The sequence below is a fragment of the Sciurus vulgaris genome, assembly GCF_902686455.1.
Source record: "Sciurus vulgaris genome assembly, chromosome: 3".
Lineage (NCBI taxonomy): Eukaryota > Metazoa > Chordata > Mammalia > Rodentia > Sciuridae > Sciurus > Sciurus vulgaris.
Window position 1 is genome coordinate 107,211,646 of NC_136463.1, and position 72,089 is coordinate 107,283,734.

A 72,089-nucleotide genomic window follows, 5' to 3' on the forward strand; every position below is an offset into this window, starting at 1 on the left:
GAACATACAAAACCACAAGTCACACATACACTTAACTGCCTATTACAGATTTGTATAATTAATCTTTACATTTATGTCAAAACAGCTGTGGTATAAATATTCTGAGTTTTTGTCTTTTTTTTATTTTTGGCAGTGCTGGGGATTGAACCCAGGGCTTTGTGCTTGGAAGGCAAGCACTCTACCAACTGAGCTATCTCCCCAGCCCCAAGGAATTCTTTAGAAAAAGACAAAAACTCGCGCTGGGGAGATAGTTCAGTCAGTAGAGTGCTTGCCTTGTAAGCATCAAGGCCCTGGGTTCGATCCCCAGCACCCCCCAAAAAAAAAAGAATTTCTTAAGCATTACCATTCTCCCAAGGTCCTGGTCCAAACATGGAAAATCTGTTCAAAAGGTGCAAACGTCATGACCTTCAGGATATTAATGATTATTGTTATCAGAAATTGAATTTAAAATGTTTACTTTCCTAAACAACTTACACTCTAGAAACCCAACGAAAACACTCTTCTCAAGCTATAATTTTCAAGGGTCCAAATGATTCAGATGGTAATGGAAGTAAAATTCAAGTTGCAAGTATAATCGCTGTGAAGATGGATCACACACATCTTTTAAATGGTGAATAATATTGAATTACATCAAGATGCTACGTACTAATTTAAATGTTTTAATCCAAATTTCTTTTCCCAGGCATTTTGCCATCTTTGCTATGGTAACAATTCTAAAATCCCCTGTATTATGATACCATTGTAGCCTGACATTCTGGTTGAGGTTACGGCTCTGTACCCTTGTCTTTCCACTCCCAGGCCCAGGTAAGGCAGCAGCCACCATGTGGGACATATTAGCTCTGAAGAGGGTAGACACCAGAGAGCTATGCCTGTTAAGCTTCTGCTCATCTCTCTCGGTCTACACATGACATTCAACCAATCCCCAAGTCTCCAGGAGTCAAGGATGTAGGCAGATATGTGCAATCCTTATAGAACAGGGGTCATTACTCTACTGTCATGCATATCTAAACAGAACAAATTTTTTAAAGGGATAAAAAAAGGGGGCATTAAAAAACTGCAAACTACAATTCAACCATCCTCAGTAATGATAACTTGCATACACTGCAGTTATAAAATCTAATTACCTCTATTCTTCATTGCCTTCATTCTGCCATTTTGGGTGTTTATAAAATTTATGAATTTTTTTTAACTTTTTAAGAAGATATTCTAAAAGCTGAAATAAGATGCTGAATGGTATAAATATTAAATATTAAAATTCTAATTTTCCTATTTTTCTATGATGTACATCTTCTTGCCACATGTCAAAAAAGAAATGTACAGTGTGCTTCTTTCTGCCTGTGCTGCAATCCCTGAGCTTAGAGAGAGCTATTATTTGATAAGCACTAGAGACATGTTTTGAAAGCAAAACAAAATGAATCACTGAACTTCTTGACACTTATCAACTGGGCTCTAGGTCCCTTTGTCCCTTGGTAGTTAAAGTGATGCTATATTCCTTCGTTTCTAAGTCAACTTGGATTTTAAGATGTATCAGACTAAATAGCCTTAAGAAAATAAAATGAAATCCTACAATAAATTCTCAGATTTCAGAAATGTTAAAATGGAATGATGATGAACAATCACATGATTCAGAAAAGGTCAAAGAAACTCAAATTTACTGAACACCAGGCACTGTGAAGTTCCATGCAGCTTTCTGTTAGATCCATTTTCTTTCTTCATTCTACACAGGTTCTATGTGCCTATGCTAGGCCCTGGGAAAACAATGAATAAAAAACATAGCTCTAAGTTCCAAAGGTTTACAGACCTAGTCCAGATAGTAATACTTTCAGATACAAAAAGCAAAACCCTACCCAACAATAGTTTAGATAAATAAGGTTAACAGAAAAGAATTTTACTTTCTTCCACATGTGAAATCCAGAGGAAGATAATCTAGAACTGGTACATTCACTTAAAAAATCTTAAGTAAACGGGCTGGGATTGTGGTTCAGTGGTAGAGCACTTGCCTAGCATGTGAGAGACACTAGGTTCGATTCTCAATCCCGCATAAATAAATAAAATAAAGGTTCATTAACAACTAAAAAAAATTAAGGAAACAGGCACCTTCAACCTTCCTCAATCATCATACTTTCTCCCTCATGTTTGCAGTACTAAATCTGGCACTGAATCTGCTTTCTAGGCCAAAAGATATGGAAAGAATCATTTTCTTTAAATTGTTTTATCATTAACATTTATTGATGAGATGGATAAAAACAAACTTGACAGTAGATACCAAACTGATAGCCAAACTTTAAAATGTGTAAAACATCCTTCTTTAAAATTTTTTAAAAAATTTTTACAAGGAACCCTATGATAATGGTCACTTACATCCTGTCATTCACATAACAGCATTAGAGATCACAAGGGTTGAATCCAAAACTGAAGTGCCTTAAGGAGGACAGAGGCAATAGCAGAATAATATGCTGAGAAAGGACTCTTAAGAGCAATAGAAAATTCTCACCACAAAATTGTACCTGAGTAACATAAATTGGTGAAGTGTCTTGTTTTTGTTTTCTTTTTCTTTCTGGTCAAAAGAGCCTCTTCAAAGTTTTTTTCTTTCCCCCTGTAAGTTCTCCCCAGGACCTCTGACCTAAATCTTATTGGCCGAAGCCACGTCATGTGGCCAACCCTAACTACGATGGAATTTAGGAAGGTACTATTATCTTGTTTACTGACTTCCATATAGAGCAATCTAAATAAGGAGGTGGTTGAAAACACATGTTGAATGAGCCAAACTATAGCGACTGCCACAGAGACAGATCCATAAACAGCTCATTCCAATGCAACATGGCAAATGTTACAAGATTCTTCAGAAGCACAATATTTTTTTGGGACCAGTGAAATTTGAGATGACATTTGATAATTAGATGGACAAAAAAGCATTTCAGTCAGAAAAAAATATAACAGGGTCAAATAGGTATGAAAAATAAAAATTGGTACCTGAGAAATTTTGAGTTGGGGGTTAAAACCTAGCATATGTGAGAATAGAAGAGGTTAGAAAGATTGCTAAGACGGGTGGGGAGAAAGTTCAACGGCAGGATATTTGCCGAGCTTGATTGAGGCCCTGGGTTCAATCCCCAAAACCTAACATGATTCCAAAGCATTTAGCCCGTATCCGAAATACAACAGAGCCTAGAGCTCAGGCCAGATTTTTTCTCAGCGATCTTGGCTCATGCAGAAACCAGGTTTTGCCTGGGCCCCAGGTCCACAGTCCTCAGTTCAGAACTACTATCATCTTGATGTCACCTGCTTCTTCCTAAGAGCAACCTTGAATTTAGCTCTTTTCTGTTCGTACTCTGGAAGCTTTGCTGAGTTTCCATTTCTGCAGTGTTTGACTCCATCTATATGAGAACCACACTGATTCTCAGAATGAGCTCATCTCAAGCTCTGGACTCCTCAATCTACCTGTGTGACAGTGCTAAATGCACTACAATGTACATATTAAATAGATCTATCCAGTATTCTGCTTTTCACGTATTACCATTCTCATATCTGAAGGCATTTTATACCCAGTAAACCATTTGGGACCCCATCCATCTCACAATGATATATGGCAAAAGGAGGTAAAGAAACTGGAACTCTGATGAATTACTAATAGAAATGTAAAAATTGTTCAGCTGTGGAAAAATGTGTCAGCTCCTCAAAAGGTTAAGTGTAGGGTTAACATATAATCCAGCATGTCCATTCTTAGGTGTATATCCAAAAGAACTGAAAATTGTTACTCAAATCTACATGTTCATAGCACTGTTCACAGTAATCAAAAGGTAGAAACAGCCCAAATATTCATCAATAGGTGAATGGATAAACAAACTATATGTAAAATGTAGTATTACTACACCATAAAAAAGAAATAAAGTCTTAGTACACACTATAATAGAAATGGACAGCAAAAACATTATACTAAGTAAAAGTCATTAAATCGAAGCCAGACACAAAAAGTTCTGGTTTCTGAATCAGAGGTGACAATTATACAACATTGTGAATTCCATGACATTGTTTACTTTAAAATGCTTAATTTTATTATGTGAATCTCACCTTAAAAAAAATGGAGCTGGCTCTGTAGACCAAAATGTAAACAGTAAAGATCATTTTCCTGCTTTGAAGGTATTGGAAAACCTTTATTTTCACCATTAGGATATTAAATGGTATAAATAAGAACATAACCAAATCCTCATTCCTTGTAGTCTTTGTACGGGAATATCCACCCCATTTTTCTTTTTTCTTTTTCTGTTCACCTTTCAATATTTTCCCCTTCATTAAATATCCATTACTAAAGATGGGCAGAGGAGTGGATAGTAAACGGGAAAAAAAAATGTAACCTTGTTAACTCTAAACACCTCTAGCATGAAGAAATGTATTACTGAAATGTACGCATGGGGTTAAAAATCAGTAAAATGGAGCTGGATGCAGTGGCACAAGCCTGTAATCCCAGCGGCTCAGGAGGCCAAGGCAGGAGGATCACAAGTTCAAAGCCAGTCTCAGCAACTTAGTGAGGTCCTAAGCAACTCAGAGAGACACTGTCTCAAAATAAAAAATAAAAAAGGGCTGAAGATGCGGCTCAGTGTTTGGGTGCCCCTAGGCTTAATCCCTGGTATCAAAGAAACAAAAACAAACAGAACAATAAAATGGAATTATGGGGATTAACAGGAATCTTGCTTCATCTGTTAAGCAATTTCATTATGGTTTAGCAAAGATCAAAAGTCTGCTACTGGACTACAGATATTTTTCTCAGAACTCTTGGGCCAATTTTATTTATAAAATAAAGTTCCACGTGTATGATACTCAGAATTCATTGTACATTTTTAGCCATGTGTATTAGTTTCCTAAGGTTGTGTAACAAAGTACCATAAACTTGGAGGCTTAAAATGAGAGAAGTTTATTTTCTCACAGTTCTGCAGACTAGAAGTCTGAAATTAAAGTGCTAGGTGGGCTATGATCCTTCTGCAGTCTCTAGGGAGGAATCCTTTCCCTCTTCCAGATTCTGGTGCAGATTCTCATGCAGTCCTTGCCTTATGGAAGCATAGTTCAACTTCTGCCTCCATCTTCACATGACTGTTCACTGGGTGTCTTAGTGTCTTAAGGACCTCCAGTCACTGGATTAAGAACCCACTCTAAATCCAAGATGATTTCTACTAAAGATCCTTAACTAATTATATCTGCACAGACTAGTTCCAATTAAGGTTACATTCTGACATTCCAGGAAAACATGAATTTGAGGGGTACTATTCATCTTTTCTCTATACCATGTAAGCAGCATATAGATCCAGTAAAGTGTTAAAAAAAATAAATAGAAAATAAAAAATAAAAAAACTTCCAAATTTAAATTTAGCTGAATAAAATTAAGAGTAATTTCTCCTCTGGGGAAAATTTTTAAAAAATAAACCTTTAATCTTCAAAGAACACTAAATCAAACAACAAAAATTAAATGAGTCCTCTCTTTTATTTACTGACTGAAACTGATATAAATAAAACCTTTTAATATAAACAAATGATAATTCAGCTTTGTCAGCATACTGACAATTCAGTATGATTCTCTCCTGGAACTCAGAAGCCCTAACAATTAAGAATAGATTTTTTTTTTTAAATCCATAAACCATTTTTACTAATTTTTTTGTAGCACTGGGATCAATCTCAGGGATGTGCACACGCTCTACTACTGAGCTACAGTCCCAATCCAATCTCATTTATTATATTTATATATATATATTATATTTATTTATATTATATTATATTTATTTATATATATATATTATTATATTTATATAATATAATATTATTATATTTATATATTTATTATATTTATATATATATATATAAATATATATATATTTATATATATATTTATATATAAATATATATTTATATATATATAAATATATATATATATATATGCAGTACTGGGGATTGAACCCAGGATGTACTACCACTGAGCTACAACTCAGATCTTTGTATTTTGAGACGGGATCTCTCTAAATTGCCCAGGCTGGCCTAAAACTTGCACTTAAAATAGTAAAAATGACAATGTACTTGCAAATAATTTCAAATGGTGAATGACAAATATTATAATTACTTAATGTGCAGGTAATTTTCTAGATAAAGTACCAAATTAGGCAATATTGGTGGGCTGTACTTTTTTCAAACTATATGAACATATTCCACTTCATGTATTTTAATACCAACAGCATTTTTCTATATTAAAATTCTTATAAATTTTCAGGAATTCTTACTAATGTACCAAGATTTCATATGAAAAAGAAGTTATTTTTAAAAATTTTGATATTGAAACAGTAAGTGTGAACCCAATGTAGAAATCTCAAGTTAGACCATTCCTTTGGTGAAAACATTTAGTTATAAATATCTTAAATAAATATAATCCATAAAATCACAGAAAGAAAAGAACCACCTTGCCATACTTATTAATAGTAAAAGAATCAGGTCAATACAGATTTAATATAATATTTATATCGCCAATCTGCAACAGAGAATTCCTTATAATGGCAAAAATAAATTTTTAAGAGGACGAAATTTCTGCATATATAAATTTTCACAGATAAATGCCAATATAGACTATTTATATACATGTCATATGTTTCATTATTCCAAAACAACATTAGCTAAACTTAACTGGTCGATTCCAATTTAGTGGGTATGCAGTATTTATACTGGCTCAAAGGCTTATAATGAAGTAAATTTTTCCAATTAAGGTCACAATTAAATATAAAATATTTATACAAATGATAAAACAAATTTATTAAATATAGTTTGAAAGAAAATGTAAAATTATATATATAGGTAAATATTAACTTGAATTACCAAAAGCAGCTTTGGACATTTTTTACATTTTGTTTTCTTTTTTTAAAGAACAGATAATTTGTCTCCGAGAAGTAAGGTGCCATTTTAGAATGTAAGTGTATAGCTGATTTCATATGGAAGGAAAATATTAAATGAAAAAGTAAACATGAGGCATTGAAGGTTAAAACTTTCTTTTGTTATCTTAGTGAAATAATACAACAGAAACTAAGTTTTCAAATACTGCTTGTTTTCATTTTTTAAATATAGGCCAGGTATTATATACAGTATTTTGTTCTAGAACAAAGTTTCTTTGAAAAAGGAACATCCTTATAATCAAATTTCTGTAAATAAATAACAAAATTTCTAGAACTGTCTTCAAATGGATTCTTAGTAGAAAGATTATTTTCTTTAAAAAACAAAGATAGAAATCTAGCATCCATGCAAAAAAGTTTTAACTTTTTAAAAATTAAACTTATATCCATTATTTTTCCCAGTCTAAATATCATTTATCTATAAGTATATAGATTTGTACTTTCAATTTTGTGCTATGTAAAAAGTTGGTAGGTGATAAAGTAGTGTGCAAATTTTGAATAGAGAAAACAATCCTTATTGGTTTTCTACCAACTTCTACAGTATGTGGATTCTACTAGCTATAAACTAATTTAAAACATGGGCTTCAGAAAATCTGACTGAATGTCTATCAATCCATTGCCTTCTATCAAATCATCACCTGCTATTATTCCAAAAGTTCAGAAATACTTGTGAAAGGAGATGGTATTTTTCAACAGCTTGGCACAATGACATCTTAGGAATGGTATTTGAATCACCTTTAAAATAACAACACATAAATAAAAACAAACTTATCATCCATGCTTGTTTTATATCATATCAAATTATTAGGTATGTCTCATGGCTCAAATTCAGGTATAATCCACAAAAAGGAAACACAGAATCTCTGCACACCATACCACAGGAAGTAAAATAAATGGACCGCATCTTCATTAGACAATGGCCAAAGTGATTTGTTAAGGTCATTAGTGGCAATTTTAAATACAAAGATGCTTGCAGAAAAGGAAATGTTTTTCCCCAGGGAATGAAAATGTTTCATGGGCATTCTTTAGCCCAGGGTGGGTATGAGTAGGGAACTGGCTCACACATCTGCATTTACATGGTTTTTGCTGTTAATAAGGAAAACATTTTTGTTCCTTCCAAATTCTCTTGCTTCTGTAGACAATTATATGCTAATTATTACTCAACATAACACTGTGAGCAAAACTGACAGCACTGCAAACACAACTGCAATTTAAAGAGCCAAAAGGAAGTATGTTGACAAACTAAATGCTTACACAAAAAAAGATGTTCGCTTTTTAAAACAACAGTGTGTAGGAAATGATGAAAAAAAAAAATGTGGATGAAAAACACTTAAAGGTCTTCAATGCTCTCATCAAGACATTTTAGGGGGAAACAATGGTTTCTTTAAAGTAAAATGTTTACACTTCTATCTCATATTGTTTAGTGTTATAAGGCTACTTATTGGGTGTCCAAATTCACAGAGAAACATTTGAAAGTATGACAAAACTAACTGGAAGCATCTTTAAGCTAACGTTGACTTCAAACAAACTGGACTGAAAAAAACTTTTATGGCCTTTAGAGTAAGTTAGGTTTTTGTGCTTTATTTATTCATGGTCCTTTTGAGTTCGGAGGGAAATTTCCTTTTAATATTTTCAGATTAGAATCACAAGGGTTGAGTGACATGTATGAAGACTTCCACAAAAATGCTTGGTTTATCTCTAAAGGAGAGGTTGCTGATGGTAATTTGTTTGCTGCTGTGCAACCGACTGAGCTGGAACTGCCATGGGAAAGCCTGCCAGGTGCGGCAAATTGGAAGTAGTGTTCTGGTAAGATGACATATCCACAGACATCCCCATCTGCTGTGAGTAAGCAGCTGTACCAGTAGCTGACTGAAGGTTAGAGTTCTGGTTCATATAAGGAGAATTGGAAATAGTATCTTGTCCAGTGCTACAAACAAAATTTTAAGAAGAAAATCATATTTACTTTGCATTATCTAGATTATGGTCATAGATCAATCAACATGACAAAAATGACTTTTCAATCCTTTTAAGTTTATGTAGCTCTGCTGTTCTGGTTATGAGTTAAACACTCCAACTACCAAATACTGTTAATATAATTTTTATATTTGGTAAGAAGAGTGCTCAAAAAGCAAGAGAATATGAAATTATAAGACTTATTTAACATGCTTTCTTGGAATTCTCTCACCAAAAACACTTAAAAACTGAGAAGATGCAAACTGTTCTGACTGTGGCCAACTCCAACAAGAACAGAGACTTGGTTCAACACACACTTTCCAGTCCATATTCTCCCTTTCCCATCTTCCAACCCAGCATCTACTCCTTCTCTTCTCCACACCCTTCAAGCTTTTCTTTGAAAGGAACTTTTCACTTTCAAAGAGAGAACAGTGTAATCTGCATACCACCCTGAATCCTTGAGACAGTTCAGAACAGTGCTTTACTTATTACTACATATAAACACCAAACTAAGTTGAAAAATCACACCAAATTTCAGAATTCTGTTTCTTCCTATAATTAATATGACATACACTTCTTTTAAAATATATTTAATTTTAGTTGGGTGCACAGCTATAATCTCAGCTACAGGGGAAACAAGCAGGAGGATCACAAGTTGAAGGCCAGAATGGGCATCTTAGTGAGACCATGTCGCCCAGAGCCTCTGGGTTCAATCCTCAGTGCCAAAACAGAAAAAAAAAAAAAAAAAAAAAAATTATACCAAATGCACTGCTAGCAATATAGGAGAATTAATGTCAACACTACACCAGTTTTTTTCTCCATATTTTTAGTATCACTTAGAATAACAAAATTTTATATTTTAACTTAATCAAATACCAATATAAAAAGGCTTATTTAATTTTTAGGTAATGTCTAAAACTCATAATCATAAAATATAAGAATCTTAGAGATCATTAAGATCTAAAAGATCTAAGATTCAAAAGAATCTTAGAGATCATTATACACAAATATTTTCTGTGATAAAACAAAGTGAATACAGGAAAAATTTAAAACATGATTCTGTTAAGTGTATAAAAAATTAAACCATAAATTTCACAGCTCAAACATACTTCCTTTTAAAAGATAAAGTAACAACAGTTTTCTAATATTTAGGAGTATAAGCAGATAAATAAGTCTGGGACTTTTTCACTAGGCTGATAACAGCACAGCGCTGAAGCACAATGAGGGCTTGCTCATAAAGGAGAGCAAGCTTCATTTTGCTCTAGGGAACTAAACTTAGGCTTGTATCTGAGCAACCATCACAACATGATTAGCAAAGTTAAGGGCAGCACCACTCCAGTTCATAGAACTATGAGTGAGCATTTCTATATCATTGTGTATGTGTGTGTGTGTGTGTGTGGTACTAGGGATTGAACCAAGGAGTGCTGTACCACTGAGCTTTATCCCCAGCCCTTTTTGTTTTGAGACAGGATCTCCCTAAATTCCCAAGTTGGACTTGAATTTGTGATCCTTCTGACTCAGTCTCCCAAGTAGCTGGGATTACAGGCAAGCACCACCATACCCACATTATGATTTCATTCTGTTTTATTATTTTTTTAATTTTTAAAATTTTATCTGTTCTAAATAGTTGTACATGACAGTAGAATGCATTTATACATTATGATAGATCATATATAAACAGAGTGTGATCTCTCATTTTTCTGATTATACATATTGTAGAATCACATCGGTCATGCAGTCATACATGTATATGAAGTAATAATGTCTGTTTCACTCTACCATTATTCCTTCCCCTCCCTTTATTCCTTTTATGATTTCATTTTAAAAGTAAAAATTGGAACTATTATTACAAAGAGAAGGGTCAGTATATTCTGATTCAAAGTCTGTGAAAAATTAACACGACTCTCAAAAACTTACCTTAAATATGGAGTTTGAGTAGGTTGTGTTGTTACCGAGGAATTTACACTTGGAGGCAGAGATCTCAGCGAACCAATATGATCCGGTCCTAGGCTGTAGTTTTGGGCAACAGTTACTTGGTGAATGTTTTGACCCATGTAGTTTCCACCATGTGATTGAACTGGATATGTCTATTAACCAAAAAGAAAAAGTTGACTCAATGCTGTTCCGAACATCTACCTAAGATATCTAAATATTTTAAGACTTAAAGGAAAAAAAATTCTTTAGTTCTTTGGGAACCAATCTGATTTCACCAATCTATCCACCCTCAAAAAGTAGAGCTTCCAAACTCTCACAGTGCCAAATCTACAAAAATCTATGATTTGCTTGGTTGTTCTTTTACTTTGCAGAGGTTGGGAGAAAGAAAGAAGAGAGGTAGTTTATTTTTAAGTAGTAGGCTGAAATCTATCCAAACTGCCTATTACTCAGTAACATGTCTTGCTATATAGTCACAGAACAGTCCCATGAAGGGAAGTCCAACATCACTGCAAGTCACTGAGAGAATGATGACCTTCATCCAACTCCTTCCTATAGAAGAGGGTGAAAAAGAAATGTTATCAAGATGCCAGGCCCTCTCTGGCAATATCTACTGTTATCACTGCTCTGGTTTTAAATTAGGTTACTTCCTTCCTCCTTATTTCCTACCTTTCTTTCTTTGCAATACTGGGGATTGAACCCACAGGTACTCTACCACTGTCTACATTCTTAACACTCCCACCTCTTCTTTTTTTTTTTTTTTGTTTTTGGTACTGGGGTGCTTAACCACTGAACCACATCCACAGCCCTTTTTTAAAATTTTATTTAGAGATAGGGTCTCACAGAATTGCTTTGAGCCTCCCTAAGTTGCTGAGGCTGGTTTTGAACTTGGAATCATATCTCAGTCTCCTGAGCCGCTGGGATTACAGGACTGCGCCACTGCCTACAACTTTTTTTTTTTTTTAATTTGGAGACAGAGTCTAAGTTGCTCAGGCTGGTCTTGAACTTTGATCCTCCTGCCTCAACCTACTGATTGATTATAAGCGTGTGCCTGTAAATTATGCTATTTTAAAAGCAATGATTGTTCACATGAAAATTTAGTGTGTCAGAAATGTCAAATAAACTATATTACATGCAATCACATTACCTCCTTAGGAAACATGAAACAACTTACAGATTGGAAGAATAAAATCTTCTGCAGTTCAGGGTTCCTGAATGGTCTTCAAAGATACAAATAGAGAGATTTTTCAAACTGGAATATGAACTTTTGAGTATTTCAAAAAAAATTATGTGCAAGCAGTATAAATAGAGATTATGTAAAGAATCAAATTGACAGAAAATCAACTTCAAAGAAATTAATTGCACAGAATGTGGTGGCACATGTCTATAATTCCAGCGACTAAGGAGCCTGAGGCAGGAAGATTTCAAGTTCAAGGCCAGTCTCAGCAACTGTCTCAAAATAAGAAATAAAAAGGGGTGGGAATGGAGCTCAGAGGTGAAGTACCCATGTACCAAAACAAAGAAACACAACTAGTTGCACTTAGCAAAATATAGATTGGAGATTGTAAATAAGATGCAACTTAACACAAAAACCTGATCCATGAACGACAAATAACCCTTTATAAACAAGAGGTGAACATGCAGTTCTATTATACAATGGCGTACACATTTCTATTTTGTTCCATTTTCATAGCAGCAGCAAACAACTCTGAAACCCAGCAATACTGAATGACTGGCAATCTTTCCGCACCCAGAAATCCTTCCTACATTCAAAGGGAATTATCAAAAATTCAGGGTATGGCATATTTGATAAATGCATCTTGTCTGATGTGACTGTTACCACAGTAACCATTCTTTTTCTTAACAATTATGTTGTGTTAAGTCATCTAATCTATGTACCCACATGCTACCTTTTCCCCTTGGTGTCTCCTTCACACTCTCCTTTACAGACCAGCTTTCATAAATTATCATAAAACTTGCTCATCCAAGATCATTTTGAATTTGTTAACAAGCTAAAATTTGAAAGTCTTCAGAATGGGGATACTGATAAATATAAGTACTCATGTTATCTGACAAGCACACAAAAAATGTGAGAATTGCAAAAAAATGCTGTTTACAGATAGCTTACCGTATCTATATCTCATAGACCTATATCATATCTTTGTTATGCATGAATTTTTTTAACAATTTAAGTCATGCAATAACAAAAAAATATAAAACATGTTCTGAGAACAAAAGTTCATTAATTGTTATAATTATACATGTTAAAGAAATCTTGAAAAAGATTTTTTTTTTTTTTTTTTTTTTTGGGTACTGGGGATTGAACCCAGGGCCTTGTGCTTACAAGGCAAGCACTCTACCAACTGAGCTATCTCCCCAGCCCGAAAAAGATTTTTAAAGAAATGTTCAATCTTCTTTTTTGTTTTTCACTCCAGGTTTAATGTATCTTTATTACTTCCACCATCACACATGAAAGCATTTCCAAATGTTCAATCTTCTTGCTGAATAGCAGGAACAGCACTAGTACCGCATCCAGAGAACTTTTGATACACCAGATCCTAAATCAAATGATGTGCAGTTTATACTTACAAAAGGATTTACATTTAAAGATTTATGTTTTATTCTTATAAAAGTACACGAAGAACCAGAATACACCTCATATATTTAATACTCTTTTCATTCCTGATAAAATTGAACTAACATGTTTTTGTAATGTATCAGTAACTAATTTGTCCTGGTGAACATTAATGGTTTAAGCCAATATTTCTAGATACAATCAAAGACTAATTTTACAATTTTAATCAGGTACCACAGAAATTTCATTACTTCAAAACATTTTTTTTTTTTTTTTAATTTAAAACTATAACTCTGAAAACATGTTCTCAGAAAACATGCTCACCTGCACTGGAACTCCAGCTGATGTAGATGGATAATGTGCTGGAGGATGGAGTTTTGAATAGACTGAATATACTGGTGCTTCATTCACTAATTTGTTATATAGTTCCAGAGCTTCCAGGACTTTTACATTCAATTCAGACAATTCTGAATGCTTCCTGATACAGAAGAAAAGCATTTTCATACGCTTCTCATTTTAAGTATGTATTTAACAATGTAAATTATTTTTTAAATTTAGCACATTCTCTATTCATACTTTAAAAGGTTCTTTTCATATACAATAAAAGAATATTCACAAAGGGAAACTGGGAAATTATTTAATTTTTGTAGTAGCTAGGCTGATAGAACTTCATAATATCCCTTTCACACATCATAGAATGTAATCATTTCATAATTCTGGTGCTGGAAGCACTTAGTTTGATATGTTATAGGTTTCTGTTGAAAATTCAATTATGAAGAAAAAGTTCCTCAGTTGAGGTAAGAGTAATTAATTATGAAGACCCATAGCCCCTGTGAAGCACAATATGACTAAAATGAGAGCAAAGTTTATTTAAAAACAAAACAAACTCCACCTTTTTATTTGTTTATGTGGTGAAAAGATCAACTGAAAAATTTGTTTAAATAATTATTATTGAAAATACAAGTAAAAGCAATGTATATACATGTTCTTATCTATTGGTTGATTTTGAGAAAGCAGGTAAAACCAGACACCTTATTGTCAAATAATGAATCCAAATAAGAGTATTTTCACATTTGCTCAAGGAACACCCACAGCAAATCATTCCCTTCTGAGTTGGTATGATTCTGTTTGTTCTCTTGGAAATAATAAAAAAAAGCTTTTTGCAATTGCCAAGTTTATAAAAATTAAATGGCCACTTTTTATCTGGTTTAAGCATCCAAAAGCCTGTTTACTGGATGTGGGACTTTCAATATAAACAAAAAAGGCATGAAGTAGAGCAGGCAAAAAGATATAGTTACCAAGTAAATGATCTGTCTGAGCTCTATCAAACTCATCAAAACTATTCCTTTATAATACAAAAACAAAAAAAAGTGCTTGTTCCCTTTCTTGCATGAATGATTGTATAAATAAAGTTAAACTCTGTTTTCAGATGTATCACTTGCAAACCACCCAAATCTACAGTAATTAAGTGTGTATACTAACAAATGTGTGACCAAGAATTCTCTGTAAGAAATTGGCCCACATAACCCAGTAGGCTGATGAAGTGTGAAAACAATGCAGTAAAAAGTCATGATCCCTGTGATTGAAATAATCTTTAAAGATCTAACTTCAAATCAATAACAAATTTTTATTAAACTATAGCCAAAACTATACTGGAAGAAAGAGAATAAAGCAGAAAGTAAATCACAACCTATTAGGGAGACCAGGTTAAAAAAAAAGCAGCAAATGATATAACTGAATGCAAAATTACATGAAACAGGTAGAGAAACAGAAGACTTTAGAGGAGATTATTCTGGGTTGTGGTAGACCAAAAAGGCTTTACAGTAAAGCTGGGACTTAAGATGTCCCCTGAGGAAGGACATACAGACCAAACTGAAAAACTTATTGTAAATAGAGGCAGACAAAAGGATTATGTAGAGTAAATAGGGGAAGAATGAGGGAGCATCTTGATCAGGGTTGTAGAAATTACTTCAGAAGTGTAGGAAATCAGATTAGAATAGTCTGGAACACAGTTAAGTCCAGACAACAGACATTTCTTCAATAAATCTATCTAACCATCTTTGGAGTTGTTTTCATGTTTATCCAGTATCATCTATTAGAGTGATATGGATTAGTTTTAGGCTCCAGAAAAGTTTATAACTGTACTGCTAGACATACCTACTTAATGTTGACTATTTTTCTTTTAAATCTTTTCCAATTTGATTATACACTAACCGTTAACTCCTTGTATTGAAACAAAGCAACATATATTTACTGCTTTCTCTAAAAATATGAAACTGTCACCATCATTCATTAACTGTCAAAGGGATTTATTTTTAACTTTTGTAGAAAACACAAAAGATTTGTGAAAAATGCTCCATGAAATAAAGATTATAATTTTTAGTGACAGCAAAGCCTTGCTTAAGATACTTCTCTGGTAGAGGCAGGAAAGAAGTAAAGCACTTTCTGTTCTCCTTCACACATTGGTCCTACCTGATCCCTTTCTTCTTGTATTGTTTATATAGCAGTAAAGAGGGGGTAGGGCTAGAGATACGATTCAAAGTTAGAGTCTTCACCTTGCTTGTGTAAGGCCCTAGGCTCAATCCCCACCACCAAGAAAGGAAAAACAAAACAAAAAACAAGTAGGGGTTAGAAAGGATGACAATACAATAGTAAGGCCTCATCTCGTCTTTCATCTACTATGGCTTCTTCCTCTAACTTCAGAGAGAAAACTGAGGAATAATGCAAAATGTCAGAACCAAGTTAAAAGTTTACAACTCTGATAGCCCATCCTCCAGTGCTGCTGCTATTTCTAAAGAACAATAAGACCAGGTGGGATAACAAAATCAGAAGGACAACATAAATATAGGAATACAAGGTAGAGAAAAAAGAAGAGAAAGTGTGTTGCACTGAATTCAGCTACCCAAATTATGAACATTTTACTTGAAACTACTTTTCACATAATGATATTTGCCTAAGATACCTGTTTTTATCTTGTTCTTTATTCAATTTATCCTTCATTGCTCAATATCCTTTCAATTCCAGCCCAAGTAAGAAAATGGAATGATAAAAGTAAGAGTCCAAGATTTTATGTATACTATTAATATTGCCATGAAAAATTGTTAACAAAATGAAAGCACCACCTCGCTATTAGCATTTAAGTCTGGGAAATGGTAAAATAATTGCAACAGATAATACAGTTTCCCCCAAAACTACCACTAGTTCTAAGCTTGCCCAAACAAATAAACCTAGGAAAACTCTACTTTTTATTGTTTGCATGAAAAATCTCACCGATCAATCTCTTCAAGTTTTTCATCTATCATTGGACCCATCTGTTGACAAGTATCTGCAAATACAAAAATACTTTAAAATGTAAGAATTTAATACAGTTTAAGCTAATATTAACAATTTTTAAAAATAGAGCACCATCCATAATACATTAAGAATTAAGTTTTTGCTGGAGAAAGAACTATAAAAGATCTAATTTTAATACTATTCAGTACCATTACTTCTACATATTTCTATCATATAATCAAAGGCAAGATCAAAATTAAAATAAACATCTCATCATGTTCCTATTAACTAAGTTTACAGATTGTGACATTTGGAATCATCCTCAAAGGTTATCTAGAAAAGTTATCTAGAAAGTTATTATTAACTAGGTAAAACAAACTTAAGCTATACTATAAAACATGTAACTACCATGTGCAGATTAATTATGAACTTTTTACTTATTTAAGGCATTTCAAAATTTTAAAAATTTTATATATTTTCTAATCTAAACATAGATACAATGAGCAGCACAATAAGAATATTGTGGCTATAGAAATATCCATAACCAGGTTTTCATCAATAAAAAGATTTAAGAAGATTTATCCATTGCAAACATTTTTCTCATAAAAGACTTTTAAAAAGCATGAAAACATTTGTTTTAATTGCTTTACATTACTTAGAAATTAAAAGACACATTTGCATGCACCAAATGTCTACCTTATAAAGTTACACTGAACATGTACAATGTGGACCTTTAGAGTCATGATATAAGAGAATTAAACAACACTTTTTAACTTCTTGGTTAAATTAATAGGCTATTATTTCCAACTCTGTCTTTTGGACAGTCAATCTCCAATTTCACTAGTAGGTGTACAGAAATAAGAAACACCCTTCTTAAAAAGATATGCAGGTACAGGAACATCTTTCAAGTGATACTTTTACTATTTTTACTGCACTAGCCTGTTCCCGTCATGGATTTCTAATCTCAAGTCAGAAGAAACTCATGACATTATGAATAAGTAAAATAATAAACATTATTAAAGTAATCTCAATATTCACTAAGTACCTTCCAAATCCAAAAGGTCTTGGGAATCTGGTTTTGAATCTGCTGGATCTATACTTTGGAGTACCTGCAGGGCTCTATCCATCTTATCCTATTTAAAAAGTCAAAGGAGTTTTAATTTGAGTGAATCCAAAATTACTTTTGCCAAGCATTCTCAAAGATAATACATTTGATAATTTAACCATTAAAACAAAAGAAGGACTCTACCTCATCAATATAAATAGGCGCAGGCTCTGATTTCTTAATTTCCTCCACATCATCATCAATTACATTCAATTTGTCCACAACTGCTATGGAAACAAAGGAAATTTTAAGTTCTTCAGCATTTACTTTGGTATTTTGTCATTAATTTATAAGTGGCCTATGATATCCGTGAGAAAAAATTAAAGTTCTTTAGTTATCACACTTCATAATCAATGTTATTACTTATGTTCATATCATAATCAAAGTGATTACATATGTTCATGTTGTAAATATTAATTTAGCACTATGTGCCAAGCATCACTTTAGGCATTTATACATGGTGAAAAAAACAGACAAGGATCCCCGTACTTATGAAATTTACATTTGGGGAAAGAAACCAGCATTATTAGTAGGCATTTTCCTAAAAATTGAGTGTTACCAATGGGTAAATAAATATCCAAGAGAGTAGATTATTATATAAACACCTAATTTCATAGTTACATCTATAGTTTGCTCATCTATTTTAAAAGACTGTTATTCCTATATAAACAAAATAAGACCTGATTTTAACCTAACTTTGATACTAGTTACAACAACATAAAATGAAAAAGTCTTTTGCGTGTGTATGGTTCTAGGTTCCAACCCCAGGGCCTTGTGCATACTAGGTCAGGCCTCTAAACTAAGCTGCATTTCCAGTTCAACAAAAAAATCTTTCATAAAGAGACAGATAAAAACACAATTTAAAAGTCAGGCATGGTGGCACATGCCTGCAATCCTAGCAACTTGGGAGGCTGAGGCAGAAGGATCACAAGTTCAAGGCCTCAGCAACTTAGGCCCTGTCATAAAATAAGAAGTTTGTAAAAAGGGCCAGGGACTTAGCTCAGTGGTAAAGTGTCCCTAGTAATAGAATGAATGAACGAATAAAAGAAAGAAAGAAAGAAAGAAAGAAAAGAAAGAAAGAAAGAAAGAAAGAAAGAAAGAAAGAAAGAAAGAAAGAAAGAAAGAAAGAAAGAAAGAAAGAAAGAGTCAGAATGTTCTTTTTTTTATTTTTTGTGGTGCTGGGGATTGAACCCAGGGCCTTGTGCTTGCAAGGCAAGCACTCTACCAACTGAGCTATATTCCCAGCCCCTCTAATTTTTAATTAAGTCAATTTTGAGAAAACAAAATTATAATAAAAATCTATATCACCAACTGGGCATGGTGGCACAGGCCTATAATCCCAGCTACTCAGGAGAATGAGGCAGAAGGTTCCTAAGTTTGAGGCCAGACTGGGCAACTTAGTGAAACCCTGTCTCAAAATAAAATAAAAGGGCTGGAGATGTAGCTGTCTGGCATGTATGAAGTTCTGGGTTCAATCCCCAGTACCACAAAAACAAGCAAAATCCAAAAACAAAAAATGCATGTAACCAAAGGATTTTAAAGTCTTAATGGTTACCACTTAATTCACATATTTAGCTAACTTTCAATTATGTCATAAAGCACAGAGCTCAGCATAACCCAAGAATACACGGAAAACCACGAATGTGTTTTATTTTCAAAATTGCAGTTCGATCTCTCTAGCTTATGCCAAGGGGGAATTGCTGTATAGGATCCCCTAAGTATGGTTCAATTAAAAAGATGTCCCCAAATCCAACTACTGTGTATAGCTATAAAACTCTAAAAAAAAAAAAAAAAAAAAAAAGATGTGTCCAATATTCCTATTTAAAAAAAAAAAAAACAAAGAGTCAGACTAGAAGAATAAAAAGAATTACTAGTGGCAAAGTACCTAGCTTTCAAATGAATGAGTATCCACCTCTTTTTCTGAATGCCTCACTCTACACACACAAAGATGATACTACACATGATGTCCGGAACTTTCAAGTTCTTTCTTTAGCACTGATATACTTAAGTCAGTTTAGTACATTCTCAGGTCACACTAGCTACCTTTAGAATCCTGGCTCTATCAGTTATTCGACAGGTTATGCCTCAGTTTCAGATTCCATATCAGTAAAACAGGGTAACAAAGATTCTATCACCCAGAATTGAGAATTAAGTGAAACAGCACAAAAGATTTAGCACAATGTTGACAAAATAATGACTATTCAAAATCTGTTAACTATTTCACTTCTAGGTATCATCATTAGTATTATTATGAGCTGTTCCTTCAAACTGAGATCTCTTGCCTCCCTGCCTGCATAACAAATGGCATGCCTTCTCAACATGGCTGACAGTGGCTGAGGGGCACCTGTGTGTGGCTGCAGAACTGAGTTGTGTTCAGAAGAACTGAACCGAGAACTTTAGTGATTTTACTACATTACTTAATTCTTTTCTTGAGTTTGCTAGGATAAAATGAGGTGTGGTAAAGTCTAAAATATAACTTGTAATCACACTTGGCTCTTGCCAATCAGGGACGCCCCACTCCTCCAGCCCCAGTTATCAACTTCACTGTATCTCAATGATGAATAACAACATTCTTTGTACAGAACAGACCCCAAACTGCCCCTGACACTATATAATTAGGTTGATTTAAATACTTATTTACATGGTCGTTAAATACATTAAGTCTCAAAAGATTTAAAATATAAGAAGAGTCAAATGACCAACCTAGATGGCCTTTCAAAAGATTAGACAAAGAAAATGTACATATACACAATGGAAAATTACTCAGCCTTAAAGAAGAATGAAATTATGGCATTGGCATTTGCAGGTAAACGGATAGAACTAGAGAATATTATGCTAAGTGAAATAAGCCACTCCCAAAACTCCAAAGGCTGAATGTTTTTTCTGATAAGCGGATGCTGATCCACTGTGGGGGCAGGAGGTGTAGGGAAGAATGAAGGAACTTTGGGAGTGAGGGGAGGGGAGGGGAGGAGCTGTGGGGATGGGAATGACAGAATGAGATAGATATTATTACCATATATATATATATATATATATGTATGATTACACTACTGATGTGACTCAGCACCATGTACAGTCAGAGGAATGAGAAGTTATGCTCCATTTGTGTACAATGTATCAAAATGCATTCTACTGTCATGTGTAATCAGTTAGAACGAATAAAAAAAATTTTAAAAAAAGAAGAGTCCTAGGATTGATATGGGCTAAATTAATTCCTTAAGAAGTAGGTTAGGGCTGGAGCTATAGCTCAGTGGTAGAGTGCTTGCCTCTCATGTGTGAGGCACTGGATTCAATTCTCAGCACCACATAAAAAAAGTAGGTTAATGCTGGGCATGGTGGTGCAAGCCTGTAATCCCAGCAGTTTAGGAGGCTGAGGTGGGAGGATTACAAATTCAAAGCCAGCCTCAGCAATGGCAAGGCACTAAGCAACACTAAGCAACTCAGTGAGACCCTCTCTCTCTAAATAAAATATAATATAGGGATAGGGATGTGGCTCAGTGGTTGAGTGTGCCCTGAATTCAATGTCCCTTTAAAAAAAAAAAAAAGAAAGAAATAGGCTAAATTATAATGCCTTATAAATGATATAAAACAAATTAAATGCCAATCAACTTTTAAATGCCAATCATAAAATTTAAATGAAACAACTTTAATAGATTTAATCATCTCTAAAATTTAACTTACCTGCCTCAGACTCCATGTTTAAATTAGTTGTGACAAAATTAGATGGGAAAAGACCTATTCCTCTGTGATTTTCTCCTTTCCACCAATTGGCATCACTGAAAATATAATGCAAAAGATGTCATTTGTTCTTTACATTTTTGAACTGTAGTGTCGAGAGAGAAAAAAAATTAAATGTATCCTATTTTGAAAATCAGTTCACATTCAGCTATACTTAAAAGTTGGATGTTCTTAATTTTAATAAAAAATATTAAAAAGTACAAATAAATGTCCATATTCTCACACCTAAATTTAGAACCAATTAGCAACTGGCCATATATCATCCTGGGCTTTTAAAAACCATAAAACACAGATTAATACTGAAGTCCCCTTTATCAGTGACCCTAAGTCCCAACCTCACATCCTTCTTACTTCCCATACCAACACAGAGCTGGTATGTAGCTTTCCAGACAGTCTATTTTTTATTCTTTTGCATATATTTATAGTCAACTGATAGACACAGAAGATAGCTAATCCTTACAGATCTTTTTAATTTCATATATTAATACCTGCTTATCTATTTTGAATTTTGATTATAAGAACATGATATATTACTGTATAAATGAACAGTTAGTTGTTCCCAGTCTTTCATCATTATAAAGATTAGGGTCATGATTACCCTGAACTAAAGGGTACAATGCAACAGTCTTTCTAGGCCTACTGAAAACATGGATTTGCAAGCTGGGAATAAGAGGGTACACCTCTCATGCTTCTCTACTGGAGAGGCAGAGGAGGAAGATGGCCTGAGCTCAGGAAATTGAGGCCAGCCTGGGTAACACAGTAAGACCATATTCTTAAAAACAAAATACAAAACAAAACGACAACAAAAACCACAGACTTGCTGAGCCATGAAACATAAGCATTTTCAATTTTATTAGACACTGTCAAATGTTCCCCACAGTAGTTGTGGAAGTTCACCTTCCTCCTCCCATTATTGTCCTCCCAACCCCGTATATAATAACCATTTAAGTTTACAGTTGCTATCAGACAGAAGAGAAAATCATATTTCACTGTACTTATTTCCCCTTTCTAAGCTTCCACTTGTGTTTGGTGACTATTTAGATGTTTTCTTCTGTAAAATGCTTGTTTAGATATTTTGTCCATTTTTCTTCTTCCACAAGGTTATCTTTTTTCATGGATCTATAAGGGTTCCTTACATATCCTGGATAGCAACTATTTCTCTAAATCAATCCAATTTTTTCTCCAAGGCTATCACTTCCTTTAAGTATATATTTATCCTTTTTTATTCTATGATTTTTTTCCCATGTTAAGAAAAGTTAGTAATCTTTGTTAAGTAATGACTTACACTTTTATCTTTCACTACCCTTGAACCAATATCTAAATTTTAGGTTTTCTCTTTTTACCCTCTCCCACCTTTAATTTATGTGAAACAAAATTTTCATGTACTCTGTGAAGCTCAATCAAATTTTATCTTATTTGTACCAAATGAGTCATTCACTCCAGCAAAACTTAATGAATAGCCTATCATTTTTTCTACTAACTAATGATACTTTAACTCAAAAATAGCAAGCTGCTATCTGTTCATGAGCCTATTTCTGAATTCCATTCTGTTGTAATAGTCCATACAGTAGTCCCTCCTTTATTTGCAGTATTGCTTTCTATGCTTTCAGTTACTTGGGGGCAATCAAGGTCCAAAAATATTACATGGAAAACTCCAGAAGCAAATAAGTCATAGGTTTTAAACTGTGCACCATCCTGCCCTGAAGTCAGCCATTCCTATGTCCAGCATATCCACACCATATATGCTACCCTGCTGTTAGACACTTAGCAATTGTCTTGGTTAACAGACTGACTGCTGTGGTACCACAGTGCATGTTCAAGTAATCCTTATTTCATTAAATGATGGCCCAGAAGCACAAGAACGGTAATGCTGATAGAATTAAAATAAGTCAGAAAGAAGCTAGCTGCCTTTGAGTGAAAAAGTCAATCTTGGCTCTTTTTTTTCCCCCAGTGCTGGGAAATCATACATACTAGGTAAGGACTCTACCACTGAGCTACATCCCCAGCCAAAGTTCTCAAATTTCTAAGCAAAGGAAAAAAAAATCATATGCTGAGGTTGCTAAGATCTACAGTATAATAAGATATCTGGAGAGACCATATTCACATAATTTTTACTACTTTTATAACTTTGTTATAATTGTTGTATTTTAGTATTGTTGTTAATCTCTTACTGTGCCTTATTTATAAATTAAACTTTTTCAAAGGTATGTATGTACAGGCAAAAACACAGTATATACAAGGTTCAGTACAATCCTATTTCAAGCATCCACTGCTTGCAACATATTCCTCATGGACAAGAGGGAACTCCTATATGTCTGTTTACTAAAGCCAGTTAATACACCAAGGTGAAATACTTTGTTATTCTTTTTTTATTTACTATATATCTTCTCATGTTCATATCTATATTAAAATATTTTTCAAGGACTCTGGAAAAAAGTTCTGTAGGAATTTTAACTGGAAATGTACTAAACTTATGTAATATGAGAAAAACTAAAGCTTTATAATATTAAGGTTTACCATGTCTCTCTCCAGTTGTATTTTATAAATATTAACATAATAATATATATTTATATTCTTTTCTATCTTCCAAAGAATTTCATAATTTCTCCATAAAGACCTTATATATTTTTTAGGTTTATTCATTCTCAGTTCATTCATATAATTTTTACTATTGAGAATGACTTTTCTATTACATTTTCTAATTAGGATTAAAGCATACCACTGATATTTGTATATTAAGCTTATATTTACCAATCTTGGTAAACTCTTTCCAGTTTTAAGTTTGCCCACTGACAGAATTTTCTATTCAGACAAAGTATCTGAAAATCTCAATAATTTTGTCTATTTCTTTTCAAAAAAGCTGACTTACTAAACAGGCATTCTTAAGAACCAATCTTTTATTGTGTGTATGGTATTAGGAATCAAATCCAAGGCCTTAGCATGCTAAGCAAGAACTCTACCTCAGAGCTACATCCCTAAACCCCTAAGGATGAATCTCAAGAATGAATTAATCAGACAAACATCATTACCCTATGTACATGTATGATTACACAAATGGTATGACTCTTCTTGTACAACCAGAGAAACAAGTTATACCCCATTTCTTTACAATGAATCAAAATAAATAAATTATTTTTTAAAATGAATTATCTTCTATGATTTTGCTGTATTACATCTAATAAGTTCAACAAAGATATGAAAGAGCTATATATCACCTAAGTTTAGGTGAGGAGGGGGAATAATGGGGACTGAACCCAGAGGCACTTTACCCTTGAGCTACATCCCCAGCCCTTTTTATTTTTTATCTTGAGAAAAGATCTAAGGTGTTGAGGTTCTCACTAAATTGCTGAGGTTGGCCTCAAACTTGGAATCCTTCTGCTTCAGACATCTAAGTCAAAGGGATTATAGGCATGCATCACCATGCCTGACAATCACCTAAATTCTTAAATCAAAAATAAATGAGGTATTGACAGTTCAAAGATATTACATTTGCTAATTTCTATATAGGAAAGGAAAAATTCTCACATGCACATTTTTTAATTTGAACTTTGCATTTAAAAAAGTAAAACTAAATTTAAAAGAATTTATAAGATAAAACCAGACAATTCACACTTCTGAAATAGATACATGGCATTTACTTGAACCTATCAACAACTGTAAAGATAGACTTACTTAGTGGTCCTAATAATGTAGAATAACTTCCTTCTCAACCACTACCACAAACTCTTTGATTAGGCATAAAAGCACACAAACCAACTAAATACCATGTCAAAGCATGATGATTCTTTTCCAGTCCTAAACTGGCTCTATAATCTTTCTACTGACTACCAGTTGATTTTACAAAATGTTAATGGCACAAAATATTGTCTAAGTTTAAATTCCTAAATTAAGGTAATTCAGCACTATAATTTCATATAAACCATTAGATGATTAAGGAAAATTTCAAATGTCTCATTTATATTTAGAGTGTTTGTATCAGGGAAAAATAAATCAAAACTAAGTAAAAAATAAGATAAGGGACATAAACTTCATGTTCAACTGATTATTCAGTTAACATTAATGAAATTCTATCAAGACTGAACTGTGGGCTGGGGAAATAGCTCAGTTGGTAGAGTGCTTGCGCTGCAAGCACAAGTCCCTGGGTTCGATTCCCAGCACCACAAAAAAAAAAAAGACTGAACAGTGCTTCCTGGCTAAGCAATGAACTTGCAAAGATAATTAAGAGATTATTTCTACCCTTGAGAAACTTAAAATCCAGTGTTTCACCTTCTCCCACTAGCTAAGAATATGTTATTGGCTTTACCTTCTGGGATTGGTCCCCTCCTCACCACCCCTCACCACCACCCAGAGAAGGAGGTCACTTAGGAGAGACACATGTTAAAAAAAAAAAAAAAAAACTTAAAATACAGTACAAGGAATGCTATTATTTATGTTCAGAGAGTTATAATAACACAGAGAAAGGAACTCCTAACTCTACTCAGAGCTAAAAGTGGGGAAGAATTTAAAGATTTTTTAGAATAGACAGTCTGACACGGGTGGGTTTTAGATATTTCATAACTCATCAAAAGGAAAAGAAAATTAAAGCTACAGAAATAAAAATGGCATTTGCCTGCTGCTGATGTGGATAAACAAGAAAACAAAGTACAAAGAAACCACAAATTTTGCATTCTGAGTCTGAAAAAGAAGGGGGGGCAAGGATATCCTATCTAGTTTTGGAAAAGAGAAAGAAAGAGGAAGGAAAAGAAAGGGGAGGGAAGGAGAGGGAAGGGAAGAAGAAAAGAGAAAACTTGAGATTTCCCATAAGCTACTGACTTAACAAAAGCAACTCATCTGCAGGTTTTGCAATGACAATAAATAAAAGTAAGTGATGTCCTTTATGGATAAAATCATGTGGGAAAAAGAAAAAAACTATTAATTTTACCTCAAACATACACATAGTAAACCTAGAAATGTTGGTAATCTGAGGGTCTTTCCCTTGAAATAACTTTTTTATCTTTTAGTTTGAGGAGCCAATTCTTCTAAAACTTGGGACTCTTGCAAAACTCCCTTGCTAGTGAAGTTCTTTTTCTTTTTTAAATGCTTTTGTCTTCTTTGAAAGGGCTTTCCAGGCAGAGAACCAAATGTACAGGTCTAATCAGAACATGGTATTTTTTGAACTGCAAGAATTCCACTTGATTATTTGAAATGCTTACATAGAGAACAAAACAGGAGCAGTGAGTTACAGTTAAAAATGTATCAAATTAAAGGCTTTTTTGGTATATTCTGTTAATAAGAAACGCATGCCTTTTTAAATCGACTGAGTATTTCTTACACTGAGACTCAAGAACAATAAATTTTCAAGGGTTCTCAAGTTCTGCATGTGAAAATTTTCTATTTTTAACTCCATAGCAATCTAAAAACAATGAGGCTGGGGAGATAGCTCAGTTGGTAGAGTGCTTGCCTTGTAAGCACAAGGCCCTGGGTTCGATCCCCAGCACCAAAAAAAAAAAAAAAAATCTTAAAAACAATGAGGGTCATTTTTGTGAATCATCTGGATGATTTCCTTTTAACTGAAAAATGCCATTGAATCCTAGCATCCAAACCTGCATTTGTGTTTAAAATTTTGCTAGCGATTATCAATCACCTAAAATGACAATTTAACCCAAACTTACTGGTAAGCATACCTATAGCAACTCTAAGACTGGGGTATCCTTTTATAAAATGATAATAATCAGTCTATCATACTCATGTTGAATTGTCTTATCAGTTACAGAGAAAAGTTCTTTTTTGCAGTGGTAAGACTTAACTGAAAATTATACTAGTCTAAATTACTTAATAAGTTTGTCCTATAAATGAACTTCCATGAAAAGAAATGGTGTAGTAGAATAATGTGACCCTCTATTCATTGTAGGTCAGTAGATTACAAAAGGCAAATAATACCACACAAAAGCCACATTATATCACCAGACACTGAATAAAGACTCCCAACAGTTTCAACAGAAAAAAGAGAAGAACTGAGTTATCACACAGCACAGGGCAGTACAGACCTGCTGAAATACCTGTGCTATTAAGCAGTACCATATTTACTTTGGAAGCAACAGTTTAAGAAATTTTATTACATAAATGTAATAATGTTCTAAATTTGAAACAGAAAAACTACTCATTTTACATTTTGTTTTTATGTATAAATGTCTTTAATTTTATAGTTATATAAGAGTATCAATGTGTAAACCTGGGTTCTTTGGTAACTATTCTAACATAAAGATACTGAGAAACTGGACACTTCAGACTATCTGTGTTTAGAACAAGTCACCTTTTTATTTCTATTTACTCTCTTTCAAGGATCATGTGATGCAATTCAAAAAATTATTTTAAAACAAAACTGAAGGCAAAAAAGATGATTTTCTCAGTAAAAGCAGTGCTACCTACTTGACTGCCTAAGAGAGCTTCCCTTTCCTGTTCTCTATTTCTTGTAAAATTTTTCCTCTTTTCAAAATCAATCATGATTCACCTGAAATGGAGTCCCTGGATAAGCCTTCTCTCCTGGATGCCTGCACAAAGTGTAAATATGCTCTCTTCCTGCACCCACCAGTACCCCTTTTATGGTATTTATCACATTTTGCCTTATGTATAATTGTGTGTAATAATTTTAATTCCCTTATTTTATTATAGTTTTGATGAAAATAGAACTATGTCCTCATTCATTTCCTATTAAAGAGTCTATAACATAACATTTTCTTAAATATTAACTGCAACAAAGTAAAACTATTATGTATCTACTCATTTAAAAATATACTAGACTCGTATATTCTCCCTGAGTTATTTATAACATAAGAAATAAATTTGCAATCTCTGTTCATAGCAACAAGCTGTCAGGTCTCACACTTGCTAAAATTTCATCAGTTTCTTTCTTTCCTTCTTTTTTTGGCACTGGGGATTGAACCCAGGAACACTAAATCAAGTGAGCTACATCCCCAGCTCTTTTTATTTTTTTTTTTTGAGACAGGGTCTTGCTAAGTTGCTGAGGCTGGCTTTGAACTTGCCATCCTCCTGCCTCAGGCTCCCGAATCACTAGGATTATAGGTGTGCCTCACTATGTGCAGCTTCATCAATTTCTTTTAAAAATAAAAGAATATAATTAGGCTCAATATAGACCACATTTTTTCTTAAAATTTTAAATGACAAAGAAACTATAAAGAGGGAAGAGTAGTAAATTTAAGAATTGAGGAGCCAAGCATAGCTTGTGGTTGCTTTGATCAAGGTACTGTAGTAACATGTCTTCCCAAAGATACGCTGCCAATAATTTTGGTATACACAAATTCCCAGGTAAATGCATTCAGAATACTGAATATTTGTTTCTATTCAACAATATTAATACATCTTTCAACTAAGACATAAAGGATACTTTATTAGCAAATTTAACAACAACATAAAAAACTGACATCTAGTCTAACGTTTATTTAAAAAAAAAAAAAAAAAACAAGGTATGAAAATGTTCTGGGACCGGGGTTGTAGCTCAGTGGTAGAGTTCTTGCCTAGCATGTGTGACACACTGGGTTCAACTCTCAGCACCACATATAAATAAATATAATAAAGGTTCAACAACAACTTAAAAAAAAAGAGAGAGAAAATGTTCTATTATGATTTAAGTATGCCAAAAGTCAAGGAACTGAATATTCAGGATTCTCAGTTAAGAACACTGTGTTTCAAAACTGTAGAAAATTCCATAAATAAATGTTTAAAACATACCTGTCATCCAAAACAATAATGATTTCACCATGTTTAAAGGTGAGTTCATTGTCCTCAACAGCTTCAAAATCATATAAAGCTCTCACTTTTCGTGCAACTTTATTATTTAACTGAATTTCTGCAGATGGATATAAAGATTTTGTCTCTGTGTGTTGTTGTTTCTGCTCTTGCAAAGATAATTCAATAGCTAGTTTGAAAAATTAAAATGCAAAAAAAGGATTAATTTTGATTTTTACAAAAGTTTAAAAAGAAATATTAGGTATTTAACAATAAATCAAATATTTTATTTATCCAATTAAATACTAAAGAGTTAATTTTTAGTGGGGCAGGGAAACATGACATTTTTAAAATAGTTTTTGCTCATTCCTTATTATCACAGTCTGTCATATACAGCAGCTATTATTTTTATAGCAACCAGATTGTGACATTATAATATGGGTAACTTTCCATATAGGACAAGCCATGAACATATTTCTGTGCTTGACTCATAACTTTGGCATTACAGAAAAGGTGAAATGTAATCTTTCCAAAGGTAGGACATTAAATACATATTATTGAAAAGGAAAATGAATTAAATTCATCCTGTCATTTTTTCCCCTTTACTTTTAAGACCCTACTAATTTTTAGATTTGAGCTACCTCAACTAAAGGCACATCTAATTTTATTACGATTTTTATTTCATCAAAATTTTCTGGTGAGGGTATTTTAATTGATACTAAATTATACATGTTTGATCATTTTACCTTTAGCTATGTCTTCATCTTCTTTGTTTTTGTTCAATGATGTTCCATTCTTGGCAGCAGCTGAGACAGTCTGTAAATGTATGAGTAAAATGAACATAAGTATCTTTTAAAAGAAAACACAAGTACTATAATTACTTACAAATTCTAATTTTAAAAAATACTAATATAACTGAGTTTCATTTAAAAGTCAAGTACTTTATGACAATTTTAAGTAGTTGTTTTCAAATATTAAAACATCAGCGTTTTCAAGAAAAAATTGTAAGTGCACAAAGGGCATAAACTGGATTACATTTTGCATAAATCTAAGTATATAACACAGAACATGGTGTAAAGAAAGTTTTTAAAAATTTGTAGAATGAATAAATATGAGTCTTTCCCGATTACACTTCCTGATCTCAACTGTCCAAGATCTCTTCTTCAATGAGAAGTGCTCTATTGCTACAGGCATAGAGCTATAGAAGTGGTACCAACAAGAAATCATGATTACTGAAGGGGAGAAGAGGGAGGAGAGAGAGAACAAGCACAGTTCTAGGAATTCATCTGAAGTCCTCTTCTACTCATTAGTTAATGATGGTCGCTTTTCAGGTATAGCAGAGGAATAAACAGTCATGCTTAAATGTAATGGCATGTAAAGACAGGTATCCAGGACTGTGAACCATCAACCAGTTTTCTCCCCCTGCCCCCTAACCCAGTGCTAGGCAAGCATTCTACCACTGACCTCATCCCCAGTGCTATCAAATAGTTTTTTTTTTTTTTTTTTTTTTTTTTTTTTGGTGGTGCTGGGTATTGAACCCAGGGCCTTGTGCTCGAGATGCAAGCACTTTACAACTGAGCTATATCCCTAGCCCTCAACCAGTTCTTTAACATAGATTTTTGAGAACAATTATGTATAAAGGACACAGCGGTAGCTTTTTATTACTTATAGGACATCTGTCTCAAAACTCAACCCTGAATCTTTTGATCTAAGCATCTAGACCTAAAGCTGCTTTGTCTTCTTACAATCTAAAACAAAAGAAAAATATAGTATTTCCCTCCTTAGTCTCTTTCCCTAGCCCATAACTTAATATTAACTGGAGGAAAAAAGGCACTGACAGCAAAGCACTCAGACAGTGGTTTCCCACAAGTCTAAAAAAATAGCCCACTCCATGAGTCATTATCCCTGTCTCCTCTTCCCACCATCCTGTTCCCTAACTCTCCAAAAAATTTCTAATTTCAAAGATCCACTTTTCAAAGTTCCAGGAAAAACACTGAACAATTAGAATGTCTACTAAATATAAGGCACTATGTTAGATTGTCACTTCAAGAATGGCGGAGCCAGGTGCAGTGGTGCATGCCTATAATCCCAGTGGCTCAGGAGGCTGAGGCAGGAGGATCATGAGTTCAAACCAGCTTCAGCAACAGTGAGGCACGAGGCAATTCAGGGAGAACCTGACTCTAAATAAAATAAAATACAAAACAGGGCTGGGGATGTGGCTCAGTGGTTGAGTGCCCTGGAGTTCAATCCCCAGTACAAAAAAAAAAGAATGACAGTAGGAAATGATTGAGATATCTGAGATATCCCTTGCCTATAATCTTTCATATAAAATACATACCTTCAAAATAATATAAGCCAAACATGAATCTGAATGAATCTCTCACCTGAGAACCTGCTGGAGGAAAAGTAATTCCTTCTTCTTTCATAGATTTAATAGTTGCAGATATAAGACTAAACTGGGGATCCTTCTGAAATTCTTCTGACCATTCCATCATTAAAGATTTCAGTTTTTCACATACTTTAGGATGAGCCTTTTCAAGAAAAGAAAGAAAAAAAAAAAAAAAACCCACTGTATTTAAAATAAATACTATAATTATTTAACTAAGATAATTCTCACCAAAATTCTCTTTAATTATATGAACATCAACAAAAATCCAGAATTGACAGAAGCCTGTTTATACTATTAAGATACTGTTGTTCCATGTAAAACACCCTTTAAAAAATATTTTTAGTAATAGATGAACACAATACTTTCATTTTGTTTATTTAGGGTTTTTGTTTTTTGGATTTTTTCCTTAAATATGGTGCTGGGGATTGAACCCAGTGCCTCACACTTGCTAGGCAAGTGCTCTACCACTGAGCTACAGCCCCAGTCCAAAATCACCCTTCTGAAACATAAATTTATAAGGCTTGCCATGATAATAAATCCTCTATATTCCAAGGCTCTATCTTCTATGTTTTCTGAACATTCTCTATATTAATTATGATTTTTATATCAACTTGACTAAATTTCTGGAATTTTTATCACTAAAAACATGAGAATGGTGCTTCCAAGTTTCTGTGGCAAAGAGTCAGTAACAACCTAATGAGGGCCCCCTCCACTCTGCTCTAAAATAAAGTCCCCTTCGCTCACCAATGCTGATGAGAGTCAACATAGAATGTTATTTAGAGGTAGGAGTATGGAGTCACAGAAACCTAGATCTAAATCTTGGTTTGCCATTTAATAGCTGCATAACCTTGGGAAAATACTAAAGCCTCAGTTTCTGCATGTATAAAACAGGAAAAGAGAATCTAACCTCCAACAGTGGTGAGGAACATTAAATAAGACACTATCCAAAATGGTTAAAACAGTGACTACTTATTAGATCTCAACGAAGATTAGCTAAATTAACATAAATTCTTTAGGGAGAAAAAAGTTTTTAGTGCTAGAAATTGTTTTAAAATTGAATTTCAGAACAAGAAGCTTCTTTTCAATTTATCTAAAAATTATTTCATTTATAAAATACATTATTATTATATAATTAAAATAATGAACAACATGCATTTTTAATGACTTAAATTTCTTCTCTTTTTAAAATTTACCTTATTTTTTATCACAGCACGTACTTCTGATGCAAAATCACGGGAACATACTTCTAAATGAAATATCTTTCCACAGTTTGCCACACAAGCCCCAAGAAGCTGTTAATTAAAATAAAAATTAATATATAAATGTTGAAATACTTCTTCATTATTGAAATAAATGCATTTCATAATTTAGTCAAATAACATGACTTTTACTCACAGTTAATGCCTGCAGAGCAACATGAGGAACCTTATGATTTACCCTTTTCATTATGGCTTTTAGGCAATCTTTTGCTCTAAGAAAAAAATGGAGAAAGTTAAATATTATTTAGAATTTCAAACATTAAAAATGTAAGGAATTTTCTAACCAAATAACTTTAAAAATAAACCCTGGAAACTTAACTTTGTTAAAAGAATAAGTCTATATAAAATGATTTTACACAATCTTCTATTCACAAACTTGTAGAACTTTAAAAAAAAAAAAAAACTGTTGTAAACATTGTACACCCCAAATCAAGACACAAATCATTTCACAAAACATCAGTCAACATAAGAGAACTATATCAAATAAATGCTGTCTTCATTTCTTCAAGATAGAGAGCTTTCACAGCAAATTCTCATCTTGGAAAGAACTAGCACAACATACATTCTTAAAAGGTTCACATGAAAAAGCTGAATGTTTGCAGGCACAGTGGTGTACACCTGGAGTCTACTCGGAAACTAAGGTAGAAGGATCACAAATTTGATGCCAGCCTGGGCAACTTGGTTAAGACCCTGTCTTAAAATAAAATTTAAAAAGGGCTGGAGAAGAAGCTCAGCCCTACAGCACTTGCCTAGCATATGTGATGCCTCAGTACTGCAAAAAAGAAAAAGAATTGAATTGTTAAAACAGATGCTTTCGCCATTTCTACACTTTTAGTGTATAATCAATCAGCTGAGCTTAACTGCCACATCTTCCTCAAAAGCACTTTTTTTATTTTTAATTATTATTATTTTTTTTTTGGTACTAGGGAATTGAACCCAGCTGTGCTTTGCCACTAAGCTATATCCCCAATCTTTTTCATTTTTTTATTTTGAGACAGAGTCCCCCTAAAGTGCTGAAGGTCTTGCTAAATTGCTGAGGCTGGCAATCCTCCTGCCTCAGCCTCCTGAGTCACTGGGATTACAAGCAGGCGCTACCACCCCCAGCAGCACTCTTTTTTACATTCACCTTTTTCATTATGTTACCTATTATATTTACCTTGTTATTATGGAAATCCTTTCATATGTGTCTAAGTCACAGGGAAATTTCTCAAATAACTAAACTACTCATTGTTAACATATGTCCCTGTTGTGTCAAACCTTTAATTACCTATGCTAACATAGCTCAGCTTTTCAGTTTAACTCTTCTTTTTTTTTTTCTTCAGAATAAGGTTACTCTCAAAAACCTAGCCTACTGGCTCTCTTTTATTTCTCAAAACTAAATAGTTTAGTTATATAAAACAAAAACCAAAATTCCCTTTCAAAGTTGTATCATGAAGAGACACAGTTTAATTAAGCTCCTAGACATTTACTGAGTATCTTACCCATTAGGAGTGCTTCCAACTTTGTCACATATGTCCATAATAAGACTCCAATCTTCTGTGGTGTTGTACTCATTTGTGGCTTTTTCTAAGATATATTAACACACATGACAATTAGTGTATAATTTTGTGTTACAAAACACTAAAAATGGGCTGGGGCTGCAACTCAGTGGCAGAGCACTTTGCCTAGCATGTGTGAGGCACTGGGTTTGATCCTTAGTACCACATAAAAATAAACAAAACAAAGGCATTCTATCCATCTACAACTACAAAATTAAAAACAAAACAAAAAAACCCACTAAAAACCAATAAAGGCACAATAGTTAAGAAGCCCCACCTCTTCTCTTGCCAGAGATAAAAGAACTGCAGAAAAACCTCAAAAGATACAGTATTTCTACTAACTTCAATTTTTAAAAATTGTATAATTAAATGTTTTGAGATATGGTATATTTTACTGATAGTAAAATGCCTCCTGAAAAGTGAATAGTGCCCAGAAAAACCACTCCGGATGCAGGAACACACGCAAGAGATTTTACTAGGCAGACCAACAGAATCTGCCCTGGAGAGACAGAAATGGGATGTTGGGGGGTGAGGGGGGGGGGGAGACACCTTATGTTAAGTACTTGAATTTCGCAGGCTAACAACGATCTGGCCAATTGCTGAGTAGTTAAAACCTGAGGCTAGGGATTAGGCCAATGGCTGTTGAGCACAGGCTGAGGGGCAGACCAATGGCTGGCTAGGATGGCAGATTGACAGCTGGGGGTGTTATCATCCCCCCCTCGCCTTCCCCTGCAGGCATGTCCTGTCCCCAACCGCCCAGGAAGGAACCCGCGGAGGTCAGACACTGCTGATCTTAGGGAGTACGAGGCCCCGAGGCGAGAGCCAGACTGCAGGACAAACCTAGTGCCTGCCTGTTGCTGGGAGTTGACACACCCGGCGGGTCCACCAAGACAGAGCGCTCTGCTCCGCGGACATCTGCGGAATCTACCCACTGGCAATCAGTGTTTTCTTCCATATCAACTTTCTGTCTCTACACATGTGCCTATTCTGGACTTTTCACCTAAAGAAAATCATGTATCATGTACCTTTTTTTGTAATGGGCTTGTTACATTGCATGTTTTCAAAGCTCATCCACGTTGTATCATGTATTAGTATTTCATTTCTTTTATTGTTGAATAATATTCCATTGGATAGATATAGCACATTTTATTCATCCATTCATCAGTTTATGAACATGTTGGTTTGCTTTTTCTTTTAACTTTTTGGCTACTATAAATAAGATACTGCTGCTATGAACATTCATGTATAAGTTTTTGTGTGGGCATATGTTTCAATCTCTTTGATATACAACACTGCTGGGTCAAATGGTAACTAATTTTTTAAGGATAGGACAAGTAGTTTTTCAAAGTAGCTATAATATTTTACATTACTAGAAGTAATATATGACTATTTTCCCTAAAGTTTTAAAATATTTAAAGCATTTATTGTTTTATTTTGGGGGGGGGTATTGGGAATTGAACCCAAAGGCGCTCTATCACTGAGCTATATCCAAAGATTTTTTTATTTTTTATTTTAAGACAGGGTATCACTAAGTTGTTGAGGCTAGCCTCTGACTTATGATCTTCCTGCCTCAGCTTCCTGAGCTGCTGGGAGTGGAGGGAAGACTGTAATTTCATTGGATTTGACAAAGGGGAATGAAGGGAAGGGAAGGGAAGGGTATGGGCATGGGAAAGACAGTAGAATGAATCAAACATAACTTTCCTATGTTCATATATGAATACACAACCAGTGTAACTCCATATCACGTTCAACCACAAGAATGGGATCTAATTAGAATGTTATACCTCCTGCATGCATGTCAGAATACACTCTACTGTAATGTATATCTAAAAATAACAAATAATTTTTTAAAAGACTGCACCCAAACTTAAAAAAAAAAAGAAGTCACTCAATGGTGCGGGAAATTTCAGTTAGTCAACAGTGAAGAAGGGCTTAAGTAATGCAAGTTATTTTCAGCAATCCGCTAAGTCATTACAGTAGAGGTGAAGAGGAGGCACAGACTCTGAGTGACACTACTGAAACTTACAGAGTTAGAAGGTCTTCCCCATTAATTTGTAATCATACTAAATGTATCCTTTTGAACTTAGGTTTGCATTTATAAATATTTCTCCGTGTTTATAAATATACATTTATATCAATGCTTTTAACAGCTGCATAATGTACCATCTTGGCTGGGGGTTGGCGAGGGAGGCAGGGACAGAGAGAGAGGGGTAAGAATGGGTACAAAATCAAGCCAGTGATAAGTTTTCTGCAAACTATGATTTTATATCCATTAGGTACTCAGTCTCTTTTCTTTGTTATGGGTATCATTCATATTCATAACCCACAAAGACTAAATATGAAAATCAAAGGAGGGTAGAATTTTGTGCATAGGCCTTTCTGTAGATACTTCATAATACTTTATCTTGTTTATTGTTTATCTCTCTACACAGTAAAATGAATATAAGCTCCCTTGTGGCAGAAATTTTGTTACTAGTATTATTTCTAGTACCATAAAATAGTATCTAGGGCACACAGTAAATATTAATAAGTATTATTCAATGAGTAAATGAATGATGCTGGCTGCTCCTCCATGCCCTATTAACCTGGTAACAATAGTGATAATGTATGAAACATTAGCAAGCTTCTGAGTAAATTAAGCAAAAGAGCTATGATGTCCAGTATAATCCTGGTGAAGTCTGTGCAAAGGTCTAGACCAGCCAGAGATTCAATACTGAGCAAACATCAAAGGGGCTTGAGGACCAAGCTTTAATAGCAACAAAGTGGTAGTAAAAGGCAGCAGTGCCCCTGGGCTTATGCAGTTCCAGGTCTCTCCTTGATTCCCTGCCAAGACTCAACTAGAAGACAGAGTTCAGCAGTGAAGACAATGGCGCACAGGGAGGCAAAGAACTTCGTGTGTGTGTGTGTGTGTGTGTGTGTGTGTGTGTGTGTGTGTATACATATATATATATACATATATATGACTAGTTTTATATTCTGTATCTGAATAGCAAATCACACATATTACATATAATTTACTGGTTTCATGCTGCTCTTTCCTCTTAAGATGGAGTTTTGTTTCTTTTTGTTGTAGCACATTACCATTCTTTCTTTTTACAGTATCATTCAACATCCTGTTTGACCTACCTGAAAATTAAATATTCACTCATATTCTCTTTTGTATGTGTGTTATTTATTTTTTACATGTGAATCTGAATTTCATTTGGCCTATCTAGAACTTCACACATAGTATGAGATAAGAATAGAAAAATGTTAGTACAAATTTTTGGTCAGTGGTTTCAACATTTTAAGAATCTACTCTGCTCATGAATCTGAGAAGCTAGCATCAGGAATTATCAAACTGCAAGTACCCAAGTGTAGGAGTACAAGCACACGCAGGCACAATTAATTTTTAGATTATCTAATAACCCACTCAGTTCTGCTAGAACTCAACTTTTCATGATTATTTTCTTAATTTGATACATGTAATACAATCAAACATGAAGCCTATGGTAACAACCCCAAATGCCTTCTGATAATTCAAAAATATAGAAAAAGAACATTGTTTACTTGATTTGATTTTCATAGAAAATGGAAAAACTCTGATTTGAATACTCTGTCAAGCCTAGTTTAATCTCTACAAATAAAGGACTCATAATTATTCTTCTAAAAAAGTATAAAATCTGAAGACATTATAATGGCTTGCCAAAAAGGACTTCATTTTTCAAGTGAACTAAATAGCAGTTAAATTACGTACTTACTAGTATTTTAAACTCCTGGAAAATTTTAAATATTATAATTAAGAAACCACTCTTTTATAGCATGTCACTTTGCCCAGTCTTGGAGCCATAACTTACATTATCCTGTGTCAAATGCATAGAGAGGGAGAGTGTTAAAAGAACCCACCTAGGGCCTGAATTCTAAACTGCCAGGGTTCAGTGGGTGTAAGTCATAACATTTCATCACCAGGCCTTGATTACTGTATATACAGAGCCTCAAATACACAGTAAAATAGTTCAGAAAGACTCTAAGATTCCTAAGAATCATTCCATCAATAACTACGAGGAACAAAAAGACTCTCCCTCTATAGAGTCCATTATGTTCAAAACACAGCTCTAAAGAGAATACAAATCTATCTGCAAAACTTTTAATAAAACAGTCTCTATCCATAATGAAAAAAATTCTTATAACTATACAAAACAATAATGCCTGCAAGAAATCTTTAAAGTTCCTCCTATTACATTGGGAAATAAAAACTCAGGATTGCTTCCAAGCATGACAAAGTATCTGGTATTGCCCTTGCTATCTTACCAAAACAACTATAAAAGTAGTCAAAATAGATGAGGCAACTATTTTCAGAAAATGAATTACAGGAAGTGCAGTTGAGATCTCTGAGGGAAGAGAAATATGAAGTGAGCCTTATGATGGCCCCCAGCTTTCTGCCTGTAAACACTTTTCTGTTTCAACACAAGGAAGACCATCCCAAGCAGAACAGCTAGGAGACAGAAACCAGACTTTGAAGCACAGGAATTTGCCACAAGTCCTTGGTCAAGGCTGAGCTACATACACCACTTGAGTCTCTATAACGGCTACCAGAGATCACCTACTATGCAGCTAACAGTTCATGTGCTGGGAGTTGTCCTGCCTATTAGACTGAAATGTTTATGTTCCTTTCAAAACTCCTACATTAAAGCCCCAATCCTAGTGTAGCTGAATGTGGAAGTATGGATACTATGAAAGTTAAGTGAGATTATAAGGATGGGGGCCCTCGTCCCAAGATAAGCATACTTTTCAAAAGAGAGACTAGGCTTGGGGATATAACTCAGTAGCAGAGTGCTCACAAGACCCTGAATTTGATCCCCAGTACAAAAATAAATAAATAAAGAAGGAAAAAGAGGGGAAAAAAACAGGAGGAGCAGAAGAAGGAGGGGGGCAGGGAGACCAGAGAACTAATGCTCTTTCTCCAGGTGCATACACCAGCAAAAGCCATATGACAACTTGGAGAGAAAAAAACAACAACCAAAAAAAGCTGTCTCCAACCCAAGTAACCCAAAGAAAGAGCCTCAGACACTAGACCTACTGGTTCCTTGATCTTAAGACTTTTAGAACCCAGAACTGTGAGGAAACAAATTTCAACCCACCCAATCTATGGCATGGTATGGTATAGTATGTCATATAATATAAGTATGCTTGTATGATTAGCCTGATTGACTAACCAAAGGCAAAGAGAACACATCAGACATTTAGATAGAACCCTCCAAAGGCTACACCTTAGAAGTAAAAGTCCTCTAGAATTTAAAATTCAAAGTTCGAAATTGAAATAGACCTACCTTAGAAAGAATAGAACCAAACTTACTTTTTTTTTATTTTGCAGTGCTGGGGATTGAACCCAGGGCCTTGTGCTTGCAAGACAAGCACTCTACCAACTGAGCCATCTCCTCAGCCCTCCAAACTTACAAATAGAACCAACCCTGACAAAACCTAAAAGATTCTCCAATTATGCAACTTACCTAACAAAGCAAAATTCAATACCCTTGTAGGAAGAGAATGTAATCCAGACTCTCTACAAAGAACAATCATGATGTCCAGCATAATAGTAAAAAATATTCAATATGCAAAAGACTGCTCCGCAGTCAAAACAGCAGTTAATAAAAGTAGATGTCAGCATGATCCAAATGGTAGAATTAGCAAAAAAAGAAAAAGACCATAAGCAGTCATTACACATATTTTCAAAAACTTAAAGCAAAGACGTCATAAGTTAGTAGACAATAAGTACTCAGCAAAGAAACAAACTATAAAAATGAAATCTCTGAACTGAAAAGTTCAAAATCTTAAAAGCCACTAAGTGAACTTAAAAGTTCACTAAGATTACAAAAATAGGGTTAGGAAACATGAATATGGGCCAAAAGAAGTGATAAAATTTGAAAAATACACAGAAAGGAATTTCTGTACCAGAATCTCACTTTTTAAACTTGCCATGGAACAAATTACCACCAAATTAACGATGCACTATTAGCTCATAGTTCCATAGTTTAAAAATCAGACAGGTTCTATTAAAATTCCACGCCCATGGGATTATAAGGCTTGTTGAAGTATTTATGTTACTGAACTATAAAAATTGGAAATAATCTAGAACAATTTTTTTAGCATCTAAACACCATGTATTTTTATTAAAAAACTTGTAAACCCTAACTACATGCAAATTAATGGTCAGCACATACAGATAAAAGACTATAACAGAAGCCAACACAAAAATTTATTATAATGATGTATTGATGTCTTTAGATATAACTGGAAGTAATGCTTAGATCATTGTCCTAATCCATTTTGTGATACTATAACAGAATACTTGAGATTGGGTAACTTACAGAAAAGAAATTTACTTCTCATACTTCTGGAGACTAGAAAGTCAAAGACTGAGTGAGAATCCTGCATCTGGGAAAATACTCTTGCTGCATTTTCTTAAGGTAGAAAGAGAAGAGAACAAATCACTCCCATAAGCACCCCTCTCTTTTTTGGTACTGGGGATTGAACAGAGGGTGTTTAATTTGAGCCACATCCCCAAATTAAACTGTTGAGGCTGGCTTTGAACTTGCTATCCTCCTGCCTCAGTCTCCCAAATTCCTGGGATTAGAGGCACGGGCCACCACATCCAGCCATAAGCCCTTTTTAGAGCAGCATCAATACAGTCTTGGAAGCAGAACCCTCATGACTGAAACAACTCCTAGAAGTTCCACCTTCCAACACTGTTGCACTGGGGACTGTTTCCAACAGATTAATTTTGGGGGACACATCCAGAGCACAGCAACCTAAGGAGGAAAATATAGCTTATATGCTTATATGTATTAGTTGAAGAAAACCCCAAAATTTTTTTATACTTTATAATTATTGTATGAGAACAGGGAGAAAGGTTTAAAAGAAGAAAAGACCTTTTTCCACAAGCAGAAACAAACTACAATATGGAAAGCAAGTAAATCAGAGAAGAATTTATTTTAGAATCTAACAGGTAACCACAGTTGACAGCTTCTTAAGACAGAATCATGCCCTTGGACCAATTCATTATAAACTAAATAATTATTTGAAAATATAAGAGCTGCCAGGCTCAGTGGCACATATCTATAATTCCAGGAGCTCGGGAGGCTTAGGCACGAGAACAGTGAGTTCAAAGCCAGCCTCAGCAATTTAGCAAGGCCCTAAGCAACTCAGTGAGACCCTGTCTCTAAACAAAATACAAAAAGGGCTAGGGATGTGGCTCACTGGTTCCGCACCCCTGGGTTCAATCCTTGGTACCAAAAAAAAAAGAGAGATTCAATTTTTCCTAGTTTGTGAATAAATCACATGTTTATACTACTAAAATTACATAGTCATTTTCTAGACACAATTCTTAAGTAGTGTAATTTAGATTAAAAAATTCAATTGTCCAATATTTCAGTCTTATAGATTATTATATTTTACCTCCTCTGTCTCCAATGACAACCATACTAAGCATTCTGTAGTACTTGGGTTAAATATACACATTTTCTCATTTAATCTTTTTTCCTTTAATGTTCTTATTTGTTTAGGTAAACTTTTACAGATGTATTTCTTCAGTTTATTCTGGGGAAACAGCAATATAAGTCCTACTTACACTTACATTTTTGAAAACTTTCAAAAATAAAAACCAACTTATAACCCTGAGAACTGAATAACAAATAATTTAGTTTAAAATATTAATAGCAAATAATAGCTTTTCAGTATTTTACATAAGCTAAATCACTTCTCCTCCCACAAAATGGAGGATTCTCATTATATAGATGAGGAAATTGAGGTACAAAAGAGTAAGAAGATTATAAAGTCACAAAACTATAAAAGCACAAGATTATAATGTCAGTAAGTAGAAAACAGATTTCAACCTGAATAGTCTGGTTCAGGATATATGCTACAATTTTAAACCACTATATAAAACTGCCTTTCCCCAGCAAGTTAATTTTCAGTTTCTCTATGTATAAACATACATACATAGCTTTCAGTTTCTCTATGTATGCAGAATAAGACAAATACAAGTTCAGCTCTTGTTTACAAGGCAAAATGGCATGATTAACTCCATTTATTAAAACATCATATAATATACAATATATTTAAGAGCTTCCTCTGGTAGAATTCAGAACAGTGACTGCCACTGATTTTACATTTCTCATGTCACTACCAACATTTTTTGCAAGGACTATGAGGAACTGGAAATTAGGAATATAGAGCAGATTAGAGGAAAGGAGGGGGGAAAACATTGAAATCACCCTGTACTGCTTTTGATTATTTAAAACTGCCGATTAAAATGAAAGCAATAAAAGTACACAGATTTTATATTCTTGCAAATTTACTTTCTTCTTCATTGTGTCTGCCCAAATTTTCTTCGTAATCCTGAGAATCACAACCCTTCCAAACTTCACATACACCCTTACATTAGAGAATTAGAATTACAGAACAGGACAGAAACATAAATAAATACAATTTCTATTGTAATAGGCCTATCAGGAAGCATCATATGTAAGACACTAATGGCCAGGGAAAAGGAAAAAATGAATCTACAAAGAAGCCACTAACACCTCCAAAGAAAGGAAGAATCAAAAGTGGATAGGCAGGGCTAGAGTTGTAGTTCAGTGGCAGAGCACTTGCCTGGCACATGTGAGGCACTGGGTTTGATCCTCATCACCACATAAAATAAAGGCATCTTGTCCATCTATAACTACAAAAATAATATTTTAAAAAATCTGGATTGACTGAAGGTAAGTACATGGCCTCTGCAGATTGAGATCATCTGCATACTGTGTATGCACCTGTGGAGTATTTGCAGCCTTCACAGGTGGGATGCACAGCACCAACTATACAGGGAAGACCTGCCCTCTCTACATTAGCTCCAAAACTTACTAGTGTAAGGACTTTGTGTAGTTTTACCTCAGCTGACTCAATTTTGAATCTATGTTCTCATTTGTAATATGGAAATTAAGATGCCTTCCATGGGGCTGGGGAGATAGCTCAGCTGGGGGGGGGGGGGGGGGATGCCTTCCATGGTTAAAAGAGGAGTTGTGAAAACTAAAAGAAAAATGGACAAAAGACTTAAGTACTTTGAAAGAGAGGATATACTTTTAGCAAATACATACATATAAAGGTGCCCAAAATCAATATCAGATTTATCAGATAAATTCATTTTAAAACCACAGTGAGATACACACTTGAATGGCTAAAAAATTTTTAAACTATACCATCAGATACTGACAAAATTACAACATGAAACTGAAGTAATAGTGGCTAAAAATAAGTATGTGGCCACTTCAGAATAACAGTAATTTTCAGGAGATAATAGACCATTCCTTGATATCTGTCACACTGACCTTCAATTCCTACATTAAATGCAAACATTTATTATTAGATAACATAATAGAATCTAATAAAGTAATAACATTTTTAAAAGTTCTTCCTCTTCAGCTTCCACTTCAAGTACTTAGTATTATAGGAAAATTAAAATACTGCACATGTAAGATTTCTTTAAGCAGAGCTGTTAGTAAGAATTTAAAATCCCTGTAGTTACATAACTAAAATTGAGTCACTACAATTTTCAAGTTGCAAACAAGTGCTTCATATGGGACAATGTTTTGCTTTTTGTTTTCTCTTTTGTACTAGGGACTGAACACCCAGGGGTGCTTTGCCACTGAGCTACATTCCAGCCTCCTTTTTAAATTTTGAGACAGGATCTCTCTACATTGTTTAGGACCTCACTAAAGTTGTTAACGTTGGCCTCAAACTTGCGCTCCTCCTCCCTCAGCCTTCAATCGCTGGGATTAGAGGCATGTGCTACTATGCCTGGCTATATGGGAATATTTATTGACCAAGAAAGAAAAAGCTCAAATAACTTCAGATTCAATAAAATTTTTACTGGCTAAGCACAGGTGGCAAACACCTGTAATCCCAGTTACTCAGGAGGCTGAAGCAGGAGAATCACAAGTTCCATGCCAGTCTGGGAAACTAAGCGAGACCCTGTCTTGAAATATAAAACAAAAAGGGCTGGGGTATTAGCTCAGTAGTAAAGCACCCTTGGGTTCAATCCCCAGTCTCACCAAAAAAAAAAAAAAAAAAGTTTTTTTAAGTAAAATTTATACCCTAGATGCACTCATTTAAAAACTACACTGAATAGTGCCAAAGCAGTGGCATGGAAAGGCTAAGGCAGGAGGATCACTTGAGCCCAGGGAGTTCAAGATCAGACTCAGCAACAAAAACAAAAACAAAGTAAGAGGGAAACTTTGCATAACAAAAATTTAAAATCCTTCATGATACTCATCCTTTTTTTTTTTCTTTTTCTTTTCTTTCTTTTTTTCCCCCCAGTGCTGGGGATAGAACCCAGGGCTTGCACAACCTAGGCAAATGCTCCATTACTAAATCACATCCCCAAAACCATGCTTTTTTTGTTAAATGAGAGCTATTAAACACAGTTTCTGTGTTTCCATTGAAAGTCAAAATTGGAACTACTTCACAGAGTATTCCTTAACTGTAGGTAACTAAAGGGTGCTATGAAACTAACAAAAATAGATGAATCTGTGGTAAAGAACTGTAAGTGTTCCACAGGCTGTTAAAGGGACACGGATGTGCCTATTCTTCAAGTGCCAGATGTTTACAAGACCATTAAGAAAACATTGTTAATGTAAACAGTATTTATTACACCAAGAAGAGCTGAAGATGCCAATAAGCCAATATGAAACCAAGTCCTAAAAGAGAAAGGGTAAGGGAAAAGAATGTTTGAGCAATAACAAATGTCTCCGGTTTCTAGAAACAATATTGTTTATCCACAAGGGAGTTCTAACAAATACTGTTGATCAGTTAATTTTTAAAAATTTTTTTTAGTTATACATGGACAAAATATCTTTATTTATTTTCTCATGTGGCGCTGAGGATCGAACCCAGTGCCCCACACATGTGAAGCAAGCGCTCTACCACTGAGCTACAGCCCCAGCCCAACTAGCTGATATTTTGACAATAGAAAAAGGAATATAATCAAAAATACTTCTGAAATTTTGAAAAATCAAGCTTGGCTGAGCCAGCCCAGTGGCTTGAGCCACAGAGCCTGAGGCCTGCTTAGGCCACAAAGACGGTTAAACTCTGTCTTCAAAGGCGGGGTGGGAGGGTGACCAAAAACAAAAAAGTGAAATATCAGGTCAGAAGAAGGGAGGTGGGGACTAAAAATAACCAAGTACAAAGCTAAAGATGTAGCCCTGTGATACAGTGCTTGCTTAACATGCACAAGGCCTGAGTTTTGATTCCCTAGCACTAAGCATCACACACATGAAGGCAACCAAGGAGGAAAAATTAACAGGAGATAAAGAAATGATATATCCTTCAGTTTTATTTTGATATGTGGGCAAAAGATGTTAGGACTATCAACTGTTGATTAATCAGATTCTGATACTCTATACCATATGCCTGTGAACAAAATTTACTTTCAATACCAGAAAAAACTCCAACATCTTATTTAAACAAACAAACAAAAAAAGCAGTGCTAGAAACACATTCACCTAACACTACTACCACAGTATCATGTTGCATGCTCACTTGTAGAAAACCATTCTCTTGTCCTTTTGCCTTACTTTCAAACTATAAGTTTGTTATGAAGGAACTAAAATGTATATTTTTAATCATCATCAGGTGATATGAAACAATAAGAAATTACAATACCTTCTATCTTAAATTTTAAAAGACTCGACAAGAAATTCCCTTTTATAATGATGCTAACTAATCTGTCATAAAATTCATACAAAAGAACCAAGGCCAAAAATAGATGAGAAAAGGAAGAAAAACGAGAAAGGGAGATTTGCACTACCAACTCTACAGGCCCCTGACATCAGAAAGTGGTACTAGTGCAGGGATAAAGAGAACAGTGTAAAACAGAAAGCACAAACATAGGACTCATGAGGAAACGACTACATGGAGAAAGGGCTGTAAAACAGTAGGCCCAGTGGCTTGGGAGGCTGAGGCAGGAGGATCGAAAGCACAAAGCCAACCCCAGCAATGGCAAGGCGCTAAGTAACTCAGTGAGACCCCGTTTCTAAATAAAATACAAAATAGGGCTGGGGATATGGCTCAGTGGTTGAGTGTCCCAGAGTTCGATCCCTGGTACCCCCCCCCCAAAAAAAAAGCAATAGGAAAGAATAGATAATTCAAAACATGATGATTAGGTGACTAATTACTATCTATTTATTAAATGATTACCCAATTAAATTCCTCATCAGAGCCTATACAAAGATTAATTCTTGATGAATTATTGCAAAAATCAAAACTTTAATAAAACTTTCAGAAAAAACTAAGGCAGGAGCCTCATAACTTTGGATAGAGAAGTCTTTTTCTTTTTTTCTTTTTGGGTGCTGGGGATTGAACCCAGGGCCTTGTGCTTGGGAGGCAGGCACTCTACCAGAGAAGTCTTTTTCTAAAATAAGAAAAATAAAATCAAAATGGAATGACAATATCACTACATTAAAACCATTTTCCTTACAATAAAAGACACCAAAACCAAAAGGAAGCAACAAACCAGAATATAAAGTTGCAATTCCCATCGTCAAAGATTAGAGAATATATAGAGAACTCCACAAGTCAAAAAGAAAAAATAATTCAACAGCATAATGACCAAAGGTAACCAGTAGGCAATTTACAGAAAAAACAGAATGAGAAATACATGAAAAGATGCTCAACTTCCAAGGGATTTGAAATTAAATGAAAGCAATGTATTACTTTATACCTGTTAAATGGGCATAAATTTAAAAGTCTAACAATATCCAGAATTAGTGAAGATGCAGAACTATAGGAACTTCACTTCCATTGCTGCTGGGAATGGAAAACCTCAAACAAACATTGGAAAGTGTAATTTTGCATTATCTAATATTTTTCAACTTTTCATGGGCTACACTTCTACTGAGGAATTCCCCTTCAAGACACATCCTTAGAGAATCTCTCACTCATGAACACAAGAAAATATGGATAAGAACTTTCTAAAAAAATGAAAATTTTATGTCCATCAGTAGGAGACTGGATAAAAAATGTGACATTCATACAATGGAACATCACATAACTATTAAAATTGATGTAATAGAACAATAAACATCAATGTGACTAACTCATAAAAAATGAATGATAAGTTACAGAATGAAAAAAGTGTTTTCAAGATGTCTGAAAACAGGGCTGGGATTTTGGTTCACTAGTAGAGTGCTTGCCTTAGCATGTATGAGGCACTGGGTCCAGTTCTCAGCACTGTGTATAAGTAAATAAAATAAAGGTCCATTGACAACTAAAAAAATATTTAAAAGTTTGAAAACAGGCAAAACAATATGTAGTATATTTGTGTGTGTGTGTATACATATTTATAAGAATTCCTTATAACTGGAGAATCTATAACAGAAACAAAATGGAATCAGTTGCTAAAAACACTAAAGTATTTCAACTATCTTGAATGTTTTCTTAAAAGAATCAAATATGTCAAAATATTAGGAGCTGACATAGTTCGCTGGTAGAAGTGGAAATTTGTTATTTTTTATATTTTAGGCTCCAAATTTTATAGTTTTTAAAAACTTTAAAATATTAATTACGATTTGTATCCATCTGAAAGCAATAAGTTTTTTGGTACCATGCAAGCAAAATACAGGAAAAAATTGTTTCATCCATAACCAGAATTTTAACATTTTACAAAGATTATAACAGTCACGTTGTATTAAAGGATTGACTAAAGTTATAAATTTGAATGTATAAAAGAGTTATTAAAATGCTATCACTATATACTTTTATGTTGGGGTTTCTTACAAAATTTTATGGGAGAAAAAGATTGCATGACTAAAACCCCAAGCTACTTAACTGTCAAGTTCTTCTAACTCAACAGCAGCCAAAAATATAGCAATACACAATTTAACTTTCACTTGGAAAAGCATCCTCTTAACATAAAAGTTTACACTTCAAACTGCTGCCTCAGAAGAGTTTTGTAGAGGCAGAATTTGCACTCAACTTTGTGGGACACAGGCGAATACATATTTAAGAAAGGAGATAAAAAGGCTGTTTAAAAGAGCAATCATATAGTAAGGAATTGTAAATAGTAGAGGCAGAAACTGGCCAAAAAAAAAAAAAAAAAAAAAGATTGCCTGGCTTGAGTAGAAGAAAAGGATGTGCAAACAAAGACTAGAGTTAAGGTATAAAACAGAAGTCATGACTCAAGAACCAATGTCATAAAACTGGAAAAATTAGTACAGAATACAAGAAAATGACATCTTTTAATACTAACCACCATATCTTCCTACTATCATTCTGGCCCTCAAGTGTTTTTTGTTGTTTTGTATTGTTGAGATAGGATTTTTATATGTTGCACAGGCTGGGTTAGAACTTGAGATTCTCAACCTCCCCAGTTGGGATTACAAGCCTGTGTTACCATGCCCAGGTTATCCTCATGTTTTACTCTTTCCTTGGAAAGTCCTTTGGTAGGTAACTATTACTATATAAGAGGTAGTTACTTCTTGATAGTAGAAGAACTGCAGGAAAGAGTGAAGGAAGTAGATGGTGCTGACTTTTATAGAGACAGCGTCAACCTGAAGGTGCTTCTCTTCTTTTTAAAACTATTAAAGAAAGACGTAAAGCGTTTCATGTATTCCTCCTATCTTTCCTGTACTATATTTATCACATTATATAATAATTATCTACGTAAAGGATGTGTCCTACATTAAATTGAGATTTCTTTGAGGGCAGGAACTCAGTGCATTCATTTTTTTGTGACTCCAGACCTCTACCACAATGCCTGATACACATAGTCATTCAATGTATGTTTGCCAAATGAAGAGTGAACAAAGGTATGACCAAAAACAAAGAAAAAAAGAAAGAGAATAGATCATAAAGACAATGATACTATAAAGGAACATTCCTGTAGAAATTTCAAGTTTAATAATGCTCTGTTTTTTTTTTTTTTTTCTTTGTGGTGCTGGGGATTGAACCCAGGGCCCTGAGCTTATGAGGCAAGCACTCTACCAACTGAGCTATATCCCCAGCCCCAATGCTCTGTATTTCTTAACTAAAATTCAAAGGGGTTTTCAAATCTGGAAAGTGCAATGATTTTTTTCAATGACATGAGTTTAAGGCCAATTTGAGCTCCTTAGTATTTCATTTTATTTTTTCTAATTTCATTGACTTGTATAGAAGTTACAGTTGGGCCTCAATCAAACTCTTTCACCCTTAACTTGCCTTTTAGATACTGAATTCAGTCATACCTGAGATGATCAACACTTAAAACTTTGGTTGATGGCATTGCCCTTAAAATAATCAATATTAAGTCACCAAAGCCTCTTTTCCTATAGATCAAAAACAGTGATCTGCTAAGCCATACAAAGACCTCAGGTGTCAATGAAGGGAAGGTTTAGAAAAGAGAAACTCTCAGAGCAACTCAACCTACTTTTACCAGATTAAGTGTTCCATTATCAGGAATGATTACTCTTAAAGTCTGTCTTTTTTGTAATTAGAGCATTATAGTTATACACAGTAGTTGGGTTTATTTTGACAAAATCATAATGCATGGAGCTTGATTTCAACCCCCATCCCCCTTTGGAGAACTCCTACTCCACTGATCTCCCTATATATTTACTATATCCAGTGGCTCCCTCATACTATAATTTTGCTCTAGCTTCCACATGAGATAAAACATTTGAACCTCAATTTTCCGAGTCTGGCTTATTTCACTTAGCATGATGTTCTCCATTTCCATCCATTTGCCAGCAACTGCCTTAATTTCATTCCCTTGAAGAAAGTTTTCAGTTATCAGATTTTAAAATACTTTGTCTTATTCAGTCTTGCCTCTTGTTTCATTTCATGAGAACAAAATGAAAGCCCTCACAATAGTAATAAAAAATACAGTCTCACAAATGTAGTATAATTGAAATAAAGAAATAATTAAGTGTTCCAAAAGCAGAAACTGAACCCTGGAATGACAGCCACTTGTGTTCACCTACCAATTTAAAAACTGAATGAAATAATGAAAATACATATTTGAAGACTATCTAAGGGTAAATAATTACAATTTTTTTTTTTTTTTTTTTTTTTTTTTTTTTTTTTTTTTTGCGGTGCTGGGGATCGAACCCAGGGCTTTGTGCTTGCAAGGCAAGCACTCTACCGACTGAGCTATCTCCCCAGCCCTAATTACAAATATTTACCTTCATATTATTTGACTCTTCTGAACATAGTTGGTGATTACATAACATACCATCATGGGGCACTTTCTAGAGACTTCATAATTAAGAAATTCTTACTATGAAACAGGTGGCTCACTGCTAAAATGTACAGTATTCTGTGTGACGCAGGCAATTTTCAGTCACGCTTTTTTTATTGTAAAGCCTACAAATCTACCTAGAATTTCGTTAACTACTGCTAGAAAAATGTATTCTTAGCCAGTATGTATTACTGTTATTCTAATGCCAAATTCTAATTTAAGAACAAATAAGTTCTTAAATTGCATCCATGTTTTTCTCATTCTATAGTGACTGAAAGACCAGCGCTATCAGACCAACTAATATTTGACCGGACCTAAAATTAGCTGTTCTTAGCTGTTTTGAGTTCGAGAGTTTTCTTTTTCACGCTCTAAAACAGAACCCATAGCACCTTCACAATTGCAAATCCTGAAGCTGCCTTATCAGGCTTTGGATGCACACAAAAACAACCTGAATTATTTCCAATTCGAAGGGACTAAGTTCACGTGTCCAGTTCTGGGCGGCCCAAACTGGGTGTACCCACTGCTGCATCATATTCAAGGGGTGAGGAGTAGTTAAACAGCTCTGGAAGAAGCAGGAAGTTTTTATCAACTCCGCAATTACTTGGTCACCAGAAACGCAGGCTCTTCCCTATTTCTGCGGTTGGCGGAGAACGGACCTTTGAGTCCCCAACCTCAGGCAGGAGGTACTCCCCAAGCCACTAGTCATGCGCCGAGGTTGCCCCCAGAAAAACCCCGACGTCTAGGCGGTGGCACCGCCCCTTCCCTCACTATGCTTGGTTAGCTTCCCAGTCTCCAGAGTCGCCGCCGCCCACTTTCTAGCTGGACAAACAACAGCCCGGGACCCGGCACAGCACTTACCCACGTCTTGCTCAAAGGGGTTGGCGGCAAACAGAGGCATCCTGTCAGCGCCCGAGCCCTGTTCTTTGAGGTCCTACTAAGGCCGGGCAGTTGCTCCCTGCTGGGTGACCCGCGGCTTCCTAGACGGCTAGACTCCGGCTGTCTTGCCCACACTTCCGCCACCGCACCTGTCCGGTTTCTGCCTGACAGGCCGGCTCGAAGTCCGCGCTCCGCCCCCGCGCTCCGCCCCCAACCCTCCTCCCGGGACGAGATCCCGAAGGCCTCAAATAGCTTCCCAGAGCCCCTGTTGCCGCCATCCTTCAGGAAGACGTGGCAACCCCTGCCCCAGATCCCCACAAAGGTCAGGCGGCCGCCGCAGCCACCTTTTCTTCGCTAGGACCCCGGTGAGCCACGGAGCCGGGGACCTTCAGACCGGAAGTTGTCTCTCCAAGAATTGGAAGACGCCGGAGACTCGGAAGCGCCAGTGCTAGCGGAGACGCAGCAGGGGGCGCTGTCGCGTAGGGCTTTTCGCCTCAGCAAACTGGGTTTGAGAGCCACTTTCTTTTCACAAATATAGTTTGCTTCAGGGTGGCGGGTTCTATCCTTGACAGCCGTGGGCCCTGGGACAGGTTCCGGTCACAGTCCAGTTGCCCTGGAAACAGAGCTCCCGGCACACAAGTGATTTTGAGTGTTTGCTAAGTGCCTGGCTGTGCTTTCGTGCACTTTCTCAGCGCCCAGACCAAACCCCGCAGGAATGTAAGCACCTGGAAAAGTAGTGGAAGCAACTATGGCTCTGTGGAGACTCGGAACTTCTCGCTTCCCATCATGGCCTGCGTTAAAATAACGCTGGACTCTGGGAATCCGAAGTCGAAGAGGCACACACACTCCCTCTTTTCGACTTGCTGAGGTTGACAGGCAGTGCTTAACATGTGTGACTATTCGGATATTAGTAAGAGTCACAAACCCAGATTCCCACAGGATATAGCCAGGTATTTACAAGTATGAAAACGTGCAAGCATCTTACCCGCTCACACGTGCCCTATCCTTAACTGCCTGTTTTTTCCCCATAGAATTTATCACTTTTTAAGATATAACAGATTATCTCTTTTCATCGGAATATAAAGTCCATGATGAGTTTTGTTCGTTGCTGTATTCCCAGAGGCTTAAACTGTGTGAGAATAATAGGTGCTCAATAACTTTTTCAATGCAGCCCTTTGTTATGGGGCGCAACTTAAGAACAGACTGATCACCACTGAGAAGTCCAAATTTGAGAGTCTTTATTAAGCTGGCTGGCTGGCTGTCACACAATGCCCCCCAAAAAATGGCTATAGGGAGAACAGCCCCGACCACAGGGTTGTAGGGGTTCTTATACCAAAAATCACATGAATCATAAATGTCTGTTGCTATGATTCAAAATTACATGAGATCATCAACAGAGGGGGAAGTGGGTCAAACTGACCCTTACCTAGGTACAAACTAAAGAATGGCTACTAACATTCACACAATCACTGTTTACATGGTACATTGTTTAGGAGCAATAGGAATCAAAAGAGAGCAATTTTTTACTACATAGGAGTTGCCATTGTATATTATTAAACATGTCACACCAAGTAACTGATGATGGGTACAGAGGTGGGTGTTCCCACGGGAGAAGCTTATTTCCTACATAACATGGAGTCTCAGAGCAAAATAGAGTCTGTTTAGTTATTTCCCTTAGAGTCTGGCCTATAACATTCTCATGGAGTCAGATCTGTCAGCCCATCACACCTTGTCTTTGGACCTGAACAATGCATATCTAAAGCTAGCAGCTACTAGTGAACTTCAGCCATTTTTCAAGGTGTGGGCCTACTAGAGCCTCAAATTTTTATTTATCTTTCTTTTGTACCAGGGATTGAATTCCGGAGCACTCAACTGCTGAGCCACATCCCCAGCCCTAGTTTGCGTTTTATTTAGAGACAGGGTCTCAGTTGTTTAGCACCTTGTTTTCGCTGAGGTGGGCTTTGAACTCAAGATCCTCCTGCCTCAACCTCCTGGGCCACTGGGATTACAGACAACCCACCAGGCCACGCTTCCAATTTTTCATTGATTTTTAAATTTTGAAAATTACTTCAACTTTTAAATCAATAAGTTAAAACCATTTTATAGAACTGGAGAGGTAGCTTAGTGGTAGAACACTTGCCTAGCTGGGTTAAATCCCCAGCACCACACACACACACACAAAAACTACCTCAATATTAATAATATTAGAATATTAGAATATTAATAATATTCTAATATTATAGAATAGAGAACCCTTACACAGAATAATTCAGTAAACTGGGGTGCATTCTTGCTACAAAATTAGGTGCACAAATAAGAAAGATTTGCAGATGAAGTGACTGATTTTCATAAAGCATTGAACCTAGGATGTTCAAGATATGTTTGGAGACTTTCCAGATGAATATATCTAGGTTTATGGCTCAATGTTGGAATGGAAAGCAAGGCTAGTTAGAGAAAACAGGAGACAGATTGAAAACCTTAAAGATCAAGCTAAGAAATTTTTATTTTAGCATGTAAATCATTAGATAATTGTTTAGGGATATTGATCAGCAGAATAGTATAAATGATTTCAGACTAATCCAATATCAGTATGCACAACACATGTGAATAAGCAGAGCAGACAGTTTAGGAGGCTATTGCACCACTTAAAAGCCATAAGAAAGGATATTTCAGAAGAGCTTGTTTTAGGCAAAGAGGACTGAGGATTAGCCTTTGGACCGCATTTGCATTTTACAATTTCTTAGCTCCTTAATGATGAGCATACTCAAGTATCTCTATCTACCTATTTATGTATATACTCAGTACTTTGGTGAGTTCCTTCAGTTGACTAAGTTTTAAATGTTCACTGGGAGCATCCCAGAGTTAAAAACAAGATTGTTTCTTCACCAAATGTAGTAATTAAGCAATTAAAAGATATGTCATCAACAGCCCACAGATTCTGGTGTGCAAAGAAATGTAACTTTTGTTTTTCTTAATACAAGTTCTTTTCCTATCTCCCTGATGACAAAAATAATCTTACCAATTTCAACTGACTTCAGTCCTTCAGGGTTTTTATTCATTTGGGTTTATGCTCAACACAACTATATATATATTTTTTTTAATTTATTTTTATTGTAAACAAATGGGATACATGTTGTTTCTGTTTGTACATGGAGTAACAGCATACCATTTGCATAATCATACATTTACATAGGGTAATGATGTTTGAATCATCCTGTTATTTTTTCCTCCCCCCACACCCCTCCCACCCCTCTTTTCCCTCTATACAGTCCTTCCTTCCTCCATTCTTGCCCCCCTCCCACCCCCCATTATGTGTCATCATCCGCTTATCAGTGAGATCATTCGTCCTTTAGTTTTTTGAGATCGGCTTATCTCACTTAGCATGATATTCTCCAATTTCATCCATTTGCCTGCAAATGCCATAATTTTATTATTCTTTATAGCTGAGTAACCTTCCATTGTGTATATATATACCACAGTTTCTTTGTCCATTCATCAGTTGAAGGACATCTAGGTTGGTTCCACAGTCTGGCTATTGTGAACTGAGCAGCTATGAATATTGATGTGGCTGTATCTCTGTAGTATGCTGATTTTAAGTCCTTTGGGTACAGGCCAAGGAGTGGGATAGCTGGGTCAAATGGTGGGTCCGTTCCAAGTTTTCTAAGGAATCTCCACACTGCTTTCCAGAGTGGCTGCACTAATTTGCAGCCCCACCAGCAATGTATAAGTGTACCTTTTTCCCCACATCCTCTCCAACACCTATTGTTGCTTGTATTCTTGATAATCACCATTCTAATTGGGGTGAGATGGAATCTTAGTGTAGTTTTGATTTGCATTTCTCTTATTACTAAAGATGGTGAACATTTTTTCATATGTTTGTTGATTGCTTGTAGATTTTCTTCTGTGAAGCGTCTGTTCATGTCTTTAGCCCATTTGTTGATTGGAACACAACTATATTTTTACATCAGGCCTCTTTTCCCAAACAAGCACCAAGATCCATCCCCAGATATGTTTTTCTCATTCTGCCAGTACACATTTGGTGTATGACCCTTACTATTCCAAAACAGGGACAGTGCTTCCCCAACAAGGCATAATGAAACCTGACTAAATACTGGCATAGAAATACTAATGGGGGTTTTTCTATACTAATATTTAGTCAGGTTTCACCATGTCTCGAGAGAGATACCTTCCTCAAGTGAAGTTTCTTCATGGTTTACAGGCAGAGCAAGACCACTGTCCTCCACCTAAGGGGAGTAGATCAATTTTTTTGGTCCAGAGCATGGCATAAAGATGAATCTATCAGTTCTCAAGCATATCTGTCCAGATATCCCCATCTTTAATTTTAAGGTCTCATTCCTTCCCTATTGGGGCCTGACTTTGGTATAGGAGACATACTGTGGGTTGTTAGGACTAATGACAGCGTTAACTAACTCAGGCTGACTCCTTACTCCCTGATGAGTGAACAAGATCAAGACCTCAAAGGCGGTTTCAATAGTTAATGACGATAAATGGGACCACCTTCAGGGATTGGTTAACAACAGTTCCGTGAACATGATCAGCTCATGCTTGCCATATAGTCCTATGGGACTCTTGCCTGCGTGAACACCCCATGCCTTGCTGACCTTTAAACTGATTGGTTCCTGCCTAGCTCCCACCCTACGTAAAAGCTGTGTGATTTCCTCAGTAAACGAGTTCCTGCTGTGACTGGTCTCCCTGACACGTCTGATTGCCCTCCACCGGGAGGGCTGGGAGTGGGCGGTCAGTCGGTCCTGCCTATCCCGGTCTGACCTTGTTGGGGAGTGTCCCCTTCCCTTGTTGCTGGTCGAGAAGGGCAAGGGGGCTTAAGACCCCGACAGTCGGTCATGAATTCAACCTTCTTTTGTTTTTATTATTATTATTTTTTAACTGACTAATTTAAAACTTCTTTTAAATTTTGTTGTTCTCGCAATCAGGTCCTGTGTCTGATTTTATTTTTACCACAATCTTTGGTTATAGTAAGTAAAAGTCTTCCCAATGTTCTCTCAAAGAGTGATATATGATTTTTCATGAATTTCCGAGGCATTTGGTTTTAGTATTTATTTTCTTAATGAACTTTTTACTTTGGAGCAATTAGATTTACAAAAAAGTTGTAAATGTAGTACAAAGTTCTTATTTAACTCTCATCCAGTTTCTCTAATTGTTAACATCTTACATTTCCATGATACGCTTCCCAAAATTAAGATACCAACATTAGTTCATACTATTAGTGGATTATTACTAGCATTTATGTTAATGTCCTCTTTTTTTTTTCATGATCTAATCCAGAGTGGTCAAGGATCCCTAAGACCACTTGCTCAGATTCAGTGATTTACTACAGAATTCAGCATATAGTTGTCTTCATGGCTATAAATTATAATGAAAGGATACAAAGCAAAATCATCAAAGGGAAAGCGCAGATGGAGGATATTAGACACAAACTTCTAGGAGTCCTCCCCTGATACAGTCATACAAGATGTGTTTGCTTATACCATCCAGCAACAAGTTGTAACAATACATGTAAAATGTTGTCTATGAGGTAAACTCATTATAGGATCAGTGTCTGGGTTTTTTACTGGGGAGTAGTCATGCAGGTACCCTCTACCTAATACATGCCAAAATTTCCAGATTCTCAGGATGAAGGCAGGTATTCTATGCAAACCCCATTATTTGTGCAAACGGTTTAGGCACAGTGAGCCATTTTTGTCAGGTAATGGTTGAAACCCTCTCAAAATCTAAGTTCCTAATTCTAATTAGAATAAATTATACTCCATGTATGTATAATATATCCAAAATGCACGTTACTATCATGTATATCTAAAAATAACAACAACAAAAAAAACCACTTAAGTTTCTAGATGTCAGCCAAAGGCAAGCAAGTCATTCTAAAGATAGCAGTTCAGGTGTGCTTGGTTAATCGCTGCACACTGGGGTACTACATGTAATTTAGTTGTTTCCCTACTCTCCTCTTGTCTGACAGTTTCTCAGTTTTTCCTTGTTTTTCATCACCTTGATAGTCTTGAGGAATGCTGGCTAGATGTCCTGTAGACTGTCTCTGAATCTGGGTCTGTCTGATATTTTTGTCTGATGTTTTTCTCATGTTTAGATGGAGGTTATATGTTACCCACATAATATCTATGATGTTAGCTTTCCACATTTGGCAAATATAGTGTTTGTCAAGTTTCTCCACTTTAAACCCCCTTATAGTTAATATTTTTCCCTTTCTCTACTGTGTTTTTAGGAAGCAAGTCACTAAGTTCAGCCCACCCTCCAAAGAGAGGGACATTCAAGGTATCCAACAGTGTTTCTCTATTGCAAATGTTCCCTTCAAGTGCTCTCTGATGAATATGTCCATTGTCCTTACTATTTTAAACCTTCCTGGCAGTTTTCTTCCCCTCTAAATTGCTACAAGATATATTGAGTTATTTTTATGCTGTCTTAAGATCGTGAATACTTTTTATCATTTTAACAAATCATTCATTGAACAAATATTTATTTACTTGATATGCAGAGTGCAACCCATTGAAACTGAGGAGAATGCAACGTTAACCAAGTTCTTTGAACATATTAACATCCAAAAGTAAATTTAATTTTTTTTTTTTTTTTTTTTTTTTTTGTGGTGGTGCTCGGAATTGAACTCAGGGCCACATAAAGGTTAGGCAAGCACTGTACCACTGAACTACATCCCCAACCCCAAAATAAATTAAATTCTTGACTCTTCATTTTTGTCCCAATATTTTCTCTTTTTCAAGTGTTTATCGATGTAGTTGAACTAAGAGCTAGCATATTTGTTAATGTTTACTATTCATTACTTTTGGTTGTTTATTTTCTTCCTTTTTCTGCTTTCTTTGGTTTTAATTATGTATTTTATATGATTCCATTTTTTCTCGTCTTAGCACAGTAAGTATACTTTTTTTTCTTACTTTTTCTAGTGGTTTCTCAAGTTGAGCATATATTTACAACTAATCCGAGTGTCTTTCAAATAACACACTGTATTGCTTCATAGGTAGTTTATAACCTGTACCTTATAACTGAATATTTCAATTCCTCCTTCCCATCTCTTATAACATTGCTGACATTCATTTCACTTATCTCTAAGTCGTAATTACTGAATATACTGTTGCTATGTTAGCTTTTCATCACTTACCCATCACTTACCCATTAGTTGATACCCAACGTAATCAACTTTAAAAGAGAAAAGTTTTCTTTGGGCCCACAATTTCAAAGATTTCAATCCAAAATAGATTGGCTCTGTTGATTTTGGTCCTTTGGAAAGGTAATACATCCTGGTGGAAGCACATGATAGAGCTGGAAAGTGAAAGAGAAGAGGCTGAGGTACCACTGTCCTTTTTAAGGACATGCTCCCAATGACCTGAAAACCTCCCACTAAGCCCCACTTCTCAAAGATTTCATCACATCCCAATAGCACCACCCTGGAAATTAGCCTTTGGAACATGGACCTTTGGGGGACATTCCAGAAAACTATAACAGTTGCTGTTGTACTTTGAATAAATTGTTAACTATTCATTCAATTAAGTATAATAAGAAGAAAAATTTTATTTTACCTTCATTTATTTCTTATTTAGTGCTCTTTCTAAAAATGTAGATCCAAATTTCTGACTTACATCGTTTTCCTTCTCCCTGAATAACATATTTTAACGTTTCTTGCTTGGCAAACTATTGGTGACAGATTCCTTCAAATTATGTTTATTGAGAAAAATCTTAATTTTTGGTTCACTTTTGAAGGATAATTTCACTAGATAAACAATTCTAGGATGGGTTTTTTCCGTTGTCTTCTTTTGAGGAGTATTTTGGAGTTTGTTTTCCTCAATACTTTTGTGTCACTTTTCTCTTTGCTTGCATGATTTATGAAGTCCAGTGTAATTCTGCCCTTACTGCTATCAGTAAGGTGTTTTTCTCCCCCAACTTCTTTCAAGATTTTCTCTTTGATTTCTTCAGATTGAGCATGATATGCTTAAGTACAGATTTTTTAATAGTTATACTTAGTTTTTCTGAACTTCATGGACTGTAGTTTGATATCTATTATTAATATTTGGAAATTCTCAGTCATTATTGTGTCAAATATTTCTTCTGTTCTTTTCTTCTTCTTTTAGTTTTTCCATTATGCATATGTTATACCTTTTTAAATTCTCCTACAGTTCTTAGATATTTTGTTTTCTATTCTGGTTTTCTCATTGCATTTCAGTCATGGGAGTTACTATTGACATTTCTTCAAGCTCTCAGATTCTGTGCCATCTATGATGAACCCATCAAAGACATTCTTCATTTCTATTACAATTCTTTTTTATTTCTAACATTTCCTTTTGAGGGTGGGGGGTGCCAGGGATAAACCCAGGGTCACTACCACTGAGTCACATCCCCAGCCCTTTTTATTTTTTATTTTGAGACAAGGTCTTGCCAGGTTGCTTAGGGCCTTGTTTAGTTGCTGAGGCTGGCTTGAACTTGAGATCCTCCTGCCTTAGCCTCTCAAGCTGCTGGAATTACAGGTGCCACCATGCCTAGCAAGCATTTCCTTTTTGATTCTTAGACTTTCCATTTCTCCACTTACACTCCCTGTTTGTTCTTGCATGCTATTTTTTCCACTAGTACCCTTAACATATTAATCATAGTTCATTTAAATTCCTGGTGTGATAATTCTGACATTCGTATCATATCTGGGTCTGGTTCTAATACTTTCTTTCTTCTATTTTTGCCTCTTAATGTGCCATATGGTATTTTGTTAAAAATTGAACAAGATTGTTCTGGGTTAAAAGAACTGAAGTAGACTGGCTTTTGGTGTGAGCTTTTATGTTATCTGGCTGGGGGTTAGACTGTGGTTACTATTTGTGGTCAGAGGCTAGAATTTCCTCTGTGTTCCTTGTTTTTGCCTCTTCTGTTGTCTTAAATAAGGTCTGAGATGTGCAGTTCTCACCCATGTAATCTGCTAATATAATAAGGAACCCTCACTGTGGTGGTAAGGTTGGGGGTGTATGTTTTATAGTTCCATGATTAACTCATTTGATTAGGTCTCAGTGAGACTGTGCCTATGGACTTTGAACTTCACAGATGCTTTCTTCCCCACCAATACCCTAGCTCTTCTTCCTCACCTTAGATGATACAGGAAAGCTAAGGAATCTGTGGTTGGTTAGGTTCTGCTTAAACAGTTTTTCTTAAAAAGGTGAGCCTTGTTAGGAAGAACAGAATGCTCTCAGACAATCCAAAATGGTTCTTTTTGCCCTTCCCCTGCCAGAAATATGAAAGAGCTGGTGGAGGTAAAAAGCCCCTCTATGACTGGGCCTACTAGAGTTTTTAACTCTCAGACTTGTTCAGGGGAAGCCTCCAGCAATCTGTCAATTGCAGTTCAAGTTTTCCTACCTCAGCCACTGGTTCCCATGGAACATTTGCTCATGCAGTTTCTACTCCAGTAGGCTGTGATTCTGTTATCTACCTTATCTACCTGTCACTTCAGTTGTGAGGGCAGTGATTTGTCCTGTGACCTCAGTTAGCTAATGAATTTAGGAAGAGTTGAGTTTTAGTTAGTTCAGCTTCTTTATTTGCTTGTTTGAATAACTTCAAACAAGAAGTGTGTGTCTGTGTCTGTATGTGTGGTACTGGGAATTAAACTCACATCCTCATACATGCTAGGGAAGCACTCTCCACTGAGCTACATTCCCAGCCCTCTTGAAAATTTTTATTTTGGAACAGGTTCTCACTAAGTTGCCCTGGCTGGCCTCAAACTTGCAATCCTCCTGCCTCAGTCTTCCTGGAATTACAGGCATGCATCCCTGCACCTGGAGGAAGTGGTAACTTCTAAGTTCCCGACCTGAAACAAGAAGCCAGTTCTTATTTTGTATCTTTTTTGTCATAACAGCACAAAATATCAGAAACCTTGGAACAAGCTCTGCCTCTGTATCCATTTTTCAAATTCTTTTAAGACTAATTTTTTTTATTTTTACTTTCATTAAAATTTGTTTTTACTGTTTTTTCTCCTACTCTCTGGTATTGCCTTCATTATTGCATAGGCTCTCATTTCCTTCAGGTCTTTTAGATCGTCCCCTTGAAAAAGAGTACCCAATGTAGCAGATGTGAAGTGACTAGAATCTACTTCAGTTGCAAGCCTACCGGGCTACATCTTGTCTAGAAAGACTTTTTTCTTATAGTTTTCCAAACATATGGGCTAGCCTAGACTTGCACATATAATCTATTTAGTTATCCTCAAACACTACCTTTGTGGGTTTGTTCATTTATTTGAGAACCTACTGAATTTTGCCTGTCATCAAATGTTTAAGCCATGGTGTCACTATCTCTGGTAAATGACTCATTTTTTCCCAGTGTAGTACCCTTATTTTCCATGGTCTAAAGTATCAGTTTTTGGAGTCAACTGAAATTTCAAATCATGGACCTGCTACTAATATGTGACTCTGGACAAAAATTTAAGTCCTAGTAAACTTAGGTTTCTTACCTATAAGCGTATACTTCATAAAGTTGCTGTGAATATTAAATGGGATCATGAGAGCTCTTCATATAGTAACCATTTAATAGTGATTACTATAATATTTAAAATAGAACTTCTTTATGATAATGGATGTGTTTTATACTTGCATTATTCAGTACAAAAATCCACTAGCCACATGTACCCATTGATCATTTGAAATGTAACTAGTGTAACTGAGAAGCCAAATTTTTACATTCATTTCATCTTAATTAAATATAAATAGCCACATGTGGCAAGGGGGTGGCATAATAGAGCAACTCTATGGAATATTTTTAAATTGTGAAAAGCAGTTGAGAAGAAATAGAAGTTTTCTGTCTGTATTAATTGTGCCTTATCTCATGATATTTCACTTTCCAAATGTATGTGCCTTTTTTTTACTATCTTAATTTTTTACCTCTTTTCATTGTTCACATCTGGAAATGTAAGATCCAATTGAACATCTCCAGAAGCATTTCTTAATTGATCCCAACCTACAAGTCTTGCTCTTCTTTGAAGCTTTTGTTGAACATATATGTCAATATTGTACTACTTAAGGACTGGGGTTATGACTCAGTGTAGAACACTTGCCTAGCATGTGGGAGGCACTGGGTTCAATCCTCAGCACCACATAAAAATAAATTAATTAATTAAATAAAGGTTACAAAAAGAATGCTTTTAAATGTATATGTGTGTGAATATATATATATATATATATATAGTACTACTTAGCATGTAATGGCTCTGTAACATATCATATGTGATAGTTTAATTTCCCAGGAGCATATATCAGGATCTGTGTGCTTTACTTGTTCTCTGCCCCTCCTCCCCAAAGTCATTAGCCTATTACTTAGAATACTTGGCCATTAGCCCATTACTTAGTACACAGTGTACCTAGAAATATTTTGTGTCCCTCCCTCAAATTCATACAATTGAAATCTAATCCCCAATGTGATGGCATTTGGAAATGGGATCTTTGGGAGGTAACAAAGTCATAAAGATGAAACCCTTATGAATGGGATTAGTATCCTTATAAGGTTCCAGAGATCTGCCTTGTTTTCTTTCCACCATGTGAGGTCACAAGATTTGATATGTAGTGGGATATGCACGAGAATTACATAATCACTGCCCTTAAAGAGTTATGTTTAGGTAGGGAGAGAGCAATTTATGAAAATAATCAATAGAGGAGAACACATAGGGAAAACACAGGGAAATTCTAAGTGTTGGCTAAGTATAGGCCAATGATATTTTGGTATCTACTCATTAAGAAAGTTTAGTTGTCTTGTTGAGAGTAGTTAGGCCAACAAATTTGTGTTGTGAATGTTTCTGATTGAAATTGAGAAATATTTTCCCAGACTAAATTTTAAAAAATTGAATAGGCTGAATCCTTAGCAAATATAAAAAGAAAAACTGGAAAGACAGTCTAGAAAAAAAAGGCATTTTGGAAATCAACTTATGAAAAAGGTAACATAGAAAAGTAAAAGATAAACAGAAGTGATTGAACGAAAGAAGTGAATAAAAAAAGAAGTGATTGAGTTGTTCATGGATTGAAGAAGAAAAAAGTAAATGTGTGTGCACTCTAAGAAAAATACTCTTGAGGAAAGTTTTCTTAAAAGCTCACTATTCTGAATTAGCAAGATGGCAGACTAGAGGGAGGGTGCATTCCTTGTTGTTCTGTGACTCAGGATTCCAGTAGAGGAAATATTTTTTCTCTTTTAGGCAGCCGTTGCTGCCCACTGATCCCCTACTGTTTACCCCTCAATCATCCACTGCCATCACCATCTGCCAGCATATCACCCGCATATATTTTGAGTGCAGATGGCTCGCTGACAGCCGCCTATCATTTGCCATTTGCCTGTTTGCCTGCCTTTTGGCTGCCCATTGCCTGCCTTTCACCTACCCATTGCCTTCCACCCAACGTTCACCTGCCACTCGCCTGCTGTTACCCCGCAGACCACCTGCAGACAGCCAGCGGATTGCCCACTGCCCACTGCTTCCTGGAAGCCCATTGTCACAGTACCTGCAGTTTGGTTACACATAGTCACCACTATCTTGGGTCACAAGCCAGGGTCTGGAAATATATTGGGGTACCTGCAGGTCTGGTTGCACATAAGGTCTTTCTGCTGGGTGTGCTAGTGTCTGCAATCTGGCTGCCTCTTTGCAGAATCACTCCTTTGTGTCAGCGAATCCCTGGTGGTCTCTCTGCAAGTTAAAAGGGCATTGAGATTTTGGGACTGTAGCAGGGCAGAGCCTGGGGAAGCTGAAGCCCAGGTCCAGCAGATTGTTGATGGGTTTTCGTGGGCCAGTCTGGGTCTGGCAAGCCTGTGGAAAGCTAGAGACTAGAGGCAGTTCCCATGGGGAAGCACAGGTTGAAGAAACTGGAGAAAACTGGTCTCTCTCCAACTCAGCGAGTCCTGAAGTGAGCAGGGATAGAAGGGGCTGGCTACAATGGGTGGGAAGACTGGAAGAGGGTGTGAGGGCATCTTGCTATTGGCTTGCCCACCCAACTTGTTGGACACCAACTGAACTAGAGCTAACATCAAACTTCAGACAACCCCACCTATAAGCAGAGAAGGGAAGCTGAAAATTTTTTTGAAACCTACGGGAAGCAATCATTCAATTTTTCATTGAGACTTTCCCTCCTTTTTTTTTTTTTTTTTTTTTTTGCCCTTTCTCTCTCTCACACCTCTATCATCTTTGAATCCAAATATTTTTAATGCATCAATTTATTGAGGACTGGATGTCTGAATAATATAGCTTTGTTGTGTATCCTTATATTTTTACTTTTTTAAAAAAATCTGTATATATATTTTTCTCTCACCTGTCTCCCTGGATTCTCTTTCTCACTTCTCTCAATCTAGCAGCCAACCTCTATTAACTACTCCCTCACTCTTACTATATATTTTTACCTCTATCTTCTTTCCTCACTCATAAACACCACATTTTACAATATTTCTGTCCCCCCATTGTCCATCATTTGAAATGGTAAACCCTTTCAACAAACTTACTGTTTATATTGTAGACAATAATTGAACACATCATTTCTGTTTACTGAGACAAAAATGTAGACGCCTTAATAGGAGTTATTTGGTTTAAGGTTGTATGTTGTTTGCTTTGGGTGCTGTTAATATTGGTTTTCTCCTTGAAGGTGAGGTACTAGAAGCCTTCAGGGACACTATAAGACTACAGGGTAGAAACTCTACTGCCTCAGATCCATAGTGCTAGATGGGAAGATACAAAAACAACATGAAAAAACAAGGGAACAAAGTGCCTCAAACAAACTAAGATGTTCCAACAATAGAATCCATAGACAATACAGTAGAAATGTCAGAGAAGGAGTTTAGAAAATACATGGATTGATCTTCAAAATAAAGGATGGTATGGGAGAGAAAATACAGGAAGTGAAAGATCACTTCAATAAAGAGGCAGAGATTATAAAAAGGAATCAAACAGACATCCTCAAAATGAAGGAAACAATAAACCAAATTAAAAATTCAATGGAAAGTATCACCAACAGACTAGATCACTTAGAAGACAAAACTGCAGGCAATGAAGACAAATGTATACACTTGAAAATAAAGTCAACTGCACAGAAAAGATGGTAAGAAACCATGAACAGAACTACCAAGAAATATGGGATAACATGAAAAGCCCAAATGTAAGATTTATCAGAAGAAGAGATGAAGTCATGGAGTTACAAACGAAAGGAATGCACAATCATTTCAATGACATAATATCAGAAAAATTTCCAAATCTAAAGAATGAAATGGAAAATCAACTATAAGAAGCTTATAGTACCCCAATGTTCAAAATTACAGAAGACCCACATCAAGGCACATTATAATGACTAACATGCAGAATAAGGATAGAATTTAAAGACTGTGAGAGAAAAACAAGTTACGTATAGGGGAAACCAATTCAGATTTCAACTGGTTTCTCAACTCAGACCCTCAATGCCAAGAGGTCCTGGAATAACATATATCAAGCTCTGAAAGAAGATGGATGCCAACCAAGAATTTTATATGCAGCAAAATTAAGCTTCAGATTTGAAGATGAACTAAAAACCTTTCATGATAAACAAAAATTAAAAGAATGCACAACTAGAAAGCCTGCACTACAGAACATTTTCATCAAAATGTTCCATGAGGAGGAAATTTAAAAAAAAATGAAAACCAGCAAAGGTAGGAACTACACTAAAGGAAAGGTCAATCAAAGGAGAAACTAAGTCAAGTTAAAAAACAAAAATAAACCAAAATGACTGGGAATACAAACCATATCTCAATAATAACCCTGAATATTAATGGCCTAAATTTATTAATCAAAAGACACAGAATGGCAGATTGGATTAAAAAAAAAAAAAAAAAAAGACCCAACAATATGCTGTCTTCAAGAGACTCACCTTGTAGGAAAAGACATCCACATACTAAAGGTGAAAGGTAGGGAAAAAACATAGCACTCATGTGGACTGTGTAAACAATCGGGTTTCCCTACTCAGACAAAGTGAACTTCAAACCATAGTTAGAGGGATAAAGGAGGACATTTCATACTGTTTATGGGAATCATATATCAACAAGATATAACATTCATAAATATGTATGCCCCAAACAGTGGAGTGTTTACATACAATAAACAAACCCTTCTCAATTTCAAGAATCAAATAGACCATATCACGATAATACTGGGTGACTTTAACACACCTCTCTCACCACTGGATAGATCTTCCAAACAAAAACTAAACAAAGAAACTATAGAACTAAATAATATAATCAATGATTTAGATTTAAAGGACATATATAGAATATTTTATCCATCAAGTGAACATACTTTTTTCTCAGCGGCACATGAATCCTCTAAAATAGACAATATGTTATGCCACAAAACAATTCTCAGCAAATACAAAAAAATAGAAATACTTCCCTGCATTCTATCAGATCAAAACAGAATAAAACTAAAATCAAATAAAATAAAACATAGAAGCTACTCCAACACCTGGAGACTAAATAACATGCTATTTAATGATGAATGGACAGCAGAGGAAATTAAAAAATACTTAGAGATAAATGAGAACATTGATACAACGTATCAAAATCTCTGGGACATTATGAAGGAAAGTTCATTGCATTGAACTCATTCATTAAAAGACTAGAAAGTCAACAAATAAATGACCTAACATTATATCTCAAAGCCTTGGATGAAGAATAATAAATCAATACCAAAGGCAGTAGAAAACAGGAAATAATTAAAATCAGAGCTGAAATCAATGAAATTGAAACAAAAGAAACAATTGAAAAACATGACAAAACAAAAACTTGGTTCTTTGAAAAAATAAATAAAATTGATAAACCCTTAGCTACACTAATGAAGCAAAAGAGAGAGAAAACTCAAATTACTAAAATTTGTGATGAAAAAGGAAATATCACAACAGACATTACTTAAATAAGAAATTAATTAGAAACTATTTTGAAAACTTATACTCAAAAAATAGAAAATATCAAAGACATCAACAAATTTCTAAGACCTATGATCTATCCAATCTGAAATAGGAGGACATACACAATTTAAACAGATCAATTTCAAGCAATGAAATAGAAGATGCCATCAAAAGCCTACCAACTAAGAAAAGACCAGGACCAGACAGATTCTCAGCCAACTTCTATAAGAACTTCAAAGAAGAATTAACACCAATACTCCTCAATTGTTCCATTAAATAGAAAAGGAGGGAACCCTTCCAAACTCATTCTATGAAGCTAGTATCACCCTAATATCAAAGCCAGAAAAAGATACATAAAGAAAAGAAAACTTCAGACCAATATTCCTGATGAAATTAGATGCAAAAATTCTCAATAAAATTCTGGCAAATCACATACAAAAACATATTAAAAAGATACTGCCACAGGCAAGTGAGGTTCACCCCAGAGATGCAAGGTTGGTTCAACATACAGAAATCAATAAACGTAATTCATCACATCAACAGACTTAAAGACAAGAATCATGATTATCTCAATAGATGCAGAAAAAGCATTTGACAAAATATAGCACCCCTTCATGTTCAAAACACTAGAAAAACTAGGTATATTAGGAACATATCACAACATCTTAAAAGCTATCTATGCTAAGCCCAAGGCCAACATCATTCTAAATGGAGAAAAATTGAAAGCATTTCCTCTAAAAACTGAAACAAGACAGGGATGCCCTCTTTCACCACTTCTATTCAACATCATTCTGGAAACTCTTGCCAGAGAAATTGGACAAATGAAAGAAGTTAAAGGGATATGAATAGGAAAAGAAGACCTCAAACTATCACTATTTGCCAGTGACACGATTCTATATTTAGAAGATTCAAAAAATTCCACTAGAAAACTTCTAGAACTAATAAATTAACTCAGCAAAGTAGCAGGATATAAATCAATACCCATAAATCAAATGCATTTCTATAAATAACTGACGAATCCACAGGAAGAGAAATTAGCAAAACTATGCCATTCACAATAGCCTCAAGAAAAAGAAAATGCTTGGGAATCAATCTAACAAAAGAAGTGAAAGAACTCTACAATGAAAACTACAGAACGCTAAATAAATTGAAGTAGGCCTTAGAAGATGGAAAGATCTCCCATGCTCCTGGATCAGTAGAATTAATTTTGTCAAAATAGCCACACTAACCAAAGCACTATGAATGCAATTCCTATTACAATCCCAATGACATTCTTCATAATACTAGAAAAAGCAATCATGAAATTCATTTGGAAAAATAAGAGACCCAGAATAGCCAAAGCAATCTTTAGCAAGAAGAATAAAGCAGGAGGCATCACAATACCAGACATTAAACTCTATTACAGAGTAATGGTAACAAAAACATCACGGTATTGGCACCAAAACAGACATGTAAACCAATGATACAAAATAGAAGACACAGAGACAAACCCACATTGATACAGTGATCTCATACTAGACAAAGGCACCAAAAACATACATTGGAGAAAAGATAGCCTATTCAAAAAATGGTGCTGGGAAAACTGGAAATCCATATGTAACAAATGAAATTAAACCTCTATCCTGCACAAAAATCAGCTCAAAGTGGATAAAAGACTTAGGCACTAGACCCTGCACCTAATAGAAGTAGACCCAAATCTTCATCATGTCAGCTTAGGAACTGACTTCCTTAACAAGACTAAGTGCAAGAAGTAAAATTAAGAATCAATAAATGGGATATTCAAACTAAAAAACTTCTTCTCAGCAAAGGAAACAATAACGTGAAGAGAGAGCCTACAGAATGGGAGAAAATCTTTACCACACACACCTCAGATAGAGCACTAATCTCCAGGATATATAAAAAAAACTCAAAAAACTTAACACCAAAAATAAATAAATAGATAAATAAATAACTCAGTCAATAAATGGGCCAAGGAACTGAACAGACACTTCATAGAAGAAGAAATACAATTGATCAACAAACATGAAAAAAATGTTCATCACCTCTAGCAGTTAGAGAAATGCAAATCAAAACTAAGATTTCATCTCACTCCAGTCAGAAAGGCAATTATCAAAAATACATGCAATAATAAGTGTTGGCAGAAATGTGGGGAAAATGTACACTCATACATTGCTGATGGAACTGCAAATTGGTGCAGCCACTATGGAAAGCAGTATGAAGATTCCTAAGAAAACTTGGAATGGAACCACCATTTGACCCAGCTATCCCACTCCTCAGTTTATATCCAAATGACTTAAAAATCAGCATACTACACTGATGCAGCCACATCAATGTTTATAGCAGCTCAACTCACAATAGCTAAATTGTGGGACCAACCTTGTTGCCTTTCAACAGATGAATGGATAAAGAAAATGTGACACGTATACACAATGGAATATTACTCAACCTTAAAGAAGAATGAAATTATGGCATTTGCAGGTAAATGTATGAAACTAGAGAATGTCATTCTAAGTGAAACAAGGCAATCCCCCAAAACGAAAGACTAAATGTTTTCTCTGATATTTGGATGCTCCCATGGTGGGGGCGGGGTGGGGTAGGGAAGAATGAAGGAACTTTCAATTGTGCATAGGGGAGTGAACGGAAAGGTGGGGCAGTGGGGATGGGAAGGACAATAGACCGAGACAGACATTATTGCCCTATATACATGTATGATTACACTACTGGTGTGACTCAGCACCATGTACAGCCAGAGGAATGAGAAGTTATGCTCCATTTGTGTATCAATATATGTCAAAATGCATTTTGTCATGTGTAACCAATTAGAAAAAATTAAAAATAAGAAGTACTTTGGATTAGACAAAGGGGAATGAAGGGAAGAGAGGGAGAATGGGAATAGGAAAGAGTGGAATGAATCGGACATTACTTTCCCATGTGCATATATGAATACACAACCAATGCAATTCCACATCATGTACAATCAGAAGAATGGGAAGTTATACTCCTTATATGTATGATATGTTAAAATACATTGTACTGTCATGTGTAACCAATTAGAACAAATAAAGAAAAAGAAAAAAAAAGCTCAACATTCCAAAGTGCTGGGAAGTGATCAGCCAAATTATATAGTAATATTATGTGCATGTATGAATATGTAACAACAAATCTAATCAATATGCACAACTATAATGTACCAATTTTTTAAAATGTGGAAAGAAAGAAAAGCTAAAAAAAAAAAAAAAAAAAAGCCCACGAATCCAAAGATTAGCTTCACACAAATTCTAGAAGAACTGAGTGATCTATTTAGTAGCTCTTTTACTGACAATAAAATTCAAGACAAGTGTAATGTGTGGATTTATTAGTTTTTTTTTTTACTTCACAATTTACTTAAAACTGGAGAAATATTTTTTTGTTCCTTTTTTATCGTCATTACCACACTATTCCCAGTAGGTGGCAACATTACTTCACTCCCAGAATCAACTAAATGGACTTTTCAAAATGGAAACTTTGAAACAAAGATCAGGCATCTAGTTTGGTAAAACTAAAAACATTGTCTGTTCTATGTAAAATGTCATATGACTAACATACCATTATAACATGCCAATCTTATGCCAAACTTCTATATATTCTATCAAGTAACAAAAGTTATTTGTTGAATAAATTATTTTGCCAATGAATATCAGTAAACAATGATGTGCTATTTTAAAAATTAATATTCATTTAATTACCAGAATGTAATTAAACTATCTTCTTAGTTTTAATATGAAAGTGGATCTTTATTTATACTTACTATGTGATAGTCATTCAACAAATTTTTATGTCTGCTATGATAAATCCAAAATCTCTGCAGAGGAACAGAGAGAATAGTTATTTGGGTGGAGTATTAAAGCCAGATAATAATAAAAAACACAACAAGCATTTGATATTAAGAATATCATTTTAATAGTTAACCATACTTAAGCACATGTTATCTAGTAATCTTTAGTTATCCTAAAATTTACCTCTTTTAGCTTTAAAGAGTATGGTCTAATTTTAGTATTCAGCATTTATTCACTATCTGTGTTCATCTCAGCTACATCCTCCTGAGATCCTGTTTATTTGATACTTTCAAAACGTAAGAAGATTCATTTTAAAGAAAAACAACTGTCTTGGGGCTAGTAGTGTAGCTCAATGATAGAGCACATGCTTAGCATGCCTGAGGCCCTTGGTTCAATCTCCAGCACCAAAAACAGAAAACAAAACCAAAAAACACTGTCTTTATCCCTCAAACAGTTGCATTTCCCTTTTTTTGATCCTTTTCCAAAATCACTTTAGTCTTACTTGGTATGAAATATTCCAAGTAGAGATGTAACATGATTTTATACCAGGTAGAATTATACATCTAATTTTGGTTTCCAGGAAATTTCCTAAGGATACTGAATGTGAAGCAATAACTAGAAAACAATTCAAAATTCTAAAATCCTTTTCTTGGGCATAATTGATACATGCCTTCTAACTTAGCATATTATACTTGTAGCTTAGATTAGTTTTTTTCATATATATTATTTTGTTCTTAATCCCATTAAGGTTTATCTATTCTTTCTAATCAAGAGAAATTATCAATTCAAAAAACTTACCAAGATTTAGGAACCAGGCATGGTGGTTCATGCCTGTAAATCCCTGCTACT

General features: G+C 35.1%; 1 protein-coding gene across 4 annotated transcripts; it reads right to left on the bottom strand.

Moving 5' to 3' along the window:
- Positions 1-1,630: 1,630 nt before the first annotated feature.
- STAM2 (signal transducing adaptor molecule 2) lies at positions 1,631-51,718 on the bottom strand. Of its 4 annotated transcripts, none has more exons than XM_079134398.1 (14): positions 51,491-51,718; positions 34,348-34,432; positions 33,003-33,078; positions 32,801-32,899; positions 31,603-31,749; positions 29,965-30,034; positions 29,222-29,408; positions 21,437-21,531; positions 17,900-17,982; positions 17,696-17,783; positions 16,648-16,702; positions 13,702-13,855; positions 10,784-10,957; positions 1,631-1,728 (listed from the first exon to the last, which is right to left on the bottom strand). In XM_079134398.1, the coding sequence occupies exons 1-13, from the start codon at positions 51,528-51,530 to the stop codon at positions 10,784-10,786; spliced, it is 1,353 nt and encodes a 450-aa protein (XP_078990524.1). In that variant the 5' UTR covers positions 51,531-51,718; the 3' UTR covers positions 1,631-1,728. The 4 variants fall into 4 exon arrangements, with proteins under 4 accessions (XP_078990524.1, XP_078990522.1, XP_078990521.1 ...); XM_079134396.1 differs by lacking the exon at positions 1,631-1,728 and adding an exon at positions 6,474-8,844 and having other exon boundaries at positions 10,788-10,957; positions 17,900-17,979; positions 51,491-51,686; XM_079134395.1 differs by lacking the exon at positions 1,631-1,728 and adding an exon at positions 6,474-8,844 and having other exon boundaries at positions 10,788-10,957; positions 51,491-51,682.
- Positions 51,719-72,089: the final 20,371 nt, after the last annotated feature.

What these genes read in the sequence shown, in the direction of transcription:
- STAM2 (XM_079134395.1), bottom strand. Translation starts at nt 51,530, where the DNA reads ATGCCTCTGTTTGCCGCCAACCCCTTTGAGCAAGACGTGG. An exon ending in AAACATGGAGTCTGAGGCAG is followed by an intron (nt 17,983 to 21,436) that starts GTAAGTTAAATT and finishes TTGTTTCCATAG; the next exon opens with CAGTTGTGGACAAATTGAAT. An exon ending in AAACTTGAAGAGATTGATCG is followed by an intron (nt 13,856 to 16,647) that starts GTGAGATTTTTC and finishes CTTCTGTATCAG; the next exon opens with GAAGCATTCAGAATTGTCTG.